Source organism: Bufo gargarizans, chromosome 4 (genome assembly GCF_014858855.1).
Source record: "Bufo gargarizans isolate SCDJY-AF-19 chromosome 4, ASM1485885v1, whole genome shotgun sequence".
In the NCBI taxonomy this organism is placed as follows: Eukaryota; Metazoa; Chordata; class Amphibia; order Anura; family Bufonidae; genus Bufo; species Bufo gargarizans.
Window position 1 is genome coordinate 538,231,780 of NC_058083.1, and position 72,089 is coordinate 538,303,868.

The 72,089-nt window shown below is 48.7% G+C and overlaps 1 protein-coding gene across 2 annotated transcripts; it reads left to right on the forward strand.

The window, feature by feature from the left end:
• The first annotated feature begins 9,472 nt into the window (after window positions 1-9,472).
• Window positions 9,473-58,583, forward strand: LOC122935678 (ATP-binding cassette sub-family C member 10-like). 2 transcript variants are annotated; one of them, XM_044291504.1, is made up of 13 exons: window positions 9,473-9,518; window positions 13,447-13,629; window positions 15,709-16,963; window positions 37,620-37,847; window positions 39,533-39,692; window positions 39,759-39,877; window positions 40,243-40,322; window positions 40,400-40,571; window positions 41,735-41,833; window positions 42,540-42,729; window positions 44,755-44,832; window positions 53,008-53,053; window positions 56,440-58,583. In XM_044291504.1, exons 2-13 carry the CDS (start codon window positions 13,469-13,471, stop codon window positions 56,522-56,524), a joined length of 2,673 nt encoding a protein of 890 aa, XP_044147439.1. In that variant the 5' UTR covers window positions 9,473-9,518; window positions 13,447-13,468; the 3' UTR covers window positions 56,525-58,583. The 2 variants fall into 2 exon arrangements, with proteins under 2 accessions (XP_044147439.1, XP_044147440.1); XM_044291505.1 differs by lacking the exon at window positions 56,440-58,583 and having other exon boundaries at window positions 53,008-53,141.
• Window positions 58,584-72,089: the final 13,506 nt, after the last annotated feature.

Genomic DNA, 72,089 nt, shown 5'->3' on the forward strand with positions numbered 1-72,089 from the left:
GTCCCCGGCAGGCACTCTGCACCGTCTCTACATCTGTGACCACAGTGTCCATTGTGGACTGTCCCCGGCAGGCACTCTGCATGGTCTCTACATTTATGTATTTTTGTCTGTTTTTATGTTAAAATAAAGATGTAATTTTATTGGGTATTTATTAGTCCCAGTTCTCTTTTGTTGGTATATATATATAAGGAGGTCACCCTTGTTTACATACAAGACTGAGTCGATCCAGTTGAATATTATAGTTGATATTCTCTGCCTGGAGTTGGAAGAGCTGGTGTGTGGTCCTCATCTGAGTTCCTGCTCATCCATTTTGTGTGCTCCCCTTTGTATTTTGTTGTTCCCATTCGTTCATCTGGGAAGGAACCAGGAGTCTCAGACCCTGTCACTACTCCTAGGGATTTTCAGGGTTACTAGGGCCTAGGTTTCCGGTGTATGAATATTCCCACCTTCAAGGTCTATTCATACTGACAGGAGTCAGGGCTAGGCTTCGGCTTCATTCACACGTCCGCAATTCTGTTCCGCATTTTTCAAAATGGAATTGCGGACCTATTCATTTCTATGGGGCCACACGATGTGCGGCCCAGATCTGGAAGTGCAAACCCGCACTTCCAATCCCGAAAAAAATAGAACATGTCCTATTCTTGTCCCAAATTGTGGACAAGAATAGGCATTTTCTATTAAGTGCCGGCGATGTTTGGTCCACACATTGCCGTTGTCCATGTTTTGCGGCTCCGTGGATCCGCAAAACACGGACGTCTGAATGGAGCCTTAGGGTTTCCTTAGGTGGTCACCATATTGTCACGGCCTATGGTGTGTTTTGTGACACATTCCTTCGCTTGGTTGCCCATGGCAACGTGTGGTGTTGTGTGCATGTGGTGGCAGTGTCTCAGCCCTATGGCTGATCCCCAGGACATGGTTGTCACGCATGCCGTTGCCCGCGGCAACAGGTGAAGTGTGTGTTTGTGTGTACTTCCCCTTTAAGTGGCCGTCTTCCCTTGCCTTGTGTTGGAAGGGTTAACTCCCTTCTGTGTGTGTGATCACCTGGTGTGTCTGAGTGTGGGTGTGGCTACTTTGGGCTATAAAGCCTCTGCTGTTTTCAGTTAGCTGAGGGGTTCTTCAGCCATGGTTGCTGGACACATCCTCCTGTTATACCATCTGCCAGTGGGGGCCACCCTTGTGGTCATAAGCCTTATGTATGGTGTTTATTTATTGCAGCATATGGTTTCCTGGGTTCCCGTGTGATGTGTGTTGTGTGCTGTGTCCTTTGTGTTGTTGTGGACAGCAGCACTTATACATGGGTTCCAGGCTCTGTGTCGGTGGCAGGTAGGTGTGGTACTAGTCTCACTTACCTGCCATTGCCATATGTATGTTTATGTTCCCCTTTCTATGTAGCTTGGCCAGTGAGACTCCTGTTCGTCCGTATCTAGGAGGAACAGGTAGTCTTACTCAGCTCCTAGTCCAGGGCCACCCTGAGGGCTAGCAGGAATAATAGGTTCCGGAGTATGAGCCCTCCTACCATCAGGGTCGGCTCATACAGGCTAGGAGACAGGGTCAGAATTAGGGATTGTTAGGAGGTGACCTGATTCCTGTCCTGGCCATGCTCTGACCATCCATCTGCTGATAACGCACGACTGAGGGTTTTCCCCATCCTCAGCTGTGACACATGTCCCTTTCCCTAGCCTTGAGGCCTAGTTCCCGGTCATTTTGCTTCTGTTGTCATTCTGGTGTTCCTCCCCTCCCCCTACACTACAGTGTATATATACTAAAGAGGACAGTATACTGTATATATATACACAGTCGGGTCCATAAATATTGGGACATGGACACAATTCTAACATTTCTGGCTCTATACACCACCACAATGGATGTGAGATGAAGCGGACAAGATGTGCTTTACCTGCAGACTGTCAGCTGTACCTGCAGACTGTCAGCTGTAATTTGAGGGGATTTACATCCAAATCAGGTGAACGGTGCAGGAATTACAGCAGTTTGCATCTGTGCCTCCCACTTGTTAAGGGACCAAAAGTAATGGGACAGAATAATAATCATAAATCAAACTGTCACTTTTTAATACTTGGTTTCAAATCCTTTGCAGTCAATTACAGCCTGAAGTCTGGAACGCATAGACATCACCAGACGCTGGTCTCATCCCTGGTGATGCTCTGCCCGGCCTCTCCTGCCACTGTCTTCAGCTCCTGCTTGTTCTTGGGGCATTTTCCCTTCAGTTTTGTCTTCAGCAAGTTCACTATTTACTGTAAGAGCAGTGAGACTATGGACTCTTTACTGTAAGAGCAGTGAGACTATGGACTCTTTACTGTAAGAGCAGTGATACTATGGACTCTTTACTGTAAGAGCAGTGAGACTGTGGACTCTATACTGTAAGAGCAGTGAGACTATGGACTCTTTACTGTAAGAGCAGTGAGACTATGGACTCTTTACTGTAAGAGCAGTGAGACTATGGACTCTTACTGTAAGAGCAGTGAGACTGTGGACTCTTATACTGTAAGAGCAGTGAGACTATGGACTCTTTACTGTAAGAGCAGTGAGACTATGGACTCTTTACTGTAAGAGCAGTGAGACTATGGACTCTATTACTGTAAGAGCAGTGAGACTATGGACTCTATACTGTAAGAGCAGTGAGACTATGGACTCTATAACTGTAAGAGCAGTGAGACTATGGACTCTATACTGTAAGAGCAGTGAGACTATGGACTCTATACTGTAAGAGCAGTGAGACTATGGACTCTTACTGTAAGAGCAGTGAGACTATGGACTCTTACTGTAAGAGCAGTGAGACTATGGACTCTGTACTGTAAGAGCAGTGAGACTATGGACTCTATACTGTAAGAGCAGTGAGACTATGGACTCTATACTGTAAGAGCAGTGAGACTATGGACTCTATACTGTAAGAGCAGTGAGACTATGGACTCTATACTGTAAGAGCAGTGAGACTATGGACTCTATTACTGTAAGAGCAGTGAGACTATGGACTCTTTACTGTAAGAGCAGTGAGACTATAGGACTCTTTACTGTAAGAGCAGTGAGACTATGGACTCTTATACTGTAAGAGCAGTGAGACTATGGACTCTATACTGTAAGAGCAGTGAGACTATGGACTCTATACTGTAAGAGCAGTGAGACTATGGACTCTATACTGTAAGAGCAGTGAGACTATGGACTCTATACTGTAAGAGCAGTGAGACTATGGACTCTATACTGTAAGAGCAGTGAGACTATGGACTCTATACTGTAAGAGCAGTGAGACTATGGACTCTATACTGTAAGAGCAGTGAGACTATGGACTCTTACTGTAAGAGCAGTGAGACTATGGACTCTTATACTGTAAGAGCAGTGAGACTATGGACTCTATACTGTAAGAGCAGTGAGACTATGGACTCTATACTGTAAGAGCAGTGAGACTATGGACTCTATACTGTAAGAGCAGTGAGACTATGGACTCTATACTGTAAGAGCAGTGAGACTATGGACTCTGTACTGTAAGAGCAGTGAGACTATGGACTCTTTACTGTAAGAGCAGTGAGACTATGGACTCTTATACTGTAAGAGCAGTGAGACTATGGACTCTTACTGTAAGAGCAGTGAGACTATGGACTCTATACTGTAAGAGCAGTGAGACTATGGACTCTACTGTAAGAGCAGTGAGACTATGGACTCTTACTGTAAGAGCAGTGAGACTATGGACTCTATACTGTAAGAGCAGTGAGACTATGGACTCTTACTGTAAGAGCAGTGAGACTATGGACTCTACTGTAAGAGCAGTGAGACTATGGACTCTTACTGTAAGAGCAGTGAGACTATGGACTCTTACTGTAAGAGCAGTGAGACTATGGACTTTACTGTAAGAGCAGTGAGACTATGGATAACTGTAAGAGCAGTGAGACTATGGACTCTATACTGTAAGAGCAGTGAGACTATGGACTCTTACTGTAAGAGCAGTGAGACTATGGACTCTATACTGTAAGAGCAGTGAGACTATGGACTCTTTACTGTAAGAGCAGTGAGACTATGGACTCTACTGTAAGAGCAGTGAGACTATGGACTCTATACTGTAAAAGAGCAGGTGAGACTATGGACTCTGTACTGTAAGAGCAGTGAGACTATGGACTCTATACTGTAAGAGCAGTGGAGACTATGGACTCTATACTGTAAGAGCAGTGAGACTATGGACTCTATACTGTAAGAGCAGTGAGACTATGGACTCTATACTGTAAGAGCAGTGAGACTATGGACTCTATACTGTAAGAACAGTGAGACTATGGACTCTTTACTGTAAGAGCAGTGAGACTATGTGCTCTATAACTGTAAGAGCAGGGAGACTATGACTCTTACTGTAAGAGCGGTGAGACTATGGACTCTTTACAGTAAGAGCAGTGAGACTATGGACTCTTTACTGTAAGAGCAGTGAGACTATGGGCTCTATACTGTAAGAGCAGTGAGACTATGGAACTCTCTGCCTGAGAAGGTGGTGATGGTGAGTAAAAAAAATAAGAGTTCAGGAGGGGCCTGGATGTATTTCTGGAGTGTAATAATATTACAGGTTATAGCTACTAGAGAGGGGTCGTTGATCCAGGGAGTTATTCTGATGCCTGATTGGAGTCGGGAAGGAAATTTTTGATCTTCCTCTGGATCAACTTGCAGGATAACAGGCTGAACTGGATGGACAGAGGTTTTTTTTCAGCCCTTTAAATTGTGTTATTATGAAATCCTCCAAGATAGCATCTCTTAGAAAATCTTATAACAGTTTACCCACAACAGATGTTAGACTTACCAGCCTGTAGTTTCCAGGCTCTGTTTTTGGACTCTTTTTTTAAATATTGCACCAAATTTGCTATGGGACAATCCTGTGGAACACTCCCTGTCAGTATAGAGTCCGTAAATATCAGAAATAAGGGTCTTAGGATACGGGGGTGTACGCCATCTGGGACCGGCGATTTGTCTATTTTTTGTTGCTGCTGTACTTCCTCCTGGGTCAGACAGGGCACCTTTACTGGGGAATTTACTTTTACATTCTGCATTTCATCTGACAGTTTATTTTCCTCAGTGAATACATTGGAGAAAAAAATATTTAACTTTGCTTTCTCCTGGTCGCTCTCTGCGACTCCCCCCACATTACTCTTTAAAGGACCGACACCTTCAGATTTATACTTTTTACTATTTATATACTTGAAGAACATTTTAGGGTTAATTTTCCCTCCTGTTTTAGTGATTTATATGCTTTCTTTTTGGCATTTATTGCTTTCTTTACAGTTCTGTTTATCCACATTGGTGTCTTCTTGTTCCTTAACCCTTTATTCCCCTACGGTATGTACCGCTCACAATTACAGTTTAGGATGCTTTTAAAGATATCTTATTTTGTGGCTGTATTTCTATTTTTGAAGACTTTGTCCCAGTCCCAGGCCTATGGCCTCTTTTAATTGGCTAAATTTAGCTTTTTTGAAGTTTGGTATTTTTGTTTCTCCCTGAAGAAACCCTCTTTTGAATGATAATTGGAAGGTCATTACTTTATGCTCATTGAGGTGTCCCCCGACCTGCACATCTGTTATAACTACTGTGAGGGGCACATATCTGGTATATTACTGTGAGGGGCACATATCTGGTATATTACTGTGAGGGGGGCACATATCTGGTATATTACTGTGAGGGGCACATATCTGGTATATTACTGTGAGGGGCACATATCTGGTATATTACTGTGAGGGGGCACATATCTGGGTATAACTACTGTGAGGGGGGCACATATCTGGTATATTACTGTGAGGGGCACATATCTGGTATATTACTGTGAGGGGGGCACATATCTGGGTATAACTACTGTGAGGGGCACATATCTGGTATATTACTGTGAGGGGCACATATCTGGTATATTACTGTGAGGGGGGCACATATCTGGGTATAACTACTGTGAGGGGGGCACATATCTGGTATATTACTGTGAGGGGCACATATCTGGTATATTACTGTGAGGGGGGCACATATCTGGGTATAACTACTGTGAGGGGCACATATCTGGTATATTACTGTGAGGGGCACATATCTGGTATATTACTGTAAGGGGGCACATATCTGGTATATTACTGTGAGGGGGGCACATATCTGGTATATTACTGTGGGGGGCACATATCTGGTATATTACTGTGAGGGGGCACATATCTGGTATATTACTGTGATGGCACATATCTAATATAACTACTGTGAGGGGCACATATCTGGTATATTACTGTGAGGGGCACATATCTGGTATATTACTGTGAGGGCACATATCTGGTATATTACTGTGAGGGGCACATATCTAATATAACTACTGTGAGGGGCACATATCTGGTATATTACTGTGAGGGGCACATATCTGGTATATTACTGTGAGGGGCACATATCTGGTATATTACTGTGAGGGGCACATATCTAATATAACTACTGTGAGGGGCACATATCTGGTATATTACTATGAGGGGCACATATCTGGTATATTACTGTGAGGGGCACATATCTGGTATATTACTGTGAGGGGCACATATCTGGTATATTACTATGAGGGGCACATATCTGTTATAACTACTGTGAGGGGCACATATCTGGTATATTACTGTGAGGGGGGCACATATCTGGTATATTACTGTGAGGGGGGCACATATCTGGTATATTACTGTGAGGGGCACATATCTGGTATATTACTGTGAGGGGCACATATCTGGTATATTACTGTGAGGGGGGCACATATCTGGTATATTACTGTGAGGGGCACATATCTGGTATATTACTGTGAGGGGCACATATCTGGTATATTACTGTGAGGGGCACATATCTGGTATATTACTGTGAGGGGGCACATATCTGGTATATTACTGTGGGGGGCACATATCTAGTATATTACTGTGAGGGGCACATATCTGGTATATTACTGTGAGGGGCACATATCTGGTATATTACTGTGAGGGGGCACATATCTGGTATATTACTGTGAGGGGCACATATCTGGTATATTACTGTGAGGGGCACATATCTGGTATATTACTGTGAGGGGCACATATCTGGTATATTACTGTGAGGGGGCACATATCTGGTATATTACTGTGAGGGGCACATATCTGGTATATTACTGTGAGGGGGCACATATCTGGTATATTACTGTGAGGGGCACATATCTGGTATATTACTGTGAGGGGCACATATCCGGTATATTACTGTGAGGGGGCACATATCTGGTATATTACTGTGAGGGGGCACATATCTGGTATATTACTGTGAGGGGGCACATATCTGGTATATTACTGTGAGGGGGCACATATCTGGTATATTACTGTAAGGGGGCACATATCTGGTATATTACTGTGAGGGGCACATATCTGGTATATTACTGTGAGGGGCACATATCTGGTATATTACTGTGAGGGGCACATATCTGGTATAACTCCTGTGAGGGGCACATATCTGGTATATTACTGTGAGGGGCACATATCTGGTATATTACTGTGAGGGGCACATATCTGGGGATATTACTGTGAGGGGCACATATCTGGGTATATTACTGTGAGGGGGCACATATCTGGGTATATTACTGTGAGGGGCACATATCTGGTATATTACTGTGAGGGGCACATATCTGGTATATTACTGTGGGGGGGGGGCACATATCCGGGATATTACTGTGAGGGGCACATATCTGGTATATTACTGTGGGGGGGGGGGCACATATCTGGTATATTACTGTGGGGGGCACATATCTGGTATATTACTGTGAGGGGGCACATATCTGGTATATTACTGTGAGGGGCACATATCTGGGTATATTACTGTGAGGGGGCACATATCTGGGTATATTACTGTGAGGGGCACATATCTGGTATATTACTGTGAGGGGCACATATCTGATATATTACTGTGAGGGGCACATATCTAGTATATTACTGTGAGGGGCACATATCTGGTATATTACTGTGAGGGGCACATATCTGATATATTACTGTGAGGGGCACATATCTGGTATATTACTGTGAGGGGCACATATCTGATATATTACTGTGAGGGGCACATATCTGATATATTACTGTGAGGGGCACATATCTGGTATATTACTGTGAGGGGCACATATCTGGTATATTACTGTGAGGGGCACATATCTGGTATAACTCCTGTGAGGGGCACATATCTGGTATATTACTGTGAGGGGCACATATCTGGTATATTACTGTGCGGGGCACATATCTGGTATATTACTGTGAGGGGCACATATCTGGTATATTACTGTGGGGGCACATATCTGGTATATTACTGTGGGGGCACATATCTGGTATATTACTGTGAGGGGGCACATATCTGGTATATTACTGTGGGGGGGGGGGCACATATCTGGTATATTACTGTGAGGGGCACATATCTGGTATATTACTGTGAGGGGCACATATCTGGTATATTACTGTGAGGGGCACATATCTGGTATATTACTGTGAGGGGGCACATATCTGGTATATTACTGTGAGGGGCACATATCTGGTATAGTACTGTGAGGGGCACATATCTGGTATATTACTGTGAGGGGCACATATCCGGTATATTACTGTGAGGGGCACATATCTGGTATATTACTGTGGGGGGGGGGGCACATATCTGGTATATTACTGTGAGGGGCACATATCTGGTATATTACTGTGAGGGGCACATATCCGGTATATTACTGTGAGGGGCACATATCTGGTATATTACTGTGAGGGGCACATATCTGGTATATTACTGTGAGGGGCACATATCTGGTATATTACTGTGAGGGGGCACATATCTGGTATATTACTGTGAGGGGCACATATCTGGTATATTACTGTGAGGGGCACATATCTGGTATATTACTGTGAGGGGCACATATCTGGTATATTACTGTGAGGGGGCACATATCTGGTATATTACTGTGAGGGGCACATATCTGGTATAGTACTGTGAGGGGCACATATCTGGTATATTACTGTGAGGGGCACATATCTGGTATATTACTGTGAGGGGCACATATCTGGGTATATTACTGTGAGGGGCACATATCTGCACAGAACTCCTGAGTGCTGGTGGGGCCCGGGGCCCCTGGGCAGTCTCCTGTTCCCCTGTTCCCTGCCCCCCTGGAGTCAGAGCAGCGATCAGGAGGGAGGGTGTGAGGGCCATGGCGGAGGAGGCCGATAGGTGAGGAATGACTCAGCTCCAGCAGCTCGTATTACCCGGTATTGGGAGTAATACTCCCATCTTCGCTGGTGCAGCACTCATTTCAGGTACCGTACATGTACGCTGCCATCTACCGGTTGGACACTTAATTACACACGTACTTTACTTCCCCCTGCAGCTAATGACGCCTCGCTGCCACCTAGCGGCTGGCGCCAGTACTACATTTACACTGTACACACATCACCTTAGATGCTCTGGTTTTGGTTGCTCACATATTGTCGTCCCGGAAAACATTTTCCCCTCTGTGTTGGTTCCGCTTCCGTGAAGTGAGCTGCCGGGAGCGGGAGGGAAGTGAGGTGAGAAGCGACATAAGTCCGTGCAGATCAGACGTGTCTCCATTATAATCCCCGACACAGAGTGTGGATGTAACCGAGCAGTGCCCCCCTCAGGACAGACATACAGCCTGTAATATAATGTACAGGGTATAATGTACAGCCTGTAATATAATGTACAGAGTATAATGTACAGCCTGTAATATAATGTACAGGGTATAATGTACAGCCTGTAATATAATGTACAGAGTATAATGTACAGCCTGTAATATAATGTACAGGGTATAATGTACAGCCTGTAATATAATGTACAGGGTATAATATACAGCATGTAATATAATGTACAGGGTATAATATACAGCATGTAATATAATGTACAGGGTATAATGTGCTGCCTGTAATATAATGTACAGCCTGTAATATAATGTACAGGGTATAATATACAGCCTGTAATATAATGTACAGGGTATAATGTACAGCCTGTAATATAATGTACAGAGTATAATGTACAGCCTGTAATATAATGTACAGAGTATAATGTACAGCCTGTAATATAATGTACAGAGTATAATGTACAGCCTGTAATATAATGTACAGGGTATAATGTACAGCCTGTAATATAATGTACGGGGTGTAATGTAGTGTGCGGTGTAGAATGTACGGGGTGTAATGTAGTGTGCGGTGTATAATGTACGGGGTATAATGTATTGTCCGGTGTATAATGTACGGGGTGTAATGTAGTGTGCGGTGTATAATGTACGGGGTGTAATGTAGTGTGCGGTGTATAATGTACGGGGTGTAATGTAGTGTGCGGTGTATAATGTACGGGGTGTAATGTAGTGTGCAGTGTATAATGTACAGGGTGTAATGTAGTGTGCGGTGTATAATGTACGGGGTGTAATGTAGTGTGCGGTGTATAATGTACAGGGTGTAATGTAGTGTACGGGGTGTAATGTAGTGTGCGGTGTATAATGTACGGGGTGTAATGTAGTGTGCGGTGTATAATGTACGGGGTATAATGTATTGTCCGGTGTAGAATGTACGGGGTGTAATGTAGTGTGCGGTGTATAATGTACGGGGTGTAATGTAGTGTGCGGTGTATAATGTACGGGGTGTAATGGAGTGTGCGGTGTATAATGTACGGGGTGTAATGTAGTGTGCGGTGTATAATGTACGGGGTGTAATGTAGTGTGCGGTGTATAATGTACGGGTGTAATGTAGTGTGCGGTGTATAATGTACGGGTGTATGTAGCGTGCGGTGTATAATGTACGGGTGTAATGTAGCGTGCAGTGTATAATGTACGGGGTGTAATGTAGGTGCGGTGTATAATGTACGGGGTGTAATGTAGCGTGCGGTGTAGAATGTACGGGGTGTAATGTAGCGTGCGGTGTATAATGTACGGGGTGTAATGTAGCGTGCGGTGTATAATGTACGGGGTGTAATGTAGTGTGCGGTGTATAATGTACGGGGTGTAATGGAGTGTGCGGTGTATAATGTACGGGGTGTAATGGAGTGTGCGGTGTATAATGTACGGGGTGTAATGGAGTGTGCGGTGTATAATGTACGGGGTGTAATGTAGTGTGCGGTGTATAATGTACGGGGTGTAATGTAGTGTGCGGTGTATAATGTACGGGGTGTAATGTAGTGTGCGGTGTATAATGTACGGGGTGTAATGTAGTGTGCGGTGTATAATGTACGGGGTGTAATGTAGTGTGCGGTGTATAATGTACGGGGTGTAATGTAGTGTGCGGTGTATAATGTACGGGGTTGTAATGTAGTGTGCGGTGTATAATGTACAGGGTGTAATGTAGTGTGCGGTGTATAATGTACGGGGTGTAATGTAGTGTGCGGTGTATATGTACGGGGTGTAAGTAGTGTGCGGTGTATAATGTACGGGGTGTAATGTAGTGTGCGGTGTATAATGTACGGGGTGTAATGTAGTGTGCGGTGTAGAATGTACGGGGTGTAATGTAGTGTGCGGTGTATAATGTATGGGTGTAATGTAGTGTGCGGTGTATAATGTACAGGGTGTAATGTAGTGTGCGGTGTATAATGTACGGGGTGTAATGTAGTATGCGGTGTATAATTACGGGTGGTAATGTAGTGTGCGGTGTATAATGTCAGGGTGTATGTAGTGTGCGGTGTATAATGTACAGGGTGTAATGTAGTGTGCGGTGTATAATGTACGGGGTTGTAATGTAGTGTGCGGTGTATATGTACGGGGTGGAATGTAGTGTGCGGTGTATAATGTACGGGGTGTAATGTAGTGTGCGGTGTTAATGTACGGGGGTGTAATGTAGGGTGCGGTGTATAATGTACGGGGTGTAATGTAGTGTGGCTGGTGTATAATGTACGGGTGTAATGTAGTGTGCGGTGTATATGTACGGTGTGTAATGTAGTGTTGCTGTAAATGTAGGGGTGTAATGTAGTGTGCGGTGTATAATGTAAGGGGTGTAATGTAGTGTGCGGTGTATAATGTACGGGTGGTGTAATGTAGTGTGCGGTTTATAAGTACGGGGTGTAATGTAGTGTGCGGTGTATAATGTACGGGGTGTAATGTAGTGTGCGGTGGTATAATGTACGGGTGTAATGTAGTGTGCGGTGTATAATGTACGGGGTGTAATGTAGTGTGCGGTGTATAATGTACGGGGTGTAATGTAGTGTGCGGTGTATAATGTACGGGTGTAATGTAGTGTGCGGTGTATAATGTACGGGGTGTAATGTAGTGTGCGGTGTATAATGTACGGGGTGTAATGTAGTGTGCGGTGTATAATGTACGGTATGTAGTGTGCGGTGTATATTACAGGGGTGTATGTAGTGTGCGGTGTATAATGTACGGGGTGTAATGTAGTGTGCGGTGTATAATGTACGGGGTGTAATGTAGTGTGCGGTGTATAATGTACGGGGTGTAATGTAGTGTGCGGTGTATAATGTACGGGGTGTAATGTAGTGTGCGGTGTATAATGTACGGGGTGTAATGTAGTGTGGCGGTGTATAATGTACGGGGTGTAATGTAGTGTGCGGTGTATAATGTACGGGGTGTAATGTAGTGTGCGGTGTATAATGTACGGGGTGTAATGTAGTGTGCGGTGTATAATGTACGGGGTGTAATGTAGTGTGGCGGTGTATAATGTACGGGTGTAATGTAGTGTGCGGTGTATAATGTACGGGTGTGTAATGTAGTGTGCGGTGTATAATGTACGGGGTGTAATGGTAGTGTGCGGTGTATAATGTACGGGGTTGTAATGTAGTGTGCGGTGTATAATGTACGGGGGTGTAATGTAGTGTGCGGTGTATAATGTACGGGTGTAATGTAGTGTGCGGTGTATAATGTACGGGGTGTAATGTAGTGTGCGGTGTATAATGTACGGGGTGTAATGTAGTGTGCGGTGTATAATGTACAGGGTGTAATGTAGTGTGCGGTGTATAATGTACGGGCTGTAATGTACAGTTGCACCCTGATGAGACTCCATTCTCAGGGCGGTCTATGACTCTAGCGGTGTGCGGGATGAGACTTCATCTTGGTGTCTGCAGACAGGGGAAGGGGTAGCTTAGCCCCCACGTCCTGTGCTCTTCTCGAGCAATGGACACTGCTTGGTGTTCTAGATCTACTTCCTCTATTTAGATAAATGTATGACTTGTTTTTTGTATAGAAAGTCTGCGGTAACTGACACCTTCTGCTTCAGAAGCTTTTCTATATGTCCAGATGTTCATGTAAAGTGTGTATAACCGGAACTGGCCCCAATGTGGTATAAGGATTTGCTTCTATAAGTAATAAACAGAGACTTGCTTAAGATACAACCTTGATGATTGTATTATTCTATTCTCCCGAGTACTCGATACCTATTTGCCATTCTAATTTGGAACTCAGCATAAATCAGAGTAGGGTTCTTTGCCCTGACAGCGGTCACAGTCTCTGCTGTCTGATGATGTCTCTGTGGTCTCTTGCAGGGTCTCGTCTGCTGTGGATGTGATGGAAGATGTCCTTGTCCAGCTCTGTGGCTCCCGCTCCTCGGACCCGGTTCCAATCTGGGTCCATGGACATGTCGGCGTTTGCTTCAATCACCTTCTCATCAGCTGCATCCCTCATGTTCTCCTAGCTGTGAGCAGTGCATGTCACGCTGGAGCTCCCAGGTAAGAGCTACACCTGCCTTCTGACTGTCTCCCATGTAACAGCCCTGTGCACACACCACCTACTGACTGTCTCCCAGGTAACTGCTCTGTGCACACACTACCTACTGACTGTCTCCCAGGTAAGAGCTACACCTGCCTTCTGACTGTCTCCCAAGTAACAGCCCTGTGCACACACCACCTACTGACTGTCTCCCAGGTAAGAGCTACACCTGCCTTCTGACTGTCTCCCAAGTAACAGCCCTGTGCACACACCACCTACTGACTGTCTCCCATGTAACAGCCCTGTGCACACACCACCTACTGACTGTCTCCCAGGTAACTGCTCTGTGCACACACCACCTACTAACTGTCTCCCAGGTAACTGCTCTGTGCACACACCTCCTACTAACTGTCTCCCAGGTAACTGCTCTGTGCACACACCACCTACTGACTGTCTCCCAGGTAACTGCTCTGTGCACACACTACCTACTGACTGTCTCCCAGGTAAGAGCTACACCTGCCTTCTGACTGTCTCCCAAGTAACAGCCCTGTGCACACACCACCTACTGACTGTCTCCCAGGTAACTGCTCTGTGTACACACCACCTACTGACTGTCTCCCAAGTAATAGCCCTGTGCACACACCACCTACTGACTGTCTCCCAGGTAACTGCTCTGTGCACACACCACCTACTGACTGTCTCCCAAGTAACAGCCCTGTGCACACACCACCTACTAACTGTCTCCCAGGTAACTGCTCTGTGCACACACTACCTACTGACTGTCTCCCAGGTAAGAGCTACACCTGCCTTCTGACTGTCTCCCAAGTAATAGCCCTGTGCACACACCACCTACTGACTGTCTCCCAGGTAACTGCTCTGTGTACACACCACCTACTGACTGTCTCCCAAGTAATAGCCCTGTGCACACACCACCTACTAACTGTCTCCCAGGTAACTGCTCTGTGCACACACCACCTACTGACTGTCTCCCAAGTAATAGCCCTGTGTACACACCATCTACTGACTGTCTCCCAAGTAATAGCCCTGTGCACACACCACCTACTAACTGTCTCCCAGGTAACTGCTCTGTGTACACACCACCTACTGACTGTCTCCCAAGTAATAGCCCTGTGCACACACCACCTACTAACTGTCTCCCAGGTAACTGCTCTGTGCACACACCACCTACTGACTGTCTCCCAAGTAATAGCCCTGTGTACACACCATCTACTGACTGTCTCCCAAGTAATAGCCCTGTGCACACACCACCTACTAACTGTCTCCCAGGTAACTGCTCTGTGCACACACTACCTACTGACTGTCTCCCAGGTAAGAGCTACACCTGCCTTCTGACTGTCTCCCAAGTAATAGCCCTGTGCACACACCACCTACTAACTGTCTCCCAGGTAACTGCTCTGTGCACACACCACCTACTGACTGTCTCCCAAGTAATAGCCCTGTGCACACACCACCTACTAACTGTCTCCCAGGTAACTGCTCTGTGTACACACCACCTACTGACTGTCTCCCAAGTAATAGCCCTGTGCACACACCACCTACTGACTGTCTCCCTGTTAAAAAGGAAAGGAATATGGGGATCAATAAATAGTGTTACCTAGGAAAAGGTTCATAAGAGACAGAGAGGAAGAAGAGAGGTCATATTCACCAGATAGGCAGAAGAGGGAAGGGAGGAAGAAGAGGGAAGGGAGGTCATGTTCATTAGATAGGAAGAAGAGGAAAGGGAGGAAGAAGAGGGAATGGAGGTCATGTTCACCAGATAGGAACAAGAGGGAATGGAGGTCATGTTCACTAGATAGGAAGAAGAGGGAATGGAGGTCATGTTCATTAGATAGGAAGAAGAGGGAAGGGAGGTCATGTTCACCTTAGAGGAAGAAGAAGGAAGGGGGGTCATGTTCACTAGAGGTGAAGAATGGGGAAGGAAGCAGCGGATGGTTGATGGTCTTAAGTAGGACAGACGGTATTCACTAAGAAATATGGGTAATGTGTCTGGAGAAGGTCTCCATTTGTGTCGGAGTAGAGCTACCACCATGATGATGTCTCTGATCTTGTTCCTGACTGGTTATTCTGTCTTCTTGTAGGCATGGCATTTCTGGCTGCACGAGTACTCCATGGCTGTGCAGGACTTGCATCTCCTTCGTCATATCGTGCCTTTGTGCTGCTGATTTGGTCCTTGGAGCTCTTTTTCCCCATGAAGTTACCACCAATTTAGAGGTCCTTAACGGGAGTGTGTCCTGCTTAGCTTGGATCACCCACTTTCTATCACTCCTCAACCTCCGAAAGTCCTGCTATGGAAATACTCGGGGACCTGTGAGTCTGATGTTTGCGGTCCTCCTGGTGACCCCGTCAGTGGTGATTACGATGGTGTGGCTGTGTGAGGAGGGAGCAGTGAGGTCACCTCTGAACATGGTGCTGGTCTCCCGCTTCTCGGTGTCATGTCTTCGCCTCTTTTGCATCATCATTTATTTATGCGCCTTTCTTGTCCCTCCTCGTCACCTCACGTCTCCTGCCGTTGTCTCCGTCAATGATGATGGTGAATATTCTCCTTTGGTCGCCTCGTTCCACGACAGTGATGAGGAACCAGCAGAGGACGGTGAAAGTTGGTTGTCACGATTCTTCTACTTTTGGATGAAGCCCCTGCTACAAAGAGGAGCATGTGGAGGACTGAAGTGCCCTCAGGATGTTTATCTTTTGCCCCGTCAACTCCAAACACCAAGGATCCGCAGGAACTTGTTCTCTAAGCGTGGCCCCGGAGCCCCGCGCCTCCTTTGGGCGCTGCACTCCTGTTTCGGAGCTCATTATTACTCCCTGGGAGTCCTGAAGCTTGTCTCCTGTGCTCTGATCTTCATGGGGCCTGTGCTGCTTAATCTCCTGGTAAATTTCATGGAGACAAGGCAGGAGGCTCTCAGCTGGGGTGTGCTGTACACCATCGGACTCTTCACCACTGGACTTCTTGGTGCCCTGGTTCAGAATCAGTTCACACATCAGATTAACAAGCTGATGCTATCCGTGCGAGCCTCAGTGGTCACCAGCATCTACCAGAAGACCCTCCGCGGGGAGGGGACTGGCCTGGCCACGTTCTCCCCAGGGGAAATCGTCAACTTCATGAGCACAGATGCTGATCGGATATCGAACTTCTGCCGCAGCTTCCATGAACTCTGGAGCCTCCCGGTGCAGTTCTCAGTCACACTCTACCTCATGTACTTGCAGGTGGGCATTGCCTTTCTTGGGTGTCTGGGCCTGGCACTTCTACTGGTGCCCCTCAACAAAATCATCGCCAGCCGTATCATGCACAACAACAAAGAAATGCTGCAACATAAGGATGCCCGGGTCAAGGTAGGAGCCCTCAGTATCTGTGTGCAATTTCATTGCTGTATAATCTGGAGAGCAGTGATGTCACCTCCTGTATTATATAACTTATATCTGGAGAGCGGTGATGTCACCTCCTGTATAATATAACTTATATCTGGAGAGCGGTGATGTCACCTCCTGTATAATATAACTTATATCTGGAGAGCGGTGATGTCACCTCCTGTATAATATAACTGATATCTGGAGAGCGGTGATGTCACCTCCTATATAATATAACATATCTGGAGAGCGGTGATGTCTCCTCCTGCATAATATAACTGATATCTGGAGGTCAGTGATGTCTTCTCCTGTATAATATAACTGATATCTGGAGAGCGGTGATGTCAACTCCTGTATAATTTAAGTGATGTCACCTCCTGTATAATATAACTGATATCTTGAGGGCAGTGATATCACCTCCTGTCGGGGATATAAAGCAAATGGCTTTATATAAAAGAAAGGATCAAAGAAAAAATATCAAAGGTAGTTGATCCTCGAGGTGGACATATATAACACCTCAAAAAGAGTTTGATTGGTTATTTAATTATGTTGTGTAATCAGTAAAACAAGGTAAAAGCGTCTAATTTATATCAATACTACACAAAATAAAGTTATACATCACTGAGAATGCAGATGATGTGCAGAGACTAAGGGAAGTCAGCTCTAAGGTATGATCTGGTCATTAGGATCTTTCTCCTGGGTTTTATTTTTTTCTGTGTTTTCTCTCTTTTTTTTTTCTCTTTTGTTGGTGGTGGTGGTCCCTTTCCTCATGTGTGTGTGTGGTTTATGATCACAAACTTAGCAGTTAGACACACCTTCCTAGCTTGGAGTTTTCCAATCATTGTCGGCTAGGTGTGTACATAAGATAAGAACTGTGATGTCATTGTATTACCCAGAATGCACTTCTGCTGTTGTAATGTCACCTACTCATACCTAGGTGGCAATGTTGTATAAGCTATTAGCATCATTCCATTAAGGGTTAAATATCCAAATATGACTATCTCACATTCTATACACATAACCTCTGGAACCTAAATCAAAGCTATAGGGATAAATTCTGACATTTCTTACCAATTAAGGACAGACTTCTAGGCGCACCTTGAATGTTTCTCACACTGTTAATTTATGGGACCGATAATATGAATGAGCCTTGTTTTCTCACTCTGTGCCTCCTCTGCTACACCAACGGGTGATTGATTGTTACTATAAACACCACATCTTTACAGATACTCATTAACAAAGTCCATACCCAAACTGTCTTCATCATATAATAGGAAAATATGTGTTCCTAAGAAAAAAATAAATAAAAAAAATAAAAAATAAAAAATAAAAATATATATATATATATATATATATAATAACAGATACATAAACGTCCTTTAAGGGAACCTGTCACCTCTACTATGCTACCCTCACTGTTCATTGTGTTACCCTAAACATATAAATTACACTTTTAATTTCATTTGCAGACGAATTCAATCAGTATTATGCATTTTTGTACTTCCCGTCTTTTATGCAAATTAACATAAAAGAGTCACATCTTACTTGTGTGACCAGAGAAGGGTCATATTTTCAAGCTCTGACTCATCTCAGGTTAATTTGCATATGTATCAAATCGTTTTTTTTACACAATAAAAGCACAGAGAGCTATGGGCCCAAATTCTAAAGAGCACCTTTAGGATTTCACAGGGCATTTTTTACGCATTTGGATTCCAAACTACTTCTCACGCTTTAGGTCCCCTAAAATGCCAGGGCAGTATAAATACCCCACAAGTGACCCCATTTTGGAAAGAAGACACCCCAAGGTATTTCGTGATGGGCATAGTGAGTTTATGAACTCGCTATGCCCATCAGCGAATACCTTAGGGTGTCTACTTTCCGAAATGGGGTCATTTGTGGGGTGTTTCTACTGTCTGGGCATTGTAGAACCTCAGGAAACATGACAGGTGCTCAGAAAGTCAGAGCTGCTTCAAAATGCGGAAATTCACATTTTTGTACCATAGTTTTTAAACGCTATAACTTTTACCCAAACCAATAAATATACACTTATTGCATTTTTTTTTATCAAAGACACGTAGAACAATAAATTTAGAGAAAAATGTATATAGAAATGTAGTTAAATAAAAAAAAATTACAACCGAAAGTGAAAATAGTGTCAATTTTGATTAATATAAAAAAAAGTTAAAATGTCAGCAGCAATGAAATACCACCAAATGAAAGCTCTATTAGTGAGAAGAAAAGGAGGTAAAATTCATTTGGGTGGTAAGTTGCATGACCGAGCAATAAACGGTGAAAGGAGTGTAGTGCAGAAGTGTAAAAAGTGCTCTGGTCATTAAGGGGGTTTAAGCTAGCGGGGCTGAAGTGGTTAATAATACGTAACAATATAAAATGATACATATGTCTTAATAAATTTTCTTATACAAAACTAAGGTTAATTATAAGCTTATATAGATATCACAGATTTTCAGCTTCATTAACCCCCTCAGCCCCCCTAGCTTAAACCCCCTTAATGACCAGGCCACTTTTTACACTTCTGCACTGCACTACTTTCACCGTTTATTGCTCGGTCATGCAACTTACCACCTAAATGAATTTTACCTCCTTTTCTTCTCACTAATAGAGCTTTCATTTGATGGTATTTCATTGCTGCTGACATTTTTACTTTTTTTGCAAAAAAATGAAATTTTTCACTTTCTGTTGTAAAATTTTTCAAATAAAACTACATTTCTATATGAATTTTAATCTAAATGTATTGTTCTACATGTCTTTGATAAAAAAAAAATTCAATAAATGTATATTTATTGGTTTGGGTAAAAGTTATGGTGCAAAAATGTGAATTTACGCACTTTGACTTTCTGAGCACCTGTCATGTTTCCTGAGGTTCTACAATGCCCAGACAGTAGAAACACCCCACAAATGACCCCATTTCGGAAAGTAGACACTAGGGCTGCAGTAAACGAATATTTTTGTAATCGAGTATTCTATCGATTATATTTCTCGATTCATCGAGTAATCTAATAAGAAAAAGCTACTTAAAATAACGTACGTAATTAGGTATGTATAAAGTTATTGGTTTGAAGGGGTTAATAACTTTATACATGCCTAATGCCAAGGTGCTTCCATTAACCCCTCCAAACCAATAACTTTATACATGCCCATTGGGTTTGGAGGGGTTAATGGAAGCACCTTGGCATTAGGCATGTATAAAGTTATTGGTCTGAAGAGGTTAATGAAAGCACCTTGGAGGTGCCTTCATTAACCCCTCTCTAAACCAATAACTTTATACATGCCAAGGTGGTGCTTGCAGCCTCCATTAACCACTCTCTCTCCATCTGCCTCCCCCAGCCTCTGATCTGCTTGCCCCCAGCCTCTGATCTGCTTGCCCCCAGCCTCTGATCTGCTTGCCCCCAGCCTCTGATCTGCTTGCCCCCAGCCTCTGATCTGCTTGCCCCCAGCCTCTGATCTGCTTGCCCCCAGCCTCTGATCTGCTTGCCCCCAGCCTCTGATCTGCTTGCCCCCAGCCTCTGATCTGCTTGCCCCAGCCTCTGATCTGCCTCCCCCCCAGCCTCTGATCTGCCTCCCCCCCAGCCTCTGATCTGCCTCCCCCCCAGCCTCTGATCTGCCTCCCCCCAGCCTCTGATCTGCCTCCCCCCAGCCTCTGATCTGCCTCCCCCCAGCCTCTGATCTGCCTCCCCCCCAGCCTCTGATCTGCCTCCCCCCCAGCCTCTGATCTGCCTCCCCCCCCAGCCTCTGATCTGCCTCCCCCCCCAGCCTCTGATCTGCCTCCCCCCAGCCTCTGATCTGCCTCTCCCCCCCAGCCTCTGATCTGCCTCCCCCCAGCCTCTGATCTGCCTCTCCCCCCCCCTCCCCCCAGCCTCTGATCTGCCCCCTCTGGTAACGCAACCCTCCCCCCCCCCCCCAGTATTAATCATTGGTGGCAGTGGCCACAGGGTCCCCCTCCTCCCCCCCCCCATCATTGGTGGCAGTGTCAGTTCCGATCGGAGCCCCAGCAGTGTAATGCTGGGGCTCCGATCGGTTACCATGGCAGCCAGGACGCTACTGAAGTCCTGGCTGCCATGGTATGTTAGTGAGCAGAGAGCAGCGCATTATACTCACGTGCGCTGTGGCCGCCGGTCGCTCCTTCTGTCTGTGCAGCGCATTGCTAATGCTTACAGCATTAGCAATGCGCCGCACAGACCTATGAGAAGGAGAGACTCCCTCCTCCTCCCTCCTCCTCCTCCCTCCTCCCTCAGCTGTGCCGGCCGGCTCAGTCCTGCCTCTCTGGCCTCCGGAGGACACGGAAGCGGTGAGTGAGACGCTTAATTTCACTCCCGCTCCGTGATCACGTGATCTAAACGATTCCTCGATGCAGGGAAACTGCATCGATGAATTTTTTGACTCGATTTAATCGAGTTATTCGAATAATCGTTTCAGCCCTAGTAGACACCCTAAGGTATTCGCTGATGTGCATAGTGAGTTCATAGAAGTTTTTTTTTTTGGCACAAGTTAGCGGAAAATGATATATATATTTATTTTTTTCTTACAAAGTCTCATATTCCACTAACTTGTGACAAAAAAATTTTTTTTTACATGAACTCGCCATACCCCTCACGGAATACCTTGGGGTGTCTTCTTTCCAAAATGGGGTCACATGTGGGGTATTTATACTGCCCTGGCATTTTAGGGGCCCTAAAGCGTGAGAAGAAGTCTGGGATCCAAATGTCTAAAAAATGTTACGCATTTGGATTCGTGAGGGGTACGGTGAGTTTATGTGAGATTTTATTTTTTGTCACAAGTTAGTTTTTTTTTGTTTTTTTTTCTTACAAAGTCTCATATTCCACTAACTTGTGACAAAAAATTAAATCTCACATGAACTCACCGTACCCCTCACGAATCCAAATGCGTAAATTTTTTTTGACATTTATATTCCAGACTTCTTCTCACGCTTTAGGGCCCCTAAAATGCCAGGGCAGTATAAATACCCCACATGTGACCCCATTTTGGAAAGAAGACACCCCAAGGTATTCAGGGAGGGGTATGGTGAGTTCATGTAAAATTTTGTCACAAGTTAGCCAAAATATATTTTTTTTTTCTTACAATTTCTTACAACTTGTGCCAAAAAAAAAAAAAATTCTATGAACTCGCCATGCCCCTCAAGTGATCTTTATAGCGGCGCAGAGATTCTACGGTGTTTTTGCAGTGATCAGAAAAAAAAAATTCTGCCACTGCGGTGGGGCGGACTGAACGCAAGTGTGCGCACAAGATCAGGCCTGATCGGGCGAACACTGCGTTTTTTGTAGAGCCTATAGAACAAGTCCTATTCTGCAATTGCGGACAAGAAAAGGCATTTTCTATATAGTTCTGGCAATGTGCGGATCCGCAAAATGCGGAAAGCACATTGCCGGTGTCCGTGTTTTGCAAATCCGCAGTGTCCGTGTTTGGCGGATCCGCAAAACACATACAGACGTCTGAATGGAGCCTTACAGGGGGGTGATCAATGACAGGGGGGTGATCAGGGGTTAATAAGGGGTTAATAAGTGACAGGAAGGGGTGTAGTGTAGTGTGGTGCTTCTTACAGAGCTGCCTGTGTCCTCTGGTGGTCGATCCAAGCTAAAGGGACCACCATAGGACCAGGTAGCAGGTATATCAGACGCTGTTAACAAAACAGCGTCTGATATACCTTTCAAGGGTTAAAAATCACATCTACAGCCTGCCAGTGATTGATCGCCGCTGGCAGGCTGTAGATCAGCTGGTTTACCTTCCGATCCTGTGAACGCGCGCTCCTGTGTGCGTGCGTTCACAGGAAATCTCGCCTCTCGCGAGATGACGCGCCGATGCGTCCAGGAGGAATAACCCGGCCGCCCGCAGGACCCATTCCTGCGTTAGGCGGTCGGGAGGTGGTTAATAAATACCAAACTGTAGAGGTAATTAGCACCAGCTGCGTCTGGAGAGCACCCTTATCTCCTGTCATAAATCCATAAGGAGACAAGAAGGTCTCTTTTCAGACTGGTACATCCATGAGGAGAAATCTTATTAACAGTGACCTTCCCATGAACTTCTCTCGGCCATCTTTAAAATACATACATATAGCAATATGGTGTCTTTAGGTATAAATTATGAAATCCACTATAATTATGATATTTAGATCAATATTTTATACACTTATGAAAAAGCACAACCAATCCCCCTTCATTACAATATAATCCATTGAAATAAAATTGGATTATATTGGAATACCAAAAAACGTTTTTCATATGAGTTCCTCCAGAATCGGGGTGTTTGTACTCGGTTTGTAACGTTCCAACCAGAGCTTTGGTAAAGTCTTTCTGAAAACTTGCATCCAACACATCGCTTGGATAGTTAGGATCAATGCGCTCAGGACTAGAAGTTCTTGTTTAAATTGTTCGTTACTCTCATGAAGATTTATTGAGTGGGTCAATAACTTGTAAGTTGGTGGTGACGATAGTGTAACGGATCACCTGGCACCCCGACTAAGTACCTCCGTTGACGGATGCTCCTAGCGTTTCCTGAGGTTTCCAAGCACTCTGGCAGACACCACAATCACCGAACCGAAGCAGCATAGAAATCCTCTTCAAGCATATGAATGCTGTAGACAGTTGAATAGGAAACCATACGAATAGGTTTACACTCCTAGCAGTCAAACTGGGACAGCATACCATGAATCCTCCCCCAAGAATGAGACGACACTTCACCTTGAGGGTAAAAACAGGAACTGACGTGCTGGCACACTCAGCCTGGTTTTTATTACAGTTTTGCAAATACAGGACAGATACAACACATCCCCACAATGCATCATGGTTTCCTCCTCTCTGTCCCGGAGACAACCGAGGGCAATCCAATTATCTCTCAGGACAAAGGGAGATCGCCAATACACATGTGGGGACAACAGGACAGACATCACCATTTAAACACACAATGGCACAATGGGACAATAGAAACACACCCACACAAAATCCTCCCCTCTGCCGATGATGATTATTGAACACAAGGGCGAATATAATTATCAAAGGAAGAGAAATACAGTTTTATAAAACCTATCACAGGAACCCCAAAACATGCAATAACCCCATAACCAATAACTAATATATCCTCGGAGCCGGGGGATCTGGGTGAACCACATGTCCAAAATTCACCCACATCCGTTCAGTAGTTTGGAAGATACAGTTACACTGAAAATATACAAGTTATACAGAAAATAGTCACTAATAAATGTGTCCCCTGTTTGGTAGTTTCAAACTACTGAATGATGTCTCTGTGCACCAAATACAGGCAGGATAGCACCGTGTGGAAAGTCAGAACAGTGTATGTGAGTTACAATGGCCGCTATCTATTGTTCTCACCATGTGCTTCATCCATTGTTCTCACCATGGGAATAGTAAAATCCAAGCAAGTAAGGCAGAGGATGCAATCCAGGGACAGAGGGCTCTGTCTTAAGTGCCTTAAGACCCAATAACTTAAGGGACCATAATCCCAGGGCAGGAGGCTGGCAAACAGCCCCCTCCAAAACACAGTGGCGAGGTTGGTTTCGCCACACATCTCCCCCCCCCCAGGGAAGACTAACCAGATACCTGACCTCACGCCGGTCGGTACCTGAGTTAGTCTGGCAGCCCACCCACAACCCAATACTGGACCTGTTGAATTTAGTAGCCTGTCTCTGTCCAGTGAATCCACCAAGATTATATTTGTAGCTGGTACTCCCGGTCTCTGTGTTGCTCCCTGGCTTGGAGTGGAGGTTGCTTTGTGGGTAGGTATCAGCGGTACTCTGCCCTGGTGCCAGTGTTACCATGGAAGAAGCCTGGTTGGAGCCTGGTTGTTGGAGGGGGAGACCGACTGTCTCTGCTCCCAATACAGTGTCCTGCTGCTGGGGAAAGGAGACTGGGCTCTCTATTCCCTGCTGGACACTCTGCCGCTGGGGGACAGGACCGACTGTCTCTGCCCCCTGTAACTCCGCCTGCCGCTGGGGAATGGAGACTGGGCTCCCAATTCCCTGTACATCACACGGCCGCTGGGGAATGGAGACTGGGCTCCCAATTCCCAAAAAATCATGCTGCTGCTGGGGGGCAGGAACAACTACCTCTGCCCCCTGTAACTCAGCCTGCCGCTGGGGAGGGAGGCCGTTGCTCTTCTCTCCCTGCATTTCACACTGCCTTCCCGGCATATCACTCTGCTGCTGGGGGGCAGGAACAACTACCTCTGCCCCCTGTAACTCAGCCTGCCGCTGGGGAGGGAGGACGCTGCTCTCCTCTCCCTGCACTTCACACTGCCGCTGGGGAATGGAGACTGGGCTCCCAATTCCCTGCAATTCACACTGCCGCTGGGGAATGGAGACTGGGCTCCCAATTCCCTGCAATTCACACTGCCGCTGGGGAATGGAGACTGGGCTCCCTCTGTCCCACAACTGTAACTTCCGATGGAGGTCCACCCAACGTGGCAGCTGACCGTCACCTTCTGCCCGGTATAGTAGGGTTTTGAACACTAGACTCCTCACGAACTTCACTTGTGGTCGTGGCAACCAAGTACGTGTCTGTCCTACCTGAGTTACCCTACCCCTAAGCGGTCAGAGTTGTGCCGTGACCGTGTCGTGGAGGGACGCCTGAAAGAGGGCATCCCCTTTGAGAGTGACAGGAGAAAAGGGTGGGTGGGAGGGAGGACTCTGCACTACGTACGTTCGTGGGAGGGCGCCGGCCGTTGAAGTAGGTGGCCAAGCCCCTCCCACAAATACAGGCCAATGAATCGGCCTTACACTTGTGGTCGTGGCAACCAAGTACGTGTCTGTCCTACCTGAGTTACCCTACCCCTAAGCGGTCAGAGTTGTGCCGTGACCGTGTCGTGGAGGGACGCCTGAAAGAGGGCAAAAGACATACTGGTAGGCAGAAGAGTTTTATTGCAAAAGATGTTACAAAGCTAAAGTTTGAAAGGCTGCCGACATTTCGGTTTCAGGGTGTGGTATGTAGCGGTTGAAACAAGACGAGTGCCAACGCCCCAGCCTCTGTATGACATGTGCAGGCACTTGGTTCTTGGAGGCCGCGGATGCCGCGCCTATGCGGAACGAATGACCCGAAATGGTGGCAGGGTCGCCACCCGTGCTGGCCACTAGTGACCTGACGTGGGATATGAACTGCTGGGTGGTGAGCGGCACCACCCCGAAGGGTAACAGAGGACTGTTCGGCCCGGCCCCGGACAAGGCGGACCGCAACCGACGAAGCACCGTGACGGGACACCATTGATGTGCTGTGGGAAAGTAGGATATCGGGACAGGGGGTCCGCACTGGGAGGTCTTGGACGTCTTGAGGAGCAAAGTGAACCCGTCGGAGTTCTGGACCAGTTGGCTGACCGTGAGGAAATTGTCGCTGCCTGGTGAACAGGTGAACTCCCCAGGTCTTAGGAAGCCGTAGAAGGCCAAGTAGATGGCGGATTTAAGTACCAGGCTGGCCAAAACCCCGAAAGGATTACCGTCCAAGGCATCAGACAGTTTGCGGAAAAGGGGGCCGGTGACCGGCTGCCTGCGTGTTTGGCTTTGAGGCCCGCACTTGCTCAAACCCTTGAGGGCGGCTTTGACAGTGTGTAAGGTGAACACTGATGCTAGCTCGGGGTTGCCAAGAGAGAGAAAGTGTTGCACTCCCGCCAGGTATGACCTTACTGTAGGCGTGGGAGAGCTTGCGTACAGAGTGGCAATACCCGATGAACGCCAAGATGTACTCTGGAAAACTGGAGTCCTCCTGAGGACATTCTCCTCGAAACTTGCAGAACGTCTTCCACCCGGTGTTGTACGCCCTGGTCGTGTTAGGCGAGAGGGAATGGCGTATTAGAGCGTGGGCCGTCCCAAGGTGATCGGCTACACTAGCCTTAAGGACTCGAGAGGAGGGATGGTGGCGCCTGTCGCATCTGCCTCTGGCATTATCTGGAAGAAACGGGAGAAGTTAGCCCTCGACAAGGCGTCAGCAGCCCCGTTCTGCGCCCCTGGCACGTGCGCACTAAATATATGAAAGTGGTGCTGCAGGGAGAGCTGCACCAGCCGTCTGAGAAAACACATGACTTGGCTAGGATTTTGACAGTCCACTATTGAGAATGTCCACTACGGCTGTGTTGTCAGTCACGAACAGAACAGACTGACGTACCCAAACCTTGCCCCAAATGTGGGCGGCTACCACAATGGGGTACAGCTCGAACAGCGCCGAGGTCTGGAGGAAGCCTGGGATTTGTCCCACCTCGGCAGGCCATGCGTCTGCCACCCAGTGGGTGCCGAAGATGGCGGCAAACCCTGAGCCCGCAGCTGCATCTGAAAAGACTGTAGGTGACTGACACGACAGCTCGGGTACAAACAAGGAGACCCCGTTCCAGTGGCTCAGGAAATGATCCCACATGTGGAGGTCCGCTAGGGCTAGACTGTCCAAGCACACCGGGCTGTCCTGTTCTGGGGCGGAACTCAAGAGCGCGAGTAGGCGGGATATGAAAGCTCTGCCCTGTGGGATGATGCGCATGGCGAAGTTCAACATGCCCAGAAGAGACTGAAGGTCCGCTTAGTGACCACGGTCGTGACTGCGAACCTGTGAATGACTCCTCTAATCCTCGTTAACTTGTCCTCGGCAATCTAGCTAGCATGCGCTGGGAATCTAACTCGATGCCAAGAAAGGTGATGACTGTGGCCGGGCCTTCTACTTTCTTGGGGGACACCGGGACATCTAATTGGGAAAAGCACCTGAGTAACTTGCCCAGCCCTAGGGGGAGTGCCCCTGGCCTCTCAATCAGCAGGAAGTCATCCAGGTAGTGGATGACAAATTCACAGAGGACTACGTGTTCCAGGATCCAGTGGAGTGCCTGAGCCAACTGATCGAAGAGCCAGGGGCTACTCTTGGAACCGAAGGTGAGCTTAGTGGAGAAGTAGTACAGGCCTTTCCACTTGATGCCGTGCCACTGCCAGAGGGCTGGCATGATGGGAAGCAACTTGAAGGCATCTGATATGTCGGCTTTGGACAGCCAGGACCCTGGGCCCGTTTTCATGATGATAGCGATAGCCTGGTCTATTGAGGCGTATCTCATGCCCACTTCCTCCGAAGGAATAAGGGAGTTGAGACTGGGGACCTGGGAGCCGTGTGGGGCCGATAAGTCGATGATGAGTCTCTCCTTCCCGCTGAACTTGCCTGTGACTACCCCCACGGGACTGACTCTCCAGCGTTGAAAAGGGGGCACACCAAAGGGACCGATTAAGAACCCCTTGCTCAACTCAGCTTCTATGAGTGCGTCTACCGAGGCGGGATTTCTTTCTGCTGACTGAAGATTTTTGCACTCGTGTGTGGACTCTGGAGTCGTGATCAGTCCCGTGTGGAAACCCTCGTGAAATCCTGTCACCAGGAACTGAACAAACCCAGGGTTGTGGTGGCCTCGCAAGAATTCTTGTAGACGGCTGATATTGACCACACTCATGTAGCTTTTTACGGATTTTAATGAGCAAGCTACTCGGGGGTGAGCCCTGAAACAATTGGTACAGATATGCAACAACCGGCACTGCCCAAAATTACAAGAGGCGTAGTTAAAGTTGTTGCATATCTGTGCCCTACCAAGCTGAATGATGGGCCGGCCCAGCTTGTCTACTGAGCTGGGGGGCCTGAAGACCTCAAGAGGACCAGCTGCCGAGCTGGAGGGGTAGGACGCCGTGCTGACGGCGGACTTGTCGCACCACTCAACCGAGTGGAAGATAGATTGACAGGCGGAACAGGAGGGAGCCTTCAGACCTGCAAAGTGTCTGCAGAAAAGCTCAGTGTCCAGGTTGGACCAGTCAGTGACGTGCTGAAACTGGGAGAGAGCCGCTGCCGCCTTAGCTGCAAATGAGCAGTGGTAGTCGTAGAACGCGGTTCCTCCGTACCTATGACCCAACTCTGTGACCCTGAAGAGATAATGGTCTAGTTCCTCCCTCCTGTCCGGCCTGGCAGTGCAAATGACATCCCTGAAGAGACTAAATGCCATAACGAATTCCGGGATGGACAATTTGCGGTTGAGCCGGTGGTCGCGGCTCCTTAATACCACTGACACTTCTCCACAAGCTATGACCCTATTATCAGAGAGGTCCCTAGATGCGATCAGTAGAGACGCAAGATTGACATCCCTACCCTCCAGGATGTCCTTCCTGATGTTGAGCGGGACATAGTGGGAGGGAGTCACGTTAGGGGACGGACTGGGCAGAACGAATGTCTGCTGTGGCGGAGGTGGAGGCGACCGGAACCTCGAGGGAGGAAACTGGTGCAACTGTGCTGCGAGCCTCGATGGACTCCAACCTCGCCTGCATGGATGTGACGGCCGACGTCAAGTTGTTTAGCATGACGTGTAATTGAGTTAGCGATGTCTGCATCGTAGTTGCAGGGGGATCATTGGCGCTGGATGCCAGGGAGTCTCTCCACAGCCGATACAGTTCAGCTTTCCTAGCGGTTGCCGGGAAAGGGACGCCCCGCTTTGTCAACTCCGCCATCAGCCTAGGAATTGTCCAAGCCGTAGGGACGGTGTGCTGCCCCTCTCGGATGCCTGTGCCACGACCTCGTCCACCGACGCGTCTACAATGTCCGAAGCACGTGACATAGCGGCTGTGAAAAGAGTAATGTAACATGACCGACTAGCCTGATGGTCGCCAGGCACCCGTGCAGCTGTCTAACCACGTACAGAAAAGTGAACAATTGCCGTGAGGTATGCACACTGAACCAGAAGAGCCGTGAAGGAATGGCCAGGAACCGCCACCCGGGAGTCCATGCAAGAAGACACGACGTACTTACCAACTGAGAATCCCTATGTACTGACTTGACGGAAGTGAAATGAAATGAAAAAAAAAAAAAAAACCTGTACGTTGACAAAAAAAACACATGAGACCCCGGCCTGCGGCCCAGCACTTCCCATCCCCCGACGTGTACCTCACTACCTTGGTAGCCAAGGAAAAATCAATTGAGATCCCACCAACTTCTCTCAGACTAACCACTGTACAGAACCTGGAAAACAACAACGGAACAAATGCAAAAGAAACCAGTCAATGCGTGAGGCTCGATGCCAGGACGTGTACGTGAGGGGAGGTATGGTGACTGATGGGAGAAGGTGTGTGTTTCTTTCTTTTGCGGCCCGTGCCAGACTTTACGTGAGCGGGGAGCGAGCCGTTGCCTGCACCGCTGTGTTCCATGGTAACCGCGTGGGGAACGCGGAGTTCCCTGGTACCATGAACCACGTGGGGATGGATATTGGCAACGGCTGGTAACCCCCGCAAACATGAAACGAGTGCCACGTGGAGAGCTGACGCATGTCCCTGACAGGGTGCTCAGTGCGGGGCCCTCTCTGTCCCTGGGTGGCGCCGTCCGCCGGCTGAGCACTCCTGCCGCGTGGGGAGCAGCGCAGCCCTCAGGCATGTGGTCGGCCCAGGGGGGCCCCTGGCGACGAGGGCCCCATCTTGCCGAGGCTAAGCGTGCCACGTGGGGGGCCTCACCGGTCCCTGATGGGGCGCCCAGTGCGGGGGTGCCCCCCTTACTCCATGGGGGGCCGCCTCCCATCGGCTGGGCACCTCCACCGCGTGGGGAAACGGAGTTGCCCCCTGGCATAGGGGGGAGGCCTAATCAGACGTGCCTCCCCCCTTCTGTGTGAGACGTGCCACGTGGGGGGCGCACCACTCCCTGATGGGGTGCCCAGTGCAGGGGAGCCCCCCTTCTCCATGAGGGGCCGCCCCCCGCCGGCTGGGCATCCCCACCGCGTGGGGAGAAAAATGCGCCCCCTGGCAAATGTGTTTGTCGGCGCTCCACAGCTGTCTGCGCTGCCCACTAGGTGAGGGAGCGAGGCAGCGCAGGCTGTGTACCGGCCGTGAAGAGGGGGCGGGAGCGGGCGGGGAATTGGCCCCCATGTGACCACAGGCTCCGCCCCCCGCCGGAGAGCGGTGCCGAGCGTGAGCCTGGGCGGCGAAGGAGGGGGGTGCCGTAAGTGTGGCTGCATTCCCCCCCCTCCTCCCGGCGGCTGACAAAGTGCCGCATGTGGAACGCTGCAGGAGGGGTGAACGAGACGCAGCGTATGGCGGCCCCTACATACCAAAGGGCCGACCATCGCACTGCTGCCTGCACTTACCAAATCCACCAGACGACTGCCAGGTACGAGCGCACGCTTCCAAGGACTCTGCACTACGTACGTTCGTGGGAGGGCGCCGGCCGTTGAAGTAGGTGGCCAAGCCCCTCCCACAAATACAGGCCAATGAATCGGCCTTACACGTATTTCTCAGCTGGATTGGGTCCGAAGAAGTTCAGCCGCAACCACATCATACGGTCAAATTCCTCCACAGAGTATCTGTACTCCACTGCTGGTTCCATCCTGGTGCTTTTAGGGTCGCTGTACTGAGACATGCGTTGCCCTTAAGTTGTAAAATCCACAGAAATGGTGTCTCCTGTAGCTGTCCTTCTGGCTGTAGGAACGATCCCGCTGCTTGCCACCAATTGTAACGGACCGTTTCAGCAGACAAGGGGTTAAAATCCGTTTAGGCGATATGCCCCTTTCTGAGAGACAGGCACAGCTACTGCAGAACACCAAACTCCCGAACTGGATACAAAATAGCACTCCAAACCGGAACCTCGCGAATAGCTGCTAGCAGACGAACAGGAAAAGCATACAATCAGCTTACACTCCTGGCAATCAGTCTCCAACAGCATACAGGGAATCCCTCCAATGACGAGACAAGGCTCCGTCTTGAGGGTCAAGCAGTGGTCTGACGTGTTGGCACACCCAGCCTGGTTTTTATTACAGTTGTTTGCAAATACAGGACAGATACAAAAAAACATCCCCACAATGCATCATGGTTTCCTCCTCTCTGTCCCGGAGACAACCGAGGGCAATCCAATTATCTCTCAGGACAAAGGGAAGTCGCCAATACACATGTGGAGACAACAGGACAGACATCACCATTTAAACACACAATGGGACAATAGAAACACACCCAGCATATTCCTCCCCTCTGCCGGTGATGATTATTGAACACACTGGCGAATATAATTATCAAAGGCAGAGAAATACAGTTTTATCACGGCCTCGGCTGCAAAACGGTGCATTTTTCGATTTTTCCACGGACCCATTAAAAGTCCTCGGAACCGGGGGATCTGGGTGAACCACATATCCAAAATTCACCCACATCCGTTCAGTAGTTTGGAAGATACAGTTTTATGCCAGTTACACTGAAAATATACAAGTTAGGCCTCATGCACACGACCGTTGTGTGCATCCGTGGCCGTTGTGCCGTTTTCCGTTTTTTTTTCGCGGACCCATTGACTTTTAATGGGTCCGTGGAAAAATCGGAAAATGCACCGTTTTGCAGCCGAGGCCGTGATCCGTGTATCCTGTCCGTCAAAAAAATATGACCTGTCCTGTTTTTTGGACAGACAACGGTTCACGGACCCATTCAAGTCAATGGGTCCGTGAAAGAACACGGATGCACACAAGATTGGCATCCGTGTCCGTGATCCGTGGCCGTAGGTTGCTTTCATACAGACGGATCCGAAGATCCGTCTGCATAAAAGCTTTTTCAGATCTAAGTTTTCACATCGTGAAAACTCATATCCGACAGTATATTCTAACACAGAGGCGTTCCCATGGTGATGGGGACGCTTCTAGTTAGAATACACTACAAACTGTGTACAAGACTGCCCCCTGCTGCCTGGCAGCACCCGATCTCTTACAGGGGGCCGTGATCCGTACAATTAACCCCTTCAGGTGCGGCACCTGAAGGGGTTAATTGTACTATCATATCCCCCTGTAAGAGATCAGGGCTGCCAGGCAGCAGGGGGCAGACCCCCCCCTCCCCAGTTTGAATATCATTGGTGGCCAGTGCGGCCCCCCCTCCCTCCCTCTATTGTAATAAATCGTTGGTGGCACAGTGTGCGCCCCCCATCGCCCCCCCCCCCCTCCCTCCCTCTATTGTAATAAATCGTTGGTGGCACAGTGTGCGCCCCCCATCGCCCTCCCTCTATTGTAATAAATCGTTGGTGGCACAGTGTGCGCCCCCCATCGGCCCCCCCTCCCTCTATAGCAGTAACAACATTGGTGGCCAGTGTGCTGCCTCCCATCCCCCCCCCCCCCATCATTGGTGGCAGCGGAGTTCCGATCGGAGTCCCAGTTTAATTGCTGGGGCTCCGATCGGTAACCATGGCAATCAGGACGCTACTGCAGTCCTGGTTGCCATGGTTACTTAGCAATAGTAGAAGATTCATACTTACCTGCTTGCTGCTGCGATGTCTGTGTCCGGCCGGGAGCTCCTCCTACTGGTAAGTGACAGGTCTGTGCGGCGCATTGCTAAAGAACTGTCACTTACCAGTAGGAGGAGCTCCCGGCCGGTCAAACACATCACAGCAGCCAGCAGGTAAGTATGAATCTTCTACTATTGTACTATTGCTAAGTAACCATGGCAACCAGGACTGCAGTAGCGTCCTGGTTGCCATGGTTACCGATCAGAGCCCCAGCGATTAAACTGGGACTCCGATCGGAACTCCGCTGCCACCAATGATCGGGGGGGGGGGGGGAGATGGGAGGCCGCACACTGGCCACCAATGTTGTTAATGCTATAGAGGGTGGGGGGGCCGATCAGGGGGCACACACTGTGCCACCAACAAATTATTACAATAGAGGGAGGAAGGGGGGGGCCGCACACTGTGCCACCAACGAATTATTACAATAGAGGGAGGGAGGGGGGATCTGCACTGGCCACCAATGATATTCAAACTGGGGAGGGGGGGTCTGCCCCCTGCTGCCTGGCAGCCCTGATCTCTTACAGGGGGATATGATAGTACAATTAACCCCTTCAGGTGCTGCACCTGAAGGGGTTAATTGTGCTGATCACGGCCCCCTGTAAGAGATCGGGTGCTGCCAGGCAGCAGTGGGCAGTCTTGTACACAGTTTGTAGTATATTCTAACCTAGAAGCGTCCCCATCACCATGGGAACGCCTCTGTGTTAGAATATACTGTCGGATATGAGTTTCACGATGTAGCTCATATCCGACAGTATATTCTAACATAGAGGCGTTCCCATGGTGATGGGGACGCTTCAAGTTAAATATACCATCGGATTGGAGAAAACTCCAATCCGATGGTATAAAAGAACTCCAGACTTTACATTGAAAGTCAATGGGGACGGATCCGTTTTTAAATGGCACCATATTGTGTCAACGTCAAACGGATCCGTCCCCATTGACTTGCATTGTAATTCAGGACGGATCCGTTTGGCTCCGCACGGCCAGGCGGACACCAAAACGACTTTTTTTTCATGTCCGTGGATCCTCCAAAAATCAAGGAAGACCCACGGACGAAAAAACGGTCACGGATCACGGACCTACGGACCCCGTTTTTGCGGACCGTGAAAATAAACTGTCGTGTGCATGAGGCCTTATACAGAAAATAGTCACTAATAAATGTGTCCCCTGTTTGGTAGTTTCAAACTATTGAATGATGTCTCTGTGCACCAAATACAGGCAAGATAGCACCGTGTGGAAAGTCAGAACAGTGTCTGTGAGTTACAATGGCCGCTATCTATTGTTCTCACCATGTGCTTCATCCAAGCAAGTAAGGCAGAGGATGCAATCCAGGGACAGAGGGCTCCGTCCCAAGTGCCTTAAGACCCAATAACTTAAGGGACCATAATCCCAGGGCAGGAGGCTGGCAAACAGCCCCCTCCAAAACACCGTGGCGAGGTTGGTTTCGCCACACCACATCTTTATCTCTGGAGACTGAATCTCGGAAATGTTGAACTGCCTTTCAACTGAGATGCGTGGATCCAAACTGACGTAGATCTTCTGGGATAGAATCCTCTTATTCATCAAGATGAATCCCGTAGTATTCTGCAGCATAATCCCAGATAAAGGGCCTGGTACAGCGATCGGTTCAGCGTGGAACTCCTTCCCCAAGACCAGGACGATGTAGGTAACAGCAACAATCTTTGATGCCATCTTGCGCCTATAATATATTGTATGACCAATATAAGCACATACATCTTCCCACTTTTCTTTTTATCAACCCTACGATGAAAGAAGTCATACTACCATACATCTTCAATTTGGCACAGTTTTCTTTCTTGAACAGAGCAAGTTCTTGGTTCAGAAGTGAGTTAAGAGATAATTAGTTACAGAGGAAAAATCCATGAGGACAGGTTAGTACACTCGTATGTTTATACTATACCAATCCTGGGTTTCCGCCTTTAGCTGGAACCTTGATATCTCTTTACTCCTCAGCATCCGGTAATCCTTCCATTTGGCGAAGTTGTGACCTGCAAAGCGTCTCCGCTACACTTATCAAAGAGCCATCAACTATTTCAATTTCGGCTTCTTTGCTGTCACATCCATAACCTGTTGGAAATAACTATATGACAACATAGTGGCTTGTGATCCCGTGTCAAGTAAACCCCTAATCGGCCCGATAAGTTCATCTTGGAGATAAGAATCAACAAAATATCGGCCTTCAACCTGAAACAAATCACATAAGAAATTAGGATGCTCACTCATCTGATGCTTTTTGAGGATTTGATCCTATTGCAGCGATGCGACTTCTGGAGAAACCCGGACATTCCTACTGCACGCGGCAGCTGCACCCGCCTTCGGGGAAGACTGGATTATATCACAGCTTACAGCCGGCAGCTCACAGGTTAACGCTGAGATGATGGGATCACTCACTGGAGAAGACACATTAGTGCACGAATCTACATGGTTAGGCTGCAAAATAGACAACACGTTAGACACCTCCTCTTTGGCCTCAATTTTAGGGTCAGGAACGCTGCAAGGCAATATAGGATTAGGAATCACATTAGATTCTTCTACAACCAGCTCGGTGGCCTTGCGTTGGCCTGGGCTCTGAAGCCCCCCTGCCTGCTTTATAGGGCTGAGCTGGGACCTGCAGCCGCCCCTAAAAAAGGCTTCAGATGTTTTTCCATGGACACCTGGGACATCTTATTAAGTATTTCAGTTAATTTAGCCACTTGATCTGCCAACTGATCAGACCGATCATTTGATTTGTGCACAATTCTGTTTTGTGGTGTACCCTCACTAGAGGTGGGAGACCGACTTCTAGGTGAAGTAGAGGGTTCAGGCCTACCTGCCTTCTGTTGTCTGGGCATGGTATTCCAGCACCTTTATCCCATTGACCCCTATTGTAATATTGGGGACGGTAGTTAGACCTCTTATCACCATTATTATCCCCCTCTGACCCGTTAGAGCTATGAGGTTTTGTTTGCTTGGGTCCTACCTGTTGTCGCTGGGTTCTTTGGAAAGGTCCTGTAGACGGAGGGTACCTGCGTGGCTGCGTTTCAAATCCCAGGTTGGGATTTATTTTAGCTTCTGCCTACGTTTTGTTCTGGGGACCTTTTGTATCTCCTCTCACCTGTAGCATGGCACTCACTGATGTTATACAGGGAAGTGGCAGCCGTCACCAACCTGTCCAAGGGAGCTTTAAAGGGCTTCTACCACCAGAAATACTGTTATGTAGCTGTCTGATATAGCGACGCGCTAATGTCAGCACTACATAACAGTATGTTTTTTTACCTTTCTCCCTGCAGCCGTTCTGATAAAATAAGCACTTTTATAATATGCTAATGAGCCTCTAGGTGCTATGTGGGTGTAGAATCAGCACCTAGAGGCTCCGTCTACTCAAACTTTATCCCGCCCAAGTCCTCTGTTCTGCCCGCCCCACTCCTCTTGATTGATGTCACGGTTCGCAGCATCACTGACAAAATCCCGCGCCTGCGCCGAATACAGAAGTGAACAGCGCATGAGCCTTGTTTTCTCACAGAGATATCTGTGCCTCCTCTGCTACACCAACGGTTTATTGTTAGTAAAAACACCACATCTTTACAGATACTCATTAACAAAGTCCATACACAAACTGTCTTCATCATATAATATGAAAATTTGCGTTCCTAAGAATATATATGATAACGGATACATAAATGTCCTTAATAATACGTAACAATATAAAACGATACATATGTCTTATTAAATTTTCTTATACAAAACTAAGGTTGATTAGAAGCGTATATAGATATCACAGATTTTTTGCTTCATTAATAAATACCAAACTGTAGAGGTAATTAGCACCAGCTGCGTCTTGAGAGCACCCTTATCATAAATTCATAAGGAGACATTTATATTAATATTTAGATCAATGTTTTATACACTTATGAAAAAGCACAACACTCCTGTATAATATAACTGATATCTGGAGAGCGGTGATGTTACCTCCTGTATAATATAACTGATATCTGGAGAGCGGTGATATCACCTCCTGTATAATATAACTGATATCTGGAGAGCGGTGATGTCACCTCCTGTATAATATAACTGATATCTGGAGAGCGGTGATGTCACCTCCTGTATAATATAACTGATATCTGGAGAGCGGTGATGTCACCTCCTGTATAATATAACTGATATCTGGAGAGCGGTGATGTCACCTCCTGTATAATATAACTGATATCTGGAGAGCGATGATGTCACCTCCTGTATAATATAACTGATGTCTGGAGAGTTGTGATGTCACCTCCTGTATAATATAACTGATAACTGGAGGGCAGTGATGTCACCTCCTGTATAATATACCTTATATCTGGAGGTCAGTGATGTCACAGTTCGCTGTCTCTCTCCAGCTGGTGACTAAGCTCCTGTCCGGGATGCGGGTGGTGAAGTTTTACACGTGGGAGGAACATTTTGCCCGTCTGGTGTCTACGTTACGGGCGCGTGAGCTGCGCAGTCTTCGTGCTATTAAGCTTCTGGACGCGGTGTGTATTTACCTGTTTGCAGCACAACCCGTCCTTATATCCATCATCACATTCATCACCTATGTGTTGCTTGGACACCAGCTGACTGCGGCTAAGGTGAGTGCCATCATGTCGGGTGCAGCAGACAATACACCTGACCCCGCCCACTCTCCACCTATATGCTCTCCTTTCATCTTGAACCCGCCCAGTCTCCATCTATATTCTCTCCTTCCATCCTGACCCCGCCTCCTCTCCACCTCTGTTCCCCATCCATCCTGACCCTGCCTCCTCTCTACCTCTGTTCCCCACCCATCCTGACCCTGCCTCCTCTCCACCTCTGTTCCCCACCCATCCTGACCCTGCCTCCTCTCCACCTCTGTTCCCCACCCATCCTGACCCTGCCTCCTCTCCACCTCTGTTCCCCACCCATCCTGACCCTGCCTCCTCTCCACCTCTGTTCCCCACCCATCCTGACCCTGCCTCCTCTCCACCTCTGTTCCCCACCCATCCTGACCCTGCCTCCTCTCCACCTCTATTTCCCACCTATCCTGGCTCCGTACCCTCTCCACCTCTATTCCCCTCCTATCCTGACCCCGCCCCTTCACCTCTATTCCTCACCCATCCTGACCCCGCCTATTCTCAACCCATCCTGATCCTGACCCCTCTCCACTTCTATTCCCCACCCATCCTGACCGTGCCTCCTCTCTTCCTCCCTATTCCCCACCCATCCTGCCCCACCCCTTCTCCACTTCTGTTCCCCTCCCATCTTGACCCCGCTCCCGCTCTACCTCCCTATTCCCCACCCATCCTGTAACCGCACCTTCTCCACCTCTATTTCCCACCCATTCTGACCCTGCCCCTTCACCTCCATTCCCCACCCATCCTGACCCCTCCTCCTCTTCACCTATCTACTTTCCTTCCATCCTGACCCTGCCTCCTCTCCACCTCTGTTCCCCACCTATACTGACCCCGCCTCCTCCACCTCTATTCCCCACCCATCTTGACCCCGCTCCCACTCTACCTCATCTATATTCCACCCATCCTGACCCCACCCACTCTCCACCTATCTACTTTCCTTTCACCCTCCCTGTTCCCCACCAATCCTGACCCCGCCCTTTCTCTACCTCTATTCCCCACCCATCCTGACCCCGCCTCCTCTCATCTACTCTTCTTCCATCCTGCCCCTGCCCCTTCTCTACCTCCCTAGTCCTCACGCATCCTGACCCCGCCCCTTCTCCACCTCTATTTTTTACACATCCTGTCTCCACCTCTATTCCCCACCCATCCTGACCCCGCCCCCTCTCCACCTCTATTTTTTACACATCCTGTCTCCACTTCTATTCCCCACCCATCCTGACCCCGCCTCCTCTCTACCTCCCTATTCCCCACCCATCCTGACCCCACCCCTACTCCAACTTTATTCCCCACCCTTCCTGACCCCGCCTCCTCTCTATTCCCCACCCATCCTGACCCCGCCCCTTCTCTACCTCTATTCCCCACCCATCCTGACCCCGCCCCTTCTCTACCTCTATTCCCCACCCATCCTGACCCCGCCCCTTCTCCACCTCTATTCCCCACCCATCCTGACCCCGCCCCTTCTCCACCTCTATTCCCCACCCATCCTGACCCTGCCCCTTCTCCACCTCTATTTCCCACCCATCCTGACCCCACCTACTCTCCACCTCCATATTCCCCACCCATCCTGACCCCGCCCCCTCTCTCTTCCTCTTCATTTGCCGTCCCCTCTCCACCAAGTGACCGCGCTTCTTCCGGTTTCCTGACCCTGCCATCCTCCCTTGCAGGTGTTCACCTCCTTGGCTCTGGTGGGGATGTTAATTCCGTCCCTCAATAACTTCCCCTGGGTGCTGAATGGAGTTTTGGAAGCCAAGGTGTCCCTGGAGAGGGTGGAGAGCTTCCTGGGGCTCCCGGAGCAGGACCTGCTGCGCTACTACCGGGTGGAAGGTAAGTGTCCCCGGCCTGTGCCCACACCTTGCTCCACACGACCTGAAGTCTCTGCTGTTGTTTCAGCTCCTTCTAGGGATGGACGTCTGGCGGTGGAGATGAGGAACGCCACCTTCTCCTGGGGGCCAGAGGTCAAGGAATCCGGATCCTTCACCCTCTTCATTCAGCAGCTGTCTGTGAAGGAGGTGAGGAGCCCCCCAGTCTGAACCCCCAGATAACCACCCGGCCATACACCCTGTACTGACCCCCCACTCAGCTCTGCCACCAAGAAATGGCTATTGCATAATGTTTTATACTCCAGTCACATCCAGAGCTGCAGCCACATGTCTGCTTTTATATCATTGTGTCTTATACTCCAGTCACATCTAGAGCTGCAGCACTGCTGACATGATTTTCATATATACTCTCTGGGGGTTGATAACTTGTTCTTGCAGGGTATGAATACTTTTCCACATCCTTGTGTTGTTGCACCCTCCTCATTCCTGGCAGTTTTTGGTGTCACGTTATGGGGTGTGATCTCTGTGGTTTCAGTTGTCGACCTCTTTCACAGGGCGTGCTGCTGGCGGTTGTCGGGAAGGTTGGCTGCGGGAAGAGCTCGTTACTCTCAGCGATCACCGGAGAAATTGGCAGGTAATGGCGGCTCTCAGATGCTGGAGCGCAGCTCCGGGGGCACATCGTAAAGCGCGTCTTCTCTGTTCTTGCGGCAGGCTGGGCGGAGACTTGTTTGTCGCCCACCAGGAGTTTGGATTTGGGTTTGTAGCTCAGGAGTCGTGGATCCAGTTCGCCACCATCCGAGAGAACATCCTGTTTGGGAAGGAGTACGACGAGCGCCTGTACAAGGAGGTGCTGGAGACCTGCGCCCTGAGCCCGGACCTCAGCGTGAGTAGTGGCATTTGGAGTTCAGGCGACAGGCCCAGCTTCTCCAGTCATTGGGGGACATGGCAGCAGTTGTGGTTGAGGTCCTAGGTCCAGCTTCTCCAGCAGTTGGTGTTCAGGTTCCAGGTCTGACTTCTCCAGATGTTGGGGGACAGCCCAGCAGTTGGAGTTCAGGTCACAAGTCCAGCTTCAACAGTCGTTGGGGTACATGGCAGCAATTGGGGTTCAGATCGCAGGTCCTGCTTCTCAAGCAGTTGGGGTTAAGGTCCCAGGTCTGACTTCTCCAGTTGTTGGGGGATGTCCGAACAGTTGGGGTTCAGGTCCCTGGTCCAGCTTCTCCAGCTGTTGGGAGACATGGCAGCAGATAGGGTTCAGGTCCCAGGTCCAGCAGCTCCAGCTGTTGGGGGATGTGGCAGCAGATGGGGTTAAGGTCCCAGGTCCAGCTTCTCCAGCAGTTGGGGGTTAAGGTCCCATCACTGACTTCTCCAGATGTTGAGGGACGTCCCAGCAGTTGGGGTTGAGTTTCCAGATCTGGCTTCTCCGGCTGTTGGGGAACAAGACAGCAGTTGGAGTTCAGGTCCAGTTTCTCCAGGTGATGGGGTTTAGGCCGTAGGTCCAGATTCTCCAGCAGTTGGGGTTCAGGTAGTAGATCCGGTTTCTCCAGCTATTGGGGGACGTGGCAGCAGATGGGGTTCAGTTCCAGCTTCTCCAGATATTGGAGGACGTGGCAGCAGATGGGGTAGAGGCCCCAAGTCCAACTTCTCCAGCTGTTGTTGGACATGGCAGGAGATGGGGTTCAGGTTCTAGGTCCCGCTTCTTCGGCTGTTGGGGGACGTGGCGGCAGATGGGGTTCAGATCGCAGGTCCAGCTTCTTTGGCTGTTGGGGGACATGACTGCAATTGGAGTTCAGGTTCCAGGTCTGGCTTTGTCAGTCATTGAGGTTCAGGTTCTAGGTCTAGCTTCTCTAGCAGTTGGGGTTTAGGTGGCAGGTCCGGCTTTTCCAGCTGTTGGGTGACATGGAAGCAGTTGGGGTTCAGGTCCAGCCTCTTGTTTATTTGCTAGGATTGTGGAAAACCCTTTCTTCTGTATATCTTTTTGGGGGAGGACTCGCCATCCTGACAACCAATAAACTAACTATCTGACCTCACCATTCTCCTCCACTTCAGATTTTGCCAGCTGGTGACCAGACAGAGGTCGGGGAGAATGGCGTGACATTGAGCGGAGGGCAGAAGGCTCGGGTAAGCCTGGCCCGGGCTGTATATCAGGTGAGTCTCTGTCTATAGAATCCTAGCGGTGGTTGAGGAATTTTGACAGCTGATAGTACAAGGCTCCTCCCACAGTGCAGGCCCTGTGACAGCTGGTAGTACAAGGATCCTCCCACAGTGCAGGACCTGTGACAGCTGATAGTACTAGGCTCCTGCCACAGAGCAGGACCTGTGACAGCTGATAGTACAAGGCTCCTCCCACAGTGCAGGACCTGTGACAGCTGAAGTACAAGGCTCCTCCCACAGTGCAGGACCTGTGACAGCTGATTGTACAAGGCTCCTCCCACAGTGCAGGACCTGTGAGAGCTGATAATAGTAGGCTCCTCCCACAGAGCAGGCCCTGTGACAGCTGATAGGACTCGGCCCCTCCCACAGAGCAGGACCACCTGTAACAGCTGATAGTACTAGGCTCCTGCCACAGAGCAGGACCTGTGACAGCTGATAGTACTAGGCCCCTCCCACAGGGCAGGCAGCATGGTGGTACAGTCCTCCATAATTGGCGTGGCCTCTTCAGGTTGGGTAATGTCACAATGTGGCGGCAGTTCCTGTAGTCATTACTCATCATGGTGTCCTTCAGAGTCCTCCCCCACCACTCTTAATGCTGCCTCTTCAGAGCAGCAATCATTCGTTCTGTGAAGATGGCGGAGGAACTGGTGGGTAGAGCGTGCTGCTTCGGGGGTTACATCGCCCTCCTTTACCTCCACAGGAGAAGGACATTTACCTCCTGGATGACCCCCTGGCCGCAGTAGACACAGATGTGGCCGCTCACCTCATGGACAGATGCATTCTGGGTATTCTCAGACACAAGACAAGGATCCTCTGCACCCACCGCACCGAACTGCTGGAGAAAGCGGACGTCATCGTACTGATGGAGGGCGGCGAAATTGTCTGCACAGGTGAGTGATAGGTCCTGTGCCCTCTGTACAGGGCAGTGATTGGTCCTGTGCCCTCTGTACAGGGCAGTGATGGGTCCTGTGCCCTCTGTACAGGGCAGTGATGGGTCCTGTGCCCTCTGTATAGGGCAGTGATGGGTCCTGTGCCCTCTGTACAGGGGAGTGATGGGTCCTGTGCCCTCTGTACAGGGGAGTGATGGGTCCTGTGCCCTCTATACAGGGGAGTGATGGGTCCTGTGCCCTCTGTACAGGGCAGTGATTGGTCCTGTGCCCTCTGTACAGGGCAGTGATGGGTCCTGTGCCCTCTGTACAGGGGAGTGATGGGTCCTGTGCCCTCTGTACAGGGGAGTGATGGGTCCTGTGTCCTCTGTACAGGGGAGTGATGAGTCCTGTGCCCTCTGTACAGGGCAGTGATGGGTCCTGTGCCCTCTGTACAGGGCAGTGATGGGTCCTGTGCCCTCTGTACAGGGGAGTGATGGGTCCTGTGCCCTCTGTACAGGGCAGTGATGGGTCCTGTGTCCTCTGTACAGGGCAGTGATGGGTCCTGTGTCCTCTGTACAGGGCAGTGATGGGTCCTGTGTCCTCTGTACAGTGATGGGTCCTGTGCCCTCTGTACAGGGCAGTGATGGGTCCTGCGCCCTCTGTACAGGGCAGTGATGGGTCCTGTGCCCTCTGTACAGGTCAGTGATGGGTCCTGTGCCCTCTGTACAGGGCAGTGATGGGTCCTGTGCCCTCTGTACAGGGGAGTGATGGGTCCTGTGCCCTCTGTACAGGGCAGTGATGGGTCCTGTGCCCTCTGTACAGGTCAGTGATGGGTCCTGTGCCCTCTGTACAGGTCAGTGATGGGTCATGTGCCCTCTGTACAGGGCAGTGATGGGTCCTGTGCCCTCTGTACAGGGCAGTGATGGGTCCTGTGTCCTCTGTACAGGGCAGTGATGGGTCCTGTGTCCTCTGTACAGTGATAGGTCCTGTGCCCTCTGTACAGGGCAGTGATGGGTCCTGTGCCCTCTGTACAGGGCAGTGATGGGTCCTGTGCCCTCTGTACAGGGCAGTGATGGGTCCTGTGTCCTCTGTACAGGGCAGTGATGGGTCCTGTGTCCTCTGTACAGGGCAGTGATGGGTCCTGTGTCCTCTGTACAGGGGAGTGATGGGTCCTGTGCCCTCTGTACAGGGCAGTGATGGGTCCTGTTCCCTTTGTTCAGGGCAATAATGGGTCCTGTGCCCTCTGTACAGGGCAGTGATGGGTCCCGTGCCCTCTGTACAGGGCAGTGATGGGTCCCGTGCCCTCTGTACAGGGCAGTGATGGGTCCCGTGCCCTCTGTACAGGGTAGTGATGGGTCCTGTGTCCTCTGTACAGGGCAGTGATGGGTCCTGTGCCCTCTGTACAGGGCAGTGATGGGTCCCGTGCCCTCTGTACAGGTGAGTAATGGGTCCTGTGCCCCCTGTACAGAGGGGAGTGATGGGTCCTGTGCCCTCTGTACAGGGCAGTGATGGGTCCTGTGCCCTCTGTACAGGGCAGTGATGGGTCCTGTGCCCTCTGTACAGGGCAGTGATGGGTCCTATGCCCTCTGTACAGGGCAGTGATGGGTCCTGTACCCTCTGTACAGGGGAGTGATGGGTCCTGTGCCCTCTGTACAGGGGAGTGATGGGTCCTGTGTCCTCTGTACATGGCAGTGATGGGTCCTGTGCCCTCTGTACAGGGCAGTGATGGGTCCTGTGCCCTCTGTACAGGGCAGTGATGGGTCCTGTGCGCTCTGTACAGGGCAGTGATGGGTCCTGTGCCCTCTGTACATGGCAGTGATGGGTCCTGTGCCCTCTGTACAGGGCAGTGATGGGTCCTGTGCCCTCTGTACAGGGCAGTGATGGGTCCTGTGCCCTCTGTACAGGGCAGTGATGGGTCCTGTGCCCTCTGTACAGGGCAGTGATGGGTCCTGTGCCCTCTGTACAGGGCAGTGATGGGTCCTGTGCCCTCTGTACAGGGCAGTGATGGGTCCTGTGCCCTCTGTAACTCTGCCCTTTTTTTTGTAGGTCCACCAGAAGAAGTCTTACCTCGGGTGCAGAAATCTCCTAAGTTAACCCCATCTTCTCTGCAGACCTCAGGTGATGGTGTGTATCTATGTCATTGCTTGTGGAGCTGTGGGGGTTCTGCACCATTGTAGGTGCACCGCTGGGCTGTGTCTGTGCAGGGCATGGAGATGTGGGTGTGACATATCCCAGGAGACCCCCGCAGGGCGGTGATGGGTCCTGTGCCCTCTGTACAGGGCAATGATGGGTCCCGTGCCCTTTGTAGAGGGCAGTTATGGGTCCTGCACCCTCTGTACAAGGCAGTGATGGGTCCTGTGCCCTCTGTACAGGGGAGTGATGGGTCCTGTGCCCTCTGTACAGGACAGTGATGGGTCCTGTTCCCTCTGTACAGGGCAGTGATGGGTCCTGTGCCCTCTGTACAGGGCAGTGATGGGTCCTGTGCCCTCTGTACAGGACAGTGATGGGTCCTGTTCCCTCTGTACAGGGAAGTGATGGGTGCCGTGCCCTCTGTATAGGGGAGTGATGGGTCCCTGTACAGGGCAGCGATGGGTCCTGTGACAAAAAAATTCCACAGAAAACACTAAGATAAAAACATCCTGCACGATACGATATACAAGTGTGCGGATGTCCCTGGCCATATTTTTGAAGAAAACCACAGAAATAAGATAATAATGCACTTAGTAAAGTAGATGCACATTTGTATCGTATCGTGCAGGATGTTTTTATCTTAGTTTTTTCTGTGGAATTTTTTTGTTTATGTAGTGTTTGCTTGAGGGAGTGGCACCTTCAAGTGTGAATGCGCACCTATTATTTTGGGAGTAGCATTCCTCTGCACTTTTGCCCCCCTCCCCTATCCAATAGAGCGCCCTGATTAGGTGGTACATATGGCTGTGCTTGCTCCTCCTCCCATTGGTTGCTTGATGCACATGGAGGTTACTAGGAGCAGCGCACCATATGTGCGGCGTCTGCGCTCCTGAACATAGAAGCCCAACGGCTTAGGTAGGTTTAGCGTAGGACCCGCCTGACCTGAGACCACCTTGGCGTTCGGTAGGCGGGCACAGATGTGTTTTGATCAAAATATATTGACTAAGTGTCTCAGATATTATCATATCAGGGTGAGGACTTTGTCCATATATAGTGCTTGCATCTGCTTTACTAAGTGCATTATTATCTTATTTCTGTGGTTTTCTTCAGTGATGGGTCCTGTGCCCTCTGTACAGGGCAGTGATGGGTCCTGTGCCCTCTGTACAGGGCAGTGATGGGTCTCGTCCCCTTTGTACAGGGCAGTGATGGGTCCCGTGCCATCTGTACAGGGGAGTGATGGGTCCTGTGCCCTCTGTACAGGGCAGTGATGGGTCCTGTGCCCTCTGTACAGGGCAGTGATGGGTCCTGTGCCCTCTGTACAGGGCAGTGATGGGTCCTGTGCCCTCTGTACAGGGCAGTGATGGGTCCCGCGTCCTCTGTACAGGGGAGTGATGGGTCCCGCGTCCTCTGTACAGGGGAGTGATGGGTCCTGTGCCCTCTGTACAGGGGAGTGATGGGTCCTGTGCCCTCTGTACAGGGGAGTGATGGGTCCTTGTCACGGATGGTGTTGCAGAAAGCTGGAACTTATAAATAAACATCCGACTGGCTTGATCCCAAACTAAGGAGCATATGGGTGAGCCCTATAAAACCCCTAGAGCTCTCCCTGACTACTATACCCATGCAAAGGTCTTTATGGTAGACGATTGCATGCCCTTGTACCTTTTACTATGTGACACCTGAAAACTCTATAATAGTGAGGGGACACGACCACAGGCTCCCTGCACTTAATACGGACGGAGTCAGGGTTACCTAGAATCAAGCCAGCAAGGAAACACAAATAAAGGAAACAGACTTATCTGAGGAATCAGCAGAGGCAGCATCCAGCAGTGAACACAATCCAGGAAGAAGTATAAACCGCAAAGTGAGGCAGTATGGGAGGGAATATAAAGGGAGGCAATTAGTGTAAATAGGTAACAGCTGGGAGAAGGAAAGGAGATAACAAAGTGAAACCAAAACAAAGGACGTCATGCAAGAGGTAGAGAAGAACGTCTAACAGACCTTCTCACAGACCTGGCGGTGACAGTACCCCTCCCTCTACGGGTGGACTCCGGACACTCAGAGCCCACCTTCTCAGGATGAGACCTATGAAAAGCCCTGATTAGACAAGTGGCCTTAATGTCCGCCACTGGGACCCACATCCTCTCCTCAGGACCATAACCCTCCCAATGAACGAGGTACTGGAGAGAACCGCGGATAATGCGAGAATCCACAATACTAGAGACCTGAAAATCAAGATTACCATCAACAACAATCGGAGGAGGAGGCAAAGAGGAGGGTACAGTGGGTTGGACATAAGGTTTTAATAGGGACCTGTGAAAAACATTATGGATCTTCTGAGGAAGATCAAGACGGTATGCAACGGGATTGATGACGGACAAGATCTTGTAAGGCCCAATAAACTTAGGACCCAACTTCCAGGAGGGAACCTTCAGTTTGATATTCTTTGTAGACAACCACACCAGATCACCCACATTCAGGTCCGGACCAGGCACACGTCTCTTATCCGCCACACGCTTATATCTCTCACTCATCCTCTTCAGATTACCCTGAATCATTTGCCAAATAGATGACAAAGACGAGGAGAATCTGTCCTCATCAGGTAAACCAGAAGACCCCTCTCCAGAGAATGTCCCAAACTGCAGATGAAACCCATATGCACCAAAAAATGGTGACTTATCAGAGGACTCCTGACAACAGTTATTTAAAGCAAACTCAGCAAGGGACAAAAAAGAACACCAATCCTCTTGATTCTCCGCCACAAAACAACGCAGATATGTCTCCAGATTCTGATTGACGCGCTCTGTCTGGCCATTCGACTGCGGGTGGAAAGCAGAAGAGAACGACAACCGAACCCCCAAGTGAGAACAGAAGGCCTTCCAGAATCTGGAAACAAACTGCGTGCCTCTATCAGAGACTATGTCTGAAGGAATACCGTGCAATTTGACAATGTGATCAACAAATGCCTGCGCCAGCGTCTTAGCATTGGGCAAACCAGGAAAAGGGATGAAATGCACCATTTTGCTAAAACGGTCCACTACTACCAGAATCCCAGTCTTCCCCGAGGAACGAGACAGGTCCGTAATGAAGTCCATGGACAGATGTGTCCAAGGACCGGAAGGAATGGGTAACGGAAGGAGAGGACCTGATGGCCGTGAATGAGGGACTTTGGCACGAGCGCAGGTCTCGCAGGCTGCCACAAAACCCTCAACTGTCTTACAAAGAGCCGGCCACCAGAATCTCCGAGCAATGAGATCTACTGTGGCTCTACTGTGGCTCTACTCCCCGGGTGCCCAGCAAGGACAGTATCGTGGTGCTCCTTAAAAACCTTGTGTCGTAAAGCAAGAGGCACAAACAACCTCCCAGGAGGACAAAGATCAGGAGCCTCTGACTGGGCTGCCTGCACCTCTGCCTCCAATTCAGGAAAAAGAGCAGAGACCACCACCCCTTCAGCCAAAATGGGACCCGGGTCATTTTCCCCCTCCCGGAAAACAACGTGACAAGGCATCTGCCTTCACATTTTTAACCCCAGGGCGGAACGTGACAACAAAATTAAAGGGCTTCTGTCACCCCACTAAATCTTTTATTTTTTTTTGCTTACTTATAATCCCTACACTGCGATTTATGGCTACATGATCAAATTAATCATTTTGGTCCTGTAGATTTAGTTTAAAGCAAGCTTTTAAAATATGCTAATTACCTTGCTACCAGCAGGTAGGGCGGTTACTTGCTGGTAGCAGCCGCATCCTCCGATCGTAAAGACGCCCCCTCCACATTGTGATTGACAGGGCCAGGGAACGGGATCGTTCTCTGCTGGCCCTGCCTGTTTGCATTTAAAATCTTGCGCCTGCGCCGCGGCCGTACCTGTCTTCAATTGGCGCAGGCGCACTGAGAGGCGGCCGCTCGCTCGGCCGCTCTATCCTCAATGCTCCTGCGCCGATGATGTCACATCTACACCCGGCGCAGGCGCATTGAGGATGGAGCGGCCGCCTCTCAGTGCGCCTGCGCCAATTGAAGACAGGTACGGCCGCGGCGCAGGCGCAAGATTTTAAATGCAAACAGGCAGGGCCAGCAGAGAACGATCCCGTTCCCTGGCCCTGTCAATCACAATGTGGAGGGGGCGTCTTTACGATCGGAGGATGCGGCTGCTACCAGCAAGTAACCGCCCTACCTGCTGGTAGCAAGGTAATTAGCATATTTTAAAAGCTTGCTTTAAACTAAATCTACAGGACCAAAATGATTAATTTGATCATGTAGCCATAAATCGCAGTGTAGGGATTATAAGTAAGCAAAAAAAAAAAAAAGTTTAGTGGGGTGACAGAAGCCCTTTAAACCTAGAAAAGAACAAAGACCATCTGGCCTGTCTCGGGTTCAGACGCTTGGCTGACTCCAAGTAGGCCAGATTCTTATGGTCAGTAAACACGGTAATAGGGTGTCTGGCTCCCTCTAGCCCAGTGATGGCGAACCTATGGCACGGGTGCCAGAGGTGGCACTCAGAGCCCTCTCTGTGGGCACCCGCGCCTTGGAAAAAGTCTATGGCATACTAATATGCTTTAGACTTTTCCTGCCATTCATCAGCACAGGGCGCACTATGAACAGCACAGGCAGCGCACCGAATGTAGGCTATTAAGCTATTATAGCTAAATGATAAAGTACATGGAAGATATATCATATTGGTGTTCAGGTTAAATTGCTGTGTTGGCACTTTGCGATAAATAAGTGTGTATTTGGTTGCAGTTTGGGCACTCGGTCTCTAAAAGGTTCACCATCACTGCTCTAGCCAATGGCGCCATTCCTCAAAAGCCAACTTGATGGCCAACAACTCCCTATCTCCCACATCGTAATTGCTCTCCGCGGAGGAGAGTTTCTTCGAGAAAAAGGCACACGGTCGCCATTTGGCAGGAGAGGAACCCTGAGACAAGACCGCCCCCACACCCACCTCAGAAGCATCAACCTCAACTATGAAGGGTAGGGAAATATCAGGTTGTACCAAGATGGGAGCGGAAGCAAAACTTTCCTTGATATCAGAAAAAGCCTTACGCGCCTCTACCGACCAGGAGGAAAAATCTACCCCCTTTCTGGTCATATCAGTGAGTGGTTTAACAATAGAAGAATAATTCAAAATGAACTTCCTGTAATAATTGGCAAAGCCCAAAAAACGCATCAGCGCCTTCTGATTCTCAGGAAGCTCCCACTCAAGCACAGTGCGGACCTTCTCGGGGTCCATGCGAAAACCAGAAGCGGAGAGAAGAAACCCCAGAAATTGAATTTCTGGAACCGCAAACACACATTTTTCCAGTTTAGCGTACAATTTATTCTCCCGCAGGATGAGCAAGACCTGACGTAGGTGGTCTCGATGAGTCTTGAAATCAGGAGAAAAAATTAAAATGTCATCCAGATACACTAATACAAATTTCCCCATCAAATGATAAAAAATGCTGTTCACAAAATGCTGAAAGACGGCATCAAACCAAAAGGCATAACCAAATTCTCAAAATGGCCCTCAGGGGTATTGAAGGCCGTCTTCCATTCGTCCCCTTCTCTGACCCTGACCAGGTTGTATGCCCCTCTTAGATCCAACTTAGAAAAAACCTTAGCCCCAACAACCTGGTTAAACAGGTCCGGGATCAGAGGAAGCGGATAAGGGTCACGAATTGTGATATTGTTCAGCTCCCTGAAATCCAGACATGGTCTTAAAGAACCATCTTTTTTCTTAACAAAAAAAAACAGCGGCAACAGGTGACTTCGAGGGTCGTATGTGTCCCTTTCTCAGACTCTCAGAGATATAAGCACGCATAGCGATCCTCTCAGGTTGGGAGAGATTGTATAAACGAGATTTAGGCAGTTTGGCGCCTGGGATGAGATTAATAGGGCAATCGTACTCCCTGTGAGGGGGCAACTCCTGGACACCACTCTCAGAAACCATGAGTTATAGCAAATTGATTATCAATGAGATTGACAGCTGCTCCACTATCTACAAAAATCTCACAAACAATGTTTTTGCTCTCTAGCGCCACCCTGGCAGGTAGGACAAAACGGGAACTACAGGCAAACGGCAAACCTTCTATTTCCACATCAACCTTGCCAATAGTAGCAAATGGAAAGTTTTTAGAGGGTTTTTTTCTTTTTGTTTTTCTTTTATTACCCTCAGAAAACTCCATGAATCTCCTAGAGGGGCAAACATTAGCCAAATGATTTATACCCCCACAACAGAAACAAACCCTCCTCTGAGAGCTGAATCCTCTACTATCAGAGGCAAGCAAACCCAGCTGCATGGCCTCCTGCTCAGAAGGGATTGAGAGCGACGGAGACCCCTGCGCACTGAATGAGACTGCCTCACTGTCCTTGGACTGAGTATGACAGGAAGGAGTGATCTCTCCTCTCTCTCTAAGACGCCTGTCAATACGGACATGGCAGACTCTAACGACGCTGGTCTCTCATGAAAAGCAAATGCATCTTTCAATCTTTCCGAAAGACCATGGCAAAATTGACTTCGGAGTGCAGCATCATTCCAACCAGTATCAGCTGCCCATCTCCGAAATTCAGAACAATATATCTCTGCGGAGTGTTTACCCTGGCATAATAGACGTAGTCTAGACTCAGCCAGAGCAATACGATCCGGATCATCATATATCTGACCCAGGGCTACAAAAAATTCATCCACCGATCGGAGGGGCCGTGCCCCCTCCGGCAGCGAAAAGGCCCAGGACTGAGCGTTATCCCTGAGCAGCGAGATGATGATCCCCACCCTCTGCTCCTCATCACCAGAGGAATGGGGAAGTAGGCGAAAATTGAGTTTGCAAGCCTCTCTAAAGCAAACAAAATTCTCACTACCCCCGGAGAACGTATCCGGAAGCGAGATCTTAGGCTCGGAACAAACTCCATGAACGCAAGCTGAACCGGTCAACTGAAACTGAGACACAGTTTTACGGAGCTCTGCGACCTCCAGCGAAAGACCTTGCATGCGATCAATTAAGCCTGAAACCGGATCCATGCTTAAGACGGTTATGGCGTTTATAATGTCACGGACGGTGTTGCAGAAAGCTGGAAATTATAAATAAACATCCGACTGGCTTGATCCCAAACTAAGGAGCATATGGGTGAGCCCTATAAAACCCCTAGAGCTCTCCCTAACTGCTATGCCCATGCAAGGGTCTCAATGATAGACGATTGCATGCCCACGTACCTAAGACTGTGTGACACCTGAAAAACTTATAATAGTGAGGGGACACGACCACCGGCTCCCTGCACATAATACGGAGGGAGTCAGGGTCACCTACAATCAATCCAGCAAGGAAACACAAATAAAGGAAACAGACTTATCTAAGGAATCAGCAGAAGCAGCCTCCAGCAGTGAACAACTCATCCAGGAAGAAGTATAAATCGCAAAGTGAGGCAGTATGGGAGGGAATATAAAGGGAGACAATTAGTGTAAATAGTTGACAGCTGGGGGAGGGAAAGGAGATGACAAAGTGAAACCAAAACAAAGAACGTCATGCAAGTAGAGAAGAATGTCTAACAGATCCTCTCACAGACCTGGCGGTGAGAGTCCTGTGCCCTCTGTGCCGGGGAGTGATGGGTCCCGTGCCCTCTGTTCAGGGCAGTGATGGGTCCTGTGCCCTCTGTACATGGGAGTGATGGGTCCTGTGCCTTCTGTACAGGGCAGTGATGGGTCCTGTGCCCTCTGTACAGGGGAGTGATGGGTCCTGTGCCTTCTGTACAGGGCAGTGATGGGTCCTGTGCCCTCTGTACAGGGGAGTGATGGGTCCTGTGCCCTCTGTACAGGGCAGTGATGGGTCCCGTGCCCTCTGTACAGGGGAGTGATGGGTCCCGTGCCCTCTGTGCAGTGGAGTGATGGGTCCCGTGCCCTCTGTACAGGGCAGTGATGGGTCCCGTGCCTTCTGTACAGGGCAGTGATGGGTGCCGTGCCCTCTGTATAGGGGAGTGATGGGTCCCGTGCCCTCTCTACAGGGAAGTGATGGGTCCTGTTTCCTCTGTACAGGGCAGTGATGGGTCCTGTGCCCTCTGTACAGGGCAGTGATGGGTCCTGCGCCCTCTGTACATGGCAGTGATGGGTCCTGCGCCCTCTGTACAGGACAGTGATGGGTCCTGTGCCCTCTGTACAGGGCAGTGATGGGTCCTGTGCCCTCTGTAACTCTGCCCTTTTTTTTGTAGGTCCACCAGAAGAAGTCTTACCTCGGGTGCAGAAATCTCCTAAGTTAACCCCTGTAACGGCACCGTTTCAGCAGACAAGGGGTTAAAGTCCGTTTAGGCGATATGCCCCTTTCCGAGAGACAGGCACAGCTACTGCAGAACACCAACCTCCCGAACTGGATACAAAATAGCACTCCAAACTGGAACCTCACAAGTAGCTGTCAGTCAGACGAACAGGAAAAGCGTATCCGTCAGCTTACACTCCTGGCAATCAGTCTCCCACAGCATACCGGGAATCCCCCAATAACGAGACAAGGCTCCGTGTTGAGGGTCAAGCAGTGATCTGAAGTGCTGGCACACCCAGCCTGGTTTTTATTACAGTTTTTGCAGATACAGGACAGATACAACATATCCCCACAATGCATCATGGTTTCCTCCCCTCTGTCCCGGAGACGACCGAACACAATCCAATTATCTCTCAGGACAAAGGGGAGATCACCAATACACATGTGGAGACAACAGGACAGGAATCACCACCCAAACACACAATGGCACACCCTCCCAGCAAACACAGACATTTAACATATCCCCAGATAGCTCAAGTCTGAGTGCATATCATTAGGTGAATGGCACTCAGAATACACAAATACAATGATATTAGCTATCTGGGTGCCCTCACATAACATACAATTTAACCGAACGCATAATAACATAAAACACAATTCTACAGACAGATTTAAGCTGTGCGGCCGGCCTGTCTTCTCCTTTACAGTTACTATGGGCCATAATCCTGAGGCAAGAGGCTTTTAAACAGCCCTCTCCAAAACCCAGTGGCGAGGTTGGTTTCGCCACACATCTCCCCCCCCCAGGGAAGACTAACCAGATACCTGACCTCACGCCGGTCGGTACCTGAGTTAGTCTGGCAGCCCACCCACAACCCAATACTGGACCTGCTGAATTTAGTAGGCTGTCTCTGTCCAGTGAATCCACCAAAGTTATATTGGTAGCTGGTACTCCCGGTCTCTGAGTTGCTCCCTGGCTTGGAGTGGAGGTTGCTTTGTGGGCAGGGATCAGCGGTACTCTGCCCTGGTGCCAGCGTTACCACAGAAGAAGCCTGGTTGGAGTCTGGTTGTTGGAGGGGGAAGCCGACTGTCTCCCCTTTGGCTAAACTGCCCTGTTGCTGGGGGACAGGAACAACTGTCCCTACCCCCTGTGCTGTAAGTGCAGAGACCACGGTCCCATCTGCACAGTTGTGGGGCTTACTGTCTCCCCCTGGTGCGTTAATCTGCCGCTGGGGAGAGGGGGTAACGAGCTCCTCTCCCATACATACTTCCAGCCGCTGGGGAGGGCGACCGACCGCCTCCGCTCCCAATACAGTGTCCTGCTGCTGGGGAAAGGAGACTGGGCTCTCTATTCCCTGTAGGACACTCTGCCGCTGGGGGACAGGACCGACTGTCTCTGCCCCCTGTAACTCCGTCTGCCGCTGGGGAATGGAGACTCGGCTCCCAATTCCCAAAAAATCATGCTGCTGCTGGGGGGCAGGAACAACTACCTCTGCCCCCTGTAACTCAGCCTGCCGCTGGGGAGGGAGGACGTTGCTCTCCTCTCCCTGCACTTCACACTGCCTTCCCTGCACATCACTCTGCTGCTGGGGGGCAGGAACAACTACCTCTGCCCCCTGTAACTCAGCCTGCCGCTGGGGAGGGAGGCCGCTGCTCTCCTCTCCCTGCACTTCACACTGCCTTCCCGGCATATCACTCTGCTGCTGGGGGGCAGGAACAACTACCTCTGCCCCCTGTAACTCAGCCTGCCGCTGGGGAGGGAGGCCGCTGCTCTCCCCTCCCTGCACTTCACACTGCCGCTGGGGAATGGAGACTAGGCTCCCAATTCCCTGCAGGACCGGCGGAGAGACCTCGGTCCCATCTCTACCGGCCACCTGGGGTCCTTCCCAGTAACACTCTACAATATCTGCCCAGCTGAATGGGTCTGGATCTGGGTCTGTCACCTTACCGTCCTGCTGAGCCTTCTCAATGGAGTGGAAGAGATCTCGGTAGTCCTGCTCCAGTTCCCACTCCAGGGTTGCTAGGTGAGCCAGGTCTTGCTCTACCTCATGGGGGTCATCCCATTCATGCCTAGCCTCCCTCTCATAGAAAATGTCCTGAAGTCTGGACTGTGCAGGGCTCCCGAAGTCAGGCTCTGCAAAGGACTCCCATAACAAGCCAGGACCATCAAACTCCTCTCCCTCTGGCTTGTCATGCTCAGCTGTCCAGGGTATAAACTGTGCCACATACCACCAAAGCGCCTGGTAGGCATCCTCCAGCCATAGCTCCTGCCATACCCGGTGCTGTAGTTCTATCACCCATTCCTCCAGGGGCTGCTCTCCCAGGAAGGGCATCCGCAGGGCCACTTGCTTCTGCAACCGCTGCTCTTCACTGGGGAGACTCTCACCTCGCTGGTATTGTACATTATCCAGGGCCTGGTACCAGATGCCTTTCCTTAATGCATCCCGGCCATCCAGGTCCTCCTCCTCGTATAACACTGCTGGTTCCATCCTGGTGCTTTTAGGGTCGCTGTACTGGGACATGCGTTGCCCTTAAATTGTAGAATCCACAGAAATTGTGTCTCCTGTAGCTGTCCTTCTGGCTGTAGGAACGATCCCGCTGCTTGCCACCAATGTAACGGCACCGTTTCTGCAGACAAGGGGTTAAAGTCCGTTTAGGCGATATGCCCCTTTCCGAGAGACAGGCACAGCTACTGCAGAACACCAACCTCCCGAACTGGATACAAAATAGCACTCCAAACTGGAACCTCACAAGTAGCTGTCAGTCAGACGAACAGGAAAAGCGTATCCGTCAGCTTACACTCCTGGCAATCAGTCTCCCACAGCATACAGGGAATCCCCCAATAACGAGACAAGGCTCCGTGTTGAGGGTCAAGCAGTGATCTGAAGTGCTGGCACACCCAGCCTGGTTTTTATTACAGTTTTTGCAGATACAGGACAGATACAACATATCCCCACAATGCATCATGGTTTCCTCCCCTCTGTCCCGGAGACGACCGAACACAATCCAATTATCTCTCAGGACAAAGGGGAGATCACCAATACACATGTGGAGACAACAGGACAGGAATCACCACCCAAACACACAATGGCACACCTCCACAGCAAACACAGACATTTAACATATCCCCAGATAGCTCAAGTCTGAGTGCATATCATTAGGCGAATGGCACTCAGAATACACGAATACAATACTATTAGCTATCTGGGTGCCCTCACATAACATACAATTTAACCGAACGCATAATAACATAAAATACAATTCTACAGACAGATTTAAGCTGTGCGGCCGGTCTGTCTTCTCCTTTACAGTTACTATGGGCCATAATCCTGAGGCAAGAGGCTTTTAAACAGCCCTCTCCAAAACCCAGTGGCGAGGTTGGTTTCGCCACAACCCCATCTTCTCTGCAGACCTCAGGTGATGGTGTGTATCTATGTCATTGCTTGTGGAGCTGTGGGGGTTCTGCACCATTGTAGGTGCACCGCTGGGCTGTGTCTGTGCAGGGCATGGAGATGTGGGGGTGACATATCCCAGGAGACCCCCGCAGACCAGGCACGTTCTCCTTACAGTTATGAGGAAAATGGCGCCCCCCCCTCCCCCAACCCTCTTGTAAGTTATCTGCTTTATGTGACAGGACATAATATAATCATCCGGGCCTTAGAAGGTCTAATAATGAGGAAACTCCAGCCTCAGATGAAAACTAAGTGCTCCCTATACAAGTGCCCACCGATGACTCCATATACAAGTGCCCCCCGATGGCTCCCTATACAAGTGCCCCCCGGTGACTCCCTATACAAGTGCCCCCCGATGACTCCCTATACAAGTGCCCCCCGATGACTCCCTATACAAGTGCCCCCCGATGACTCCCTATACAAGTGCCCCCCGATGACTCCCTATACAAGTGCCCCCCGATGACTCCCTATACAAGTGCCCCCCAATGACTCCCTATACAAGTGCCCCCCAATGACTCCCTATACAAGTGCCCCCCGATGGCTCCCTATACAAGTGCCCCCCGATGGCTCCCTATACAAGTGCCCCCCGATGACTCCCTATACAAGTGCCCCCCGATGACTCCCTATACAAGTGCCCCCCGATGACTCCCTATACAATTGCACCCCAATGACTCCATATACAAGTTCCCCCCGATGACTCCATATACAAGTTCCCCCCGATGACTCCATATACAAGTGTCCCCCGATGACTCTATATACAAGTGGCCCCCCCGATGACTCCATATACAAGTGCCCCCCGATGACTCCCTATACAAGTGCCCCTCATGATTCCATAGCTTGTAGCAGCACCTTCAGCAGCAGTAACTCGAGGTCCTGGTTTTCTAAGGTTTGAGGATGTCCGTTTTGTTCTCTTAAAGGGGTTGTGGCGAGTGTAAGTTATCCTCCATCCACAGGATAGGACATAACTATCTAATCGCTGGGGGTCTGACTGCTGGGACCCCTACTGATGATGAGCTCTGGGGTCCTTTTATCCATTCTGATGCAGGTTGTGCGTGCACCCTGTTGCTCCATCAGAATGGAGAAACGGGACCCCTGTTCTCGTGATCACTGGGGGTTCCTGCGGTCAGACCCTCCACGATCAGTTAGTTATGCCCTATCCTGTGGAGCAGCACTTGGTTCCCTTCTTTCTCAGCCGTTCTGCTGTACATTTGCTGCTGTGCTCAGGGTCATTGTCCGTTTCCGTGACCCAGTTTCGGCCAAGTGTTGGATAGATGCCTCACACCTAACTCTAGAATTCCTTGATATACAGAGTTGCTCATGGTTGAGTCATTGACTGCAAGGTGCCCGAGTCCTGTTACCGTAAAACCAACCCCAACCTCCCCCTCCACCCCTGTGCTGGCAGTTGGTATGAGGGGTCTTCACAAGACATGGAGCTGTGCGTTAATGGCAAACATCTTTGGTCTGTTCATTCCAAACAAGATTGGCCCAGAAGTCTGTGGTTTGTTCAGACGTAGCCTGCACTGCCATGTTGTTCTTCTCCTGACAACCCTCGCACACAAGCCACACTTCTCCAGTCTTTTTCTAATTGTCATGAACTTGACCGTGTAACCTGCGGACTGAGGCCGGGAGAGTCTTGGGTTTCTTGCAGTTCCTCTGAGCGCTGCACAGTCTGACCTTGGGGTGACTTTCCTGGGACGTCCATTCTTGATGAAGTTGTCAGATGTCTTGAATAATTCCCACATACGAATGGTCTTTCTTGCTGTAGAATGATGGACTTCAGATGGTTTGGCATTATAACCATTCCAGATTGATGGCAGCAACAACTGCTTCTCTCCGATCACTACTGAGGTCTTCAATACCCCAGTCCAGCAAACTAACAAACCTTCTTCGTTTAGGGTGACTTCACAAATTTTGATGACTCAAACTCAGTTCTATTCACCTGAATGGGGCTAAGAGACATCGATGCACGTCGCCCACTGAAATGAAGGGAACTGATCTTCATTCGCAGAAATTTCTGCAACAAAATCCACAGTGTGTGCAGGCGTCCTTATAGAGGGGATCACACTGGACGTAAAACCAGAGACTTCACAGGTCGGCTCTCCTGATATCTGTCCTACTAGAGTCCAGCGTGAGTCCTGATACATAAAACCAGAGACTTCACAGGTCGGCTCTCCTGATATCTGTCCTCCTAGAGTCCAGCGTGAGTCCTGATACATAAAACCAGAGACTTCACAGGTCGGCTCTCCCGATATCTGTCCTACTAGAGTCCAGCGTGAGTCCTGATACATAAAACCAGAGACTTCACAGGGGTGGACTGTTCTCACACCCGTATATCAGGTCGCCTCTTCTGATATCTGTCCTCCTAGAGTCCAGCGTGAGTCCTGATACATAAAACCAGAGACTTCACAGGTCGGCTCTCCTGATATCTGTCCTACTAGAGTCCAGCGTGAGTCCTGATACATAAAACCAGAGACTTCACAGGTCGGCTCTCCCGATATCTGTCCTACTAGAGTCCAGCGTGAGTCCTGATACATAAAACCTGAGACTTCACAGGGGTGGACTGTTCTCACACCCGTATATCAGGTCGCCTCTTCTGATATCTGTCCTCCTAGAGTCCAGCGTGAGTCCTGATACATAAAACCAGAGACTTCACAGGGGCGGACTGTTCTCACACCCGTATATCAGGTCACCTCTTCTGATATCTGTCCTCCTAGAGTCCAGCGTGAGTCCTGATACATAAAACCAGAGACTTCACAGGGGCGGACTGTTCTCACACCCGTATATCAGGTCGCCTCTTCTGATATCTGTCCTCCTAGAGTCCAGCGTGAGTCCTGATACATAAAACCAGAGACTTCACAGGGGCGGACTGTTCTCACACCCGTATATCAGGTCACCTCTTCTGATATCTGTCCTCCTAGAGTCCAGCGTGAGTCCTGATACATAAAACCAGAGACTTCACAGGGGCGGACTGTTCTCACACCCGTATATCAGGTCACCTCTTCTGATATCTGTCCTCCTAGAGTCCAGCGGGAGTCCTGATACATAAAACCAGAGACTTCACAGGGGCGGACTGTTCTCACACCCGTATATCAGGTCAGCTCTCCCGATATCTGTCCTCCTAGAGTCCAGCGTGAGTCCTGATACATAAAACCAGAGACTTCACAGGGGCGGACTGTTCTCACACCCTTATATCAGGTCGGCTCTACCGATGTTTGTCCTCCTAGAGTCCAGCGTGAGTCCTGATACATAAAACCAGAGACTTCACAGGGGCGGACTGTTCTCACACCCGTATATCAGGTCGGCCCTCCCGATGTTTGTCCTCCTAGAGTCCAGCGTGAGTCCTGATACATAAAACCAGAGTCTTTACAGGGGCAGACTGTTCTCACACCCGTATATCAGGTCGGCTCTTCTGATATCTGTCCTCCTAGAGTCCAGCGTGAGTCCTGATACATAAAACCAGAGACTTCACAGGGGCGGACTGTTCTCACACCCTTATATCGGGTCGGCTCTACCGATGTTTGTCCTCCTAGAGTCCAGCGTGAGTCCTGATGCATAAAACCTGAACCTTCTTGTTATCTGATAAATAAAACCAGAGACTTCACAGGGGCGGACTGTTCTCACAATCGTATATCAGGTTCAGGCTCTCCCAATATTTGTCCTCCTAGAGTTCAGCGTGTTCCTGATACATAAAACCAGAGTCTTTACACGGTCGGACTGTTCTCACACCCGTATACTGTATAAAATCGGCTCTCCCAATATTTGTCCTCCTAGAGTCCAGCGTGAGTCCTGAGAGTTTGGAGGATGGAGACGAGGGGCCACTAGCAGCTCCAGGCTCGGGGATGAAGAAGGAGGAGGAGGAGAAGAAGGAAGGGGCTGTGTCCCTGCAGGTGTATGTGGCATATTGGAGAGCGGTCGGGGCCACACTGGGGGCCTCCGTGCTCCTGGCGTTACTCTTCATGCAGGGTGAGTGTCCTCTCCGTCCACACTTAGTCCTCCTGTGATCACGGCAGACATCGCCCCGGTCTCTCTGGCGCAGATGTTCTGGGCTATATCTGGGCCGACAATTGGCCGACATCTGCGAGGAACAGCGGATGGATCTTAACATCTTGACTAGAGATGCGCGAATTTCATCTTATGAAATCCGTACACACTTTGTTTGGAGGTAAAAGGTGAATTGTGTTATGGATTCCGTGTTCACGGACCATACCGCAATGTCTTTAGAGACATTCAGTTATTCATTCCGTCATAATAGAAGTCTATGGGCTGCAAAATGGATCTGTCCCAGTTCCGTTATGCAGGGGAGGATTCGGGATCAGGAGAGGACTCAGGGGAGGACTCGGGATCAGGGGAGGACTCGGGATCAGGGGAGGACTCGGGATCAGGGGAGGACTCGGGATCGGGATCAGGGATCAGGGGAGGACTCGGGATCAGGGGAGGACTCGGGATCGGGATCAGGGGAGGACTCGGGATCAGGGGAGGACTCGGGATCAGGGGAGGACTCGGGATCAGGGGAGGACTCGGGATCGGGATCAGGGGAGGACTCGGGATCAGGGGAGGACTCGGGATCAGGGGAGGACTCGGGATCAGGGGAGGACTCGGGATCAGGGGAGGACTCGGGATCAGCGGAAATTCGCTCATCTCTACTCTTGACCTTTCTTCCAGCTTCCAGGAACGTCTCTGACTGGTGGTTGTCCTTCTGGATCACGAGCTTACCAGAAGCCCCCCAGAACTCCTCTCTGGTGATGGTAACCCCTCCAGTGCTGGCGCCATCAGTGCTGCTGTTTTCTGCTGGAGGTCTTATGTGAGTAATGGCAAAGTGATAAATGTATCCCCAGTGTAAGTGGTATATACAGTATATACACAGTGTAGGCAGTATATACAGTATATATAAACAGTGTAGGCGGGATATACAGTATATATGCAATGTAAGCGGTATATACAATATATATATATATATATATATACAGTATATATACACAGTGTAGGCAGTAAATACAGTATATATACACAGTGTAGGCGGTATATATACACAGTGTAGGCGGTATATACAGTATATATAGTGTAAGCGGTATATACAGTATATATATATACACAATGTAGGCGGTTTATACAGTATATATACACAAAGAGTAGGTGGTATATACAGTATATATACACACACAGTGTAGGCGGTATATACAGTATATATATACACAGTGTAAACGGTATATACAGTATATATAAACAGTGTAGGCAGTATATACGATATATATATATATATATATAGTGTAAGCGGTATATACAGTATATATATGCACACAATGTAGGCAGTTTATACAGTATATATACACAGTGTAGGCGGTATTTACAGTGTATATATACAGTACTGACCAAAAGTTTGGACGCACCTTCTCATTCAAAGAGTTTTCTTTATTTTCATGACTATGACAATTGTAGATTCACACTGAAGGCATCAAAACTATGAATTATCACATGTGGAATTATATACATAACAGAAAAGTGTGAAACAACTGAAAATATGTCATATTCTAGGTTCTTCAAAGTAGCCACCTTTTGCTTTGATTACTGCTTTGCACACTCTTGGCATTCTCTTGATGAGCTTCAGGAGGTAGTCACCTGAAATGGTCTTCCAACAGTCTTGAAGGAGTTCCCAGAGATGCTTAGCACTTGTTGGCCCTTTTGCCTTCACTCTGCGTCCAGCTCACCCCAAACCATCTCGATTGGGTTCAGGTCCGGTGACTGTGGAGGCCAGGTCATCTGGCGCAGCACCCCATCACTCTCCTTCATGGTCAAATAGCCCTTACACAGCCTGGAGGTGTGTTTGGGGTCATTGTCCTGTTGAAAAATAAATGATGGTCCAACTAAACGCAAACCGGATGGAATAGCATGCCGCTGTGTCGGGTATATAAAGCAAATGCTTTATATAAATATAAAAAAAAATATTATCGGGTCAAAAGAAAAATTATGCAAACTATATTGACCCGTGAGATGGACATAAACATCTCAAAGAGTTCAATCGAGAACCTGATTATTTTGTGCAATCAGTAAAACAGGGTACAAGCGTCTATGCAAAAATATAAATGGTTTATTATACAATAGTTAAAATACAATCAAAAATGAATCAACATAAATTTCAGTAATATACAATGATATGCAGTACCCAGAATTCACCACTATATGATACCAACAAAACACTACTCAACCAACACAAGAATATTATGCAATACAGCTTTAAATCTGTGAGAGATATACAATCAATGGATTATGCGGAAAACTCAATCAAGAAGATGACAGATACGAGCCCTTGCTCCGCCCAAAAATGATGACCAATCTCAGATATGGGGTAGTATTGCAACAAAACTTATAAATTATTGGCTTGATATCAAACTAGGGAATACAAAGATTCCCAACAAAGAGTTTCTCCAATATTGTCCCCTTTATTCTGTTATATGCATCGTAACTGAAATCAGAGAAAATACAGATGTAGCAATTAACGTTACACGTCCGCAAATGAGCGGGTATCTGGCTAAGTATCAAGCCAATTAATTTAGATCAATACTACATAAAAACAAAATATACATTACCCAAGGGTCACGTGATGTGCAGAGTCTTGGGGCAGCCAGCTCTCAAGAGTTTTTCCCGATAATCCAAATGATTCTCCAGAGATCTATCACCCCAATGTTTGTTTCTCTTTTTTTCCTTTTCTCCCTTCTTTTTTTTTTTCTCTTAACTGGTTTCTTAACCCAAAACTTATCAGATGAACACGCCCTCTGGGTTTGGAACTTTCCAATCATTGTTGGAGGGGTATGTGCATTGATAAGGAGCATGACGTCATAATACTACCCAGAATGCAATTTTGCTACTGATGTAGTATTAACCGCTTATATCTAGATGGCACTGTTGTATAAGCAATAAGCATCATACCATTAAGGGTTAACTCATACATGCCTAATATTTTCACTACTTCACACCTCTGACATCTGGGGCCTTGTCTCAGGGCTGAGGGACAAACTTTGATACATGAATATATACTTTGAGGAACATCTAGACCATTCTCACACTGTGGAATTCATGTCCAGATAACAAATACAATGAAGCCTCAGAATCTGCAGGTGCGGCGTATCTTCTAACTTTCTAAATGTATAATATATTGTTACAATAACAGTAGCTTTTGAACGGCGCAGTAATCTTCTCATGGACTTACTTTGGCCGACATGAAAATCCATACAAAACTGTGAATATAAACCAACATTGCTCTTAAAGGCAATGAATACCCATTATAACTAAAATAAGTAAATATAACTGTTTAAACTTATGAAAAAGCACAACAAATCCCCCTTCATTACAATGTAATCCAATAGAGAAGTTGGGTTATATTGGAACAGCTGCAAGATGCTGTGGTAGCCATGCTGGTTCAGTATGCCTTCAATTCTGAATAAATCCCCAACAGTGTCACCAGCAAAGCCCCCCCACACCATCACACCTCCTCCTCCATGCTTCACGGTGGGAACCAGGCATGTAGAGTCCATCCGTTCACCTTTTCTGCGTCGCACAAAGACACAGTGGTTGGAACCAAAGATCTCAAATTTGGACTCATCAGACCAAAGCACAGATTTCCACTGGTCTAATGTCCATTCCTTGTGTTCTTTAGCCCAAACAAGTCTCTTCTGCTTGTTGCCTGTCCTTAGCAGGCAGAGCTTAACTTCTCCTCCGCAGCAGAGGTGACTCTTGGTCTTCCTTTCCTGGGGCGGTCCGCATGTGAGACAGTTTCTTTGTAGCGCTTGATGGTTTTTGTGACTGCACTTGGGGACACTTTCAAAGTTTTCCCAATTTTTCGGACTGACTGACCTTCATTTCTTACAGTAATGGTGGCCACTAGTTTTTCTTTACTTAGCTGCTTTTTTCTTGCCATAATACAAATTCTAACAGTCTATTCAGTAGGACTATCAGCTGTGCATCCACCTGACTTCTCCACAACGCAACTGATGGTCCCAACCCCATTTATAAGGCAAGAAATCCCACTTATTACACCTGACAGGGCACACCTGTGAAGTGAAGACCATTTCAGGTGACTACCTCTGGAAGCTCATCAAGAGAATGCCAAGAGTGTGCAAAGCAGTAATCACAGCAAAAGGGGGCTACTGTGAAGAACCTAGAATATGACATATTTCCAGTTGTTTCACACTTTTTGTTATGTTTATAATTCCACATGTGATAATTCATAGTTTTGATGCCTTCAGTGTGAATCTACAATTGTCATAGTCATGAAAATAAAGAAAACTCTTTGAATGAGAAGGTGTGTCCAAACTTTTGGTCTGTACTGTATATAAAGAGAACCTGTCACCGTGTAATCTGCAGGCAGTGTGTTATAGAGCAGGAGGAGCTGAGCAGATTATATATACAGAGAACCTGTCACTGTGTAATCTGCAGGCAGTGTGTTATAGAGCAGGAGGAGCTGAGCAGATTATATATACAGAGAACCTGTCACCGTGTAATCTGCAGGCAGAGTGTTATAGAGCAGGAGGAGCTGAGCAGATTATATATACAGAGAACCTGTCACCGTGTAATCTGCAGGCAGTGTGTTATAGAGCAGGAGGAGCTGAGCAGATTATATATACAGAGAACCTGTCACCGTGTAATCTGCAGGCAGCGTGTTATAGAGCAGGAGGAGCTGAGCAGATTATATATACAGAGAACCTGTCACCGTGTAATCTGCAGGCAGCGTGTTATAGAGCAAGAGGAGCTGAGCAGATAATATATACAGAGAACCTGTCACCGTGTAATCTGCAGGCAGCGTGTTATAGAGCAGGAGGAGCTGAGCAGATTATATATAAAGAGAACCTGTCACCGTGTAATCTGCAGGCAGCGTGTTATAGAGCAGGAGGAGCTGAGCAGATAATATATACAGAGAACCTGTCACCATGTAATCTGCAGGCAGCGTGTTATAGAGCAGGAGGAGCTGAGCAGATTATATATACAGAGAACCTGTCACCGTGTAATCTGCAGGCAGCGTGTTATAGAGCAGGAGGAGCTGAGCAGATTATATATACAGAGAACCTGTCACCGTGTAATCTGCAGGCAGTGTGTTATAGAGCAGGAGGAGCTGAGCAGATTATATATACAGAGAACCTGTCACTGTGTAATCTGCAGGCAGTGTGTTATAGAGCAGGAGGAGCTGAGCAGATTATATATACAGAGAACCTGTCACCGTGTAATCTGCAGGCAGCGTGTTATAGAGCAAGAGGAGCTGAGCAGATAATATATACAGAGAACCTGTCACCGTGTAATCTGCAGGCAGTGTGTTATAGAGCAGGAGGAGCTGAGCAGATTATATATACAGAGAACCTGTCACCATGTAATCTGCAGGCAGCGTGTTATAGAGCAGGAGGAACTGAGCAGATTATATATACAGAGAACCTGTCACCATGTAATCTGCAGGCAGCGTGTTATAGAGCAGGAGGAGCTGAGCAGATTATATATACAGAGAACCTGTCACCATGTAATCTGCAGGCAGCGTGTTATAGAGCAGGAGGAGCTGAGCAGATTATATATACAGAGAACCTGTCACCGTGTAATCTGCAGGCAGCGTGTTATAGAGCAGGAGGAGCTGAGCAGATTATATATACAGAGAACCTGTCACCATGTAATCTGCAGGCAGAGTGTTATAGAGCAGGAGGAGCTGAGCAGATTATATATACAGAGAACCTGTCACCGTGTAATCTGCAGGCAGCGTGTTATAGAGCAGGAGGAGCTGAGCAGATTATATATACAGAGAACCTGTCACCGTGTAATCTGCAGGCAGCGTGTTATAGAGCAGGAGGAGCTGAGCAGATTATATATAAAGAGAACCTGTCACCGTGTAATCTGCAGGCAGCGTGTTATAGAGCAGGAGGAGCTGAGCAGATAATATATACAGAGAACCTGTCACCATGTAATCTGCAGGCAGCGTGTTATAGAGCAGGAGGAGCTGAGCAGATTATATATACAGAGAACCTGTCACCGTGTAATCTGCAGGCAGCGTGTTATAGAGCAGGAGGAGCTGAGCAGATTATATATACAGAGAACCTGTCACCGTGTAATCTGCAGGCAGCGTGTTATAGAGCAGGAGGAGCTGAGCAGATTATATATACAGAGAACCTGTCACCATGTAATCTGCAGGCAGCGTGTTATAGAGCAGGAGGAGCTGAGCAGATTATATATATAGAGAACCTGTCACCATGTAATCTGCAGGCAGTGTGTTATAGAGCAGGAGGAGCTGAGCAGATTATATATACAGAGAACCTGTCACCATGTAATCTGCAGGCCGCGTGTTATAGAGCAGGAGGAGCTGAGCAGATTATATATACAGAGAACCTGTCACCATGTAATCTGCAGGCAGCGTGTTATAGAGCAGGAGGAGCTGAGCAGATTATATATACAGAGAACCTGTCACCATGTAATCTGCAGGCAGTGTGTTATAGAGCAGGAGGAGCTGAGCAGATTATATATATATAGAGCAGGAGGAGCTGAGCAGATTATATATACAGAGAACCTGTCACCATGTAATCTGCAGGCAGCGTGTTATAGAGCAGGAGGAGCTGAGCAGATTATATATACAGAGAACCTGTCACCGTGTAATCTGCAGGCAGCGTGTTATAGAGCAGGAGGAGCTGAGCAGATTATATATACAGAGAACCTGTCACCATGTAATCTGCAGGCAGTGTGTTATAGAGCAGGAGGAGCTGAGCAGATTATATATACAGAGAACCTGTCACCATGTAATCTGCAGGCAGCGTGTTATAGAGCAGGAGGAGCTGAGCAGATTATATATACAGAGAACCTGTCACCATGTAATCTGCAGGCAGTGTGTTATAGAGCAGGAGGAGCTGAGCAGATTATATATACAGAGAACCTGTCACCATGTAATCTGCAGGCAGCGTGTTATAGAGCAGGAGGAGCTGAGCAGATTATATATACAGAGAACCTGTCACCATGTAATCTGCAGGCAGCGTGTTATAGAGCAGGAGGAGCTGAGCAGATTATATATACAGAGAACCTGTCACCGTGTAATCTGCAGGCAGCGTGTTATAGAGCAGGAGGAGCTGAGCAGATTATATATACAGAGAACCTGTCACCATGTAATCTGCAGGCAGCGTGTTATAGAGCAGGAGGAGCTGAGCAGATTATATATACAGAGAACCTGTCACCGTGTAATCTGCAGGCAGCGTGTTATAGAGCAGGAGGAGCTGAGCAGATTATATATACAGAGAACCTGTCACCGTGTAATCTGCAGGCAGCGTGTTATAGAGCAGGAGGAGCTGAGCAGATTATATATACAGAGAACCTGTCACCATGTAATCTGCAGGCAGCGTGTTATAGAGCAGGAGGAGCTGAGCAGATTATATATACAGAGAACCTGTCACCATGTAATCTGCAGGCAGCGTGTTATAGAGCAGGAGGAGCTGAGCAGATTATATATACAGAGAACCTGTCACCATGTAATCTGCAGGCAGCGTGTTATAGAGCAGGAGGAGCTGAGCAGATTATATATACAGAGAACCTGTCACCAGTGTAATCTGCAGGCAGCGTGTTATAGAGCAGGAGGAGCTGAGCAGATTATATATACAGAGAACCTGTCACCGTGTAATCTGCAGGCAGCGTGTTATAGAGCAGGAGGAGCTGAGCAGATTATATATACAGAGAACCTGTCACCGTGTAATCTGCAGGCAGTGTGTTATAGAGCAGGAGGAGCTGAGCAGATTATATATACAGAGAACCTGTCACCAGTGTAATCTGCAGGCAGCGTGTTATAGAGCAGGAGGAGCTGAGCAGATTATATATACAGAGAACCTGTCACCGTGTAATCTGCAGGCAGCGTGTTATAGAGCAGGAGGAGCTGAGCAGATTATATATACAGAGAACCTGTCACCATGTAATCTGCAGGCAGCGTGTTATAGAGCAGGAGGAGCTGAGCAGATTATATATACAGAGAACCTGTCACCGTGTAATCTGCAGGCAGCGTGTTATAGAGCAGGAGGAGCTGAGCAGATTATATATACAGAGAACCTGTCACCATGTAATCTGCAGGCAGCGTGTTATAGAGCAGGAGGAGCTGAGCAGATTATATATACAGAGAACCTGTCACCGTGTAATCTGCAGGCAGTGTGTTATAGAGCAGGAGGAGCTGAGCAGATTATATATACAGAGAACCTGTCACCATGTAATCTGCAGGCAGCGTGTTATAGAGCAGGAGGAGCTGAGCAGATTATATATACAGAGAACCTGTCACCATGTAATCTGCAGGCAGCGTGTTATAGAGCAGGAGGAGCTGAGCAGATTATATATACAGAGAACCTGTCACCGTGTAATCTGCAGGCAGTGTGTTATAGAGCAGGAGGAGCTGAGCAGATTATATATACAGAGAACCTGTCACCGTGTAATCTGCAGGCAGTGTGTTATAGAGCAGGAGGAGCTGAGCAGATTATATATACAGAGAACCTGTCACCATGTAATCTGCAGGCAGCGTGTTATAGAGCAGGAGGAGCTGAGCAGATTATATATACAGAGAACCTGTCACCGTGTAATCTGCAGGCAGCGTGTTATAGAGCAGGAGGAGCTGAGCAGATTATATATACAGAGAACCTGTCACCTGTGTAATCTGCAGGCAGTGTGTTATAGAGCAGGAGGAGCTGAGCAGATTATATATACAGAGAACCTGTCACCATGTAATCTGCAGGCAGCGTGTTATAGAGCAGGAGGAGCTGAGCAGATTATATATACAGAGAACCTGTCACCAGTGTAATCTGCAGGCAGTGTGTTATAGAGCAGGAGGAGCTGAGCAGATTATATATACAGAGAACCTGTCACCAGTGTAATCTGCAGGCAGCGTGTTATAGAGCAGGAGGAGCTGAGCAGATATATATACAGAGAACCTGTCACCATGTAATCTGCAGGCAGCGTGTTATAGAGCAGGAGGAGCTGAGCAGATTATATATACAGAGAACCTGTCACCATGTAATCTGCAGGCAGTGTGTTATAGAGCAGGAGGAGCTGAGCAGATTATATATACAGAGAACCTGTCACCATGTAATCTGCAGGCGCGTGTTATAGAGCAGGAGGAGCTGAGCAGATTATATATACAGAGAACCTGTCACCAGTGTAATCTGCAGGCAGCGTGTTATAGAGCAGGAGGAGCTGAGCAGATTGTATATACAGAGAACCTGTCACCATGTAATCTGCAGGCAGCGTGTTATAGAGCAGGAGGAGCTGAGCAGATTATATATATATAGAGAACCTGTCACCATGTAATCTGCAGGCAGTGTGTTATAGAGCAGGAGGAGCTGAGCAGATTATATATACAGAGAACCTGTCACCATGTAATCTGCAGGCAGCGTGTTATAGAGCAGGAGGAGCTGAGCAGATTATATATACAGAGAACCTGTCACCGTGTAATCTGCAGGCAGCGTGTTATAGAGCAGGAGGAGCTGAGCAGATTATATATACAGAGAACCTGTCACCATGTAATCTGCAGGCAGCGTGTTATAGAGCAGGAGGAGCTGAGCAGATTATATATACAGAGAACCTGTCACCATGTAATCTGCAGGCAGTGTGTTATAGAGCAGGAGGAGCTGAGCAGATTATATATACAGAGAACCTGTCACCATGTAATCTGCAGGCAGCGTGTTATAGAGCAGGAGGAGCTGAGCAGATTATATATACAGAGAACCTGTCACCGTGTAATCTGCAGGCAGCGTGTTATAGAGCAGGAGGAGCTGAGCAGATTATATATACAGAGAACCTGTCACCGTGTAATCTGCAGGCAGTGTGTTATAGAGCAGGAGGAGCTGAGCAGATTATATATACAGAGAACCTGTCACCAGTGTAATCTGCAGGCAGCGTGTTATAGAGCAGGAGGAGCTGAGCAGATTATATATACAGAGAACCTGTCACCGTGTAATCTGCAGGCAGCGTGTGTTATAGAGCAGGAGGAGCTGAGCAGATTATATATAAGAGAACCTGTCACCATGTAATCTGCAGGCAGCGTGTTATAGAGCAGGAGGAGCTGAGCAGATTATATATACAGAGAACCTGTCACCGTGTAATCTGCAGGCAGCGTGTTATAGAGCAGGAGGAGCTGAGCAGATTATATATACAGAGAACCTGTCACCGTGTAATCTGCAGGCAGCGTGTTATAGAGCAGGAGGAGCTGAGCAGATTATATATACAGAGAACCTGTCACCGTGTAATCTGCAGGCAGCGTGTTATAGAGCAGGAGGAGCTGAGCAGATTATATATACAGAGAAACCTGTCACCATGTAATCTGCAGGCAGCGTGTTATAGAGCAGGAGGAGCTGAGCAGATATATATACAGAGAACCTGTACCATCGTAATCTGCAGGCAGCGTGTTATAGAGCAGGAGGAGCTGAGCAGATTATATATAAGAGAACCTGTCACCAGTGTAATCTGCAGGCAGCGTGTTATAGAGCAGGAGGAGCTGAGCAGATTATATATACAGAGAACCTGTCACCATTGTTAATCTGCAGGCAGCGTGTTATAGAGCAGGAGGAGCTGAGCAGATTATATATACAGAGAACCTGTCACCGTGTAATCTGCAGGCAGCGTGTTATAGAGCAGGAGGAGCTGAGCAGATATATATACAGAGAACCTGTCACATGTAATCTGCAGGCAGGTTGTGTTATAGAGCAGGAGGAGCTGAGCGATTATATATACAGAGAACCTGTCACCATGTAATCTGCAGGCAGCGTGTATAGAGCAGGAGGAGCTGAGCAGATTATATATACAGAGAACCTGTCACCATGTAATCTGCAGGCAGCTGGTTATAGAGCAGGAGGAGCTGAGCAGATTATATATACAGAGAACCTGTCACCATGTAATCTGCAGGCAGCGTGTTATAGAGCAGGAGGAGCTGAGCAGATTATATATACAGAGAACCTGTCACCGTGTAATCTGCAGGCAGCGTGTTATAGAGCAGGAGGAGCTGAGCAGATTATATATAAGAGAACCTGTCACCATGTAATCTGCAGGCAGCGTGTTATAGAGCAGGAGGAGCTGAGCAGATTATATATACAGAGAACCTGTCACCGTGTAATCTGCAGGCAGCGTGTTATAGAGCAGGAGGAGCTGAGCAGATTATATATACAGAGAACCTGTCACCGTGTAATCTGCAGGCAGTGTGTTATAGAGCAGGAGGAGCTGAGCAGATTATATATACAGAGAACCTGTCACCATGTAATCTGCAGGCAGTCGTGTTATAGAGCAGGAGGAGCTGAGCAGATTATATATACAGAGAACCTGTCACCGTGTAATCTGCAGGCAGCGTGTTATAGAGCAGGAGGAGCTGAGCAGATTATATATACAGAGAACCTGTCACCATGTAATCTGCAGGCAGCGTGTTATAGAGCAGGAGGCTGAGCAGATTATATATACAGAGAACCTGTCACCGTGTAATCTGCAGGCAGCGTGTTATAGAGCAGGAGGAGCTGAGCAGATTATATATACAGAGAACCTGTCACCATGTAATCTGCAGGCAGCGTGTTATAGAGCAGGAGGAGCTGAGCAGATTATATATACAGAGAACCTGTCACCGTGT

Excerpts from the sequence above, each read along its gene's own strand:
- LOC122935678 (XM_044291504.1), top strand. The coding sequence starts at position 13,469 with ATGGAAGATGTCCTTGTCCAGCTCTGTGGCTCCCGCTCCTCGGACCCG. Across the intron at positions 13,630-15,708 it reads TGTCACGCTGGAGCTCCCAG|GCATGGCATTTCTGGCTGCA; the intron begins GTAAGAGCTACA and ends GTCTTCTTGTAG. Across the intron at positions 41,834-42,539 it reads TGGCCCGGGCTGTATATCAG|GAGAAGGACATTTACCTCCT; the intron begins GTGAGTCTCTGT and ends TTACCTCCACAG.